The sequence below is a fragment of the Indicator indicator genome, chromosome 29, assembly GCF_027791375.1.
Source record: "Indicator indicator isolate 239-I01 chromosome 29, UM_Iind_1.1, whole genome shotgun sequence".
Classification (NCBI taxonomy): Eukaryota; Metazoa; Chordata; class Aves; order Piciformes; family Indicatoridae; genus Indicator; species Indicator indicator.
In genome coordinates this window covers 6602379-6671120 of record NC_072038.1, presented here as the reverse complement: position 1 = coordinate 6671120, position 68742 = coordinate 6602379, and the positions used below count along the sequence as shown (strand labels likewise).

General features: G+C 41.8%; 3 protein-coding genes across 4 annotated transcripts in view; 1 reads left to right on the top strand and 2 right to left on the bottom strand.

Annotated features, from left to right (window-relative positions):
* Positions 1 to 8778: 8778 nt before the first annotated feature.
* Positions 8779 to 37075, bottom strand: CCDC57 (coiled-coil domain containing 57). Its single transcript, XM_054394061.1, is given in 12 exon segments — positions 8779 to 9017; positions 16311 to 16508; positions 16915 to 17005; positions 23803 to 23939; positions 24571 to 24799; positions 25411 to 25511; positions 26000 to 26186; positions 27560 to 27619; positions 28599 to 28761; positions 29867 to 30067; positions 31903 to 31992; positions 36882 to 37075. Coding segments are annotated over 12 exon segments (1890 nt in total).
* Positions 37076 to 51314: 14239 nt separating this feature from the next.
* On the top strand, positions 51315 to 54921 carry SLC16A3 (solute carrier family 16 member 3). The gene is made up of 4 exons (XM_054393807.1): positions 51315 to 51537; positions 52003 to 52146; positions 52532 to 53299; positions 54635 to 54921. The coding sequence occupies exons 1-4, from the start codon at positions 51315 to 51317 to the stop codon at positions 54919 to 54921; spliced, it is 1422 nt and encodes a 473-aa protein (XP_054249782.1).
* Positions 54922 to 65146: 10225 nt separating this feature from the next.
* Positions 65147 to 68742, bottom strand: part of CSNK1D (casein kinase 1 delta) — a 17463-nt gene continuing 13867 nt past the window's right edge. Inside the window, exons 9-10 of one of the 2 annotated variants that reach the window (XM_054393960.1) lie at positions 67366 to 67432; positions 65526 to 65558 (exon numbers count right to left, since the gene is read on the bottom strand). In XM_054393960.1, the coding sequence (XP_054249935.1) occupies positions 67400 to 67432 (33 nt within the window). In that variant the 3' untranslated portion in view covers positions 65526 to 65558; positions 67366 to 67399. Of the gene's footprint in view, positions 65559 to 67365; positions 67433 to 68742 lie in introns of both variants that reach the window. The other variant, XM_054393959.1, reaches the window with a different exon arrangement.

The following is a 68742-nucleotide window of genomic DNA, read 5'->3' as shown; positions in this document are numbered from 1 at the left end:
CTATGTAGGAAAGTTGAAGAAGGGAGGAAAGAAAGATATAGGTCAGTTCTGCATGTGTGTGTGTGTATATATATGTATGTATAAAAAAAATAGAAGCGTGGTTGCGTGAATAAAAGAGGTAGTAACCCATCACAGAACTTCCTTAAATAATCCTTCTGGTAAGCAGAAGCAAAGATATTAGAAATATTAATGTGTGGGATGTTAACAAGTAAAAACCACCAAGAAAGCTGGGCATTCCAATAACCAAGACCATGCCTTAACAACTCTAAAGCAAAGACTGCAACGGAAGACCTCAAGTTTGACTTCCACAGTGCTATATAGGCCCTTTGCTTAAGCACTGCTGGTGCTTGATCATCTCCTCCCCATAGCAGCACCAATGAGTACTCTTGGACAAATGTTTCATAGCTTTTCTTCCAAAGCAAGACACTTCACTTAGGCATGACTTTGCAGCCTCTTTCAGGAGTTCCTAGTGCTTCTGAGCAGGCAACAGGACTCTCTTCCATCCATACACTGCTGAGGTGTAACGCCTTCCTATAGCTGAAAGAGGTTGGAATGTGCAGAGGGGAAGCAAAGCCTCTGGTTAGCTGAGGTGTAGTCCAGCCAGAACACATCACCACAAAGGTTGTCTGATTTCTTTTACCCTTCTTCTTTCCCCTTCAGCACTTATCTTGATTCAGATCTGTGGAGTAACTGTGGCATTATGCAACACTGAAGCAGAAGAGGTGATTACCTCATCTAGTCCATCACTTCTGGGAGCAGAAACAGAAGTGTTTCTGAAAGGACATCTTGGATTTCTCAGTCTTATGCCAAACATCCAGACAACAGAAGTTCCATTCCACTCCGTTCCTTTAAAATGGGAAATACTAAGGAGCAAATGCACAAGGCCCTTACTGAGAAACTATTCCCCAAAAAGGAGACCCAGCCCACTCTGCTCTGAAGAGAAGGCTCCAAGTTTTTCCACTCACATAAATCCAGTCAGTTTTATTGGCATCATATTCTACCTGGAGAGCAGAATCAAGAGCCATACACCTCTGCTATGCTTACAGCAGTTCTGTGCTAGAGACAGAGAAGGAATGGATCTCACGCATAAAGCTTACAACCTGATCATAAGACAAGAGACATACATGATCATAATGGTATTATGATTCAATTTTATGCTGTAGCTCTTTGGGTGATGACCTCTAGGGAGAGGAATAGTTTGTATTTCAAGGGACTGAAATGGCACTTCTGGGATTGCTCCTTCCCGTCTCTTTCCCTGAAGTATCAGAAAAACACCACCCAGGTACAACCAATGTCGACAAAATCTTCCTCTAAGGCAGTGAAGTAATAGAATTTATCAGCAAAGTAATTTTTGCCAAGATCTTATGAATGTAGTTGAGCAAGAGTGGGTCAAAGGCAGAGAAAAAGATGCTGCAGTAATCAAAATGTAGGAAGAACAAGAGTCAAGATGTTAATTTTAGCTGGGTAAATGGGCAAGAAGAGCCACAACTTCAGAATTTTGATACACAAAATAAGGAAAGATTTTGACTTGACGCAAAGAGATCCATGTGTCTACATTCAAGAAACACACAAATTACAGATTTAGCAGCAGAAAGAGCTATGATTTGCTGTGAAAAAGAGTGGGAATATGAAAAAATCATTAATATTAAGTCATCTTTGATTAAACAGTGATTAAAGTAGATGTCCTGGCTACCAACGGCTTTGATCTTCCTTGCCAGATAGTAAGCAGGCAGATATTTTAAATTTGACTGACTTAACCCCAAATGGAATATTATTTTACTATATTAGAGACTTTTTTTCCCTGTAGAGCTTTTTTTAGACTATAGAGAGTACACTGACAGATTTTTCAAGGCATCACACAGATGAAGAAAGAAAATTATTTCTACAGCGCTTTTAAAGGAGATTGGACTTTAGCAAATACAGAGATTGTTCCTACTACATCTTATACCTAATGAGCAAGGTGAGGAAAAAAGCAACAGGTCAAAAAAGCAACAGGTCAAAGAGGGACAAATAAGAGTCTCTGATTTCTGAAGGTTGTATTTTACTGGATCCAATGACACTTCTAACATCCTTTTCCCTCTGCTTACTCATGGTTTCACTTGAATTGAATTCTGTGAATTCTTCCCAGACAGTTTGCATCAACTGGGGGGAGATGAGGGAGAAGCAAGCACCCTTGTATCAGTCCCAACATACCAGTCCTACAGACACTTCTGTTAGGCATAAACTATCACCTCACTGGATTTACACAATATTTTTTTGGCAATTAAATTGCATTGCTGACTCATACAGCCTGGGACTGGTAATAACTAACAATCCCTTCTGGTATTATTGACCACTAAAAGCTTTCATCACTTTATACTTGTGCTCTGGTTATCTACCTCCCACATTAGGCATTTGACAAGGGCTGGTTTGTTTGTTGATGCCAGCTCCTTTCTCCAATCATGTTATACCTTCTTAACCTTGTTCTCTACTGGTATCACATTTGCTTAATGAGATTATCAGAGTTACTCTGAAGTTGAAATACTGATCTCCACTGCATTTAAACATTTTTCACTACCTCACTAATTCAGCACCAAAAAATTAATCAAGAAGAAAACCGTTAATCATCGTTTTCCACCATCCCAGGCAGTTGCTAAACATTTCTTTTTACAGTAATTTTATCAGCTGATTACCTATAAAAATATCTGTGTCCATTAAGTTTTTAAGCTTTTAGAGGGGCAGAAGAAAAAGAAAGACAAGGATAACTTAAAAAGTAAAGGTAAATTTGGTTTCTTCTCCCACTCATACCTGACTTGCCAAGCACTTAAGAGAACACTTTTCTTGTTCTGCTCTAGGTCCACCTAAGGTTCAGTGAGGAAAGGAAGAGAGAGGGAAAAAGAAATTGTTTGCAAAGAAACAGCAAGTAAAACCTAAATCTTGTTTTGTCAGATGCAGGGTTCTCTTTCCTAGATCTTTTTTGGAACTCCTGCTATAACATGCTGCTTTCAAAATTTCTCTACCAGAGACTGCTTTCTTAGTTTTTCAATATGACTACATGACAATCCAGGTCTTCTAATCGCTATCACTATTAAAATTTGTTAATTAAAACTGTCATTACATAGGAACTTCTCTTGTAAAGACCTATAATGCCTGCCTCCAAAAACTCTTCACCAAATCGAGGCAAACACAGAATGCTTTTCATTTTCTGAAAGCATTTGGCTACAGTCAATCTGTGTGCTATAGCTTGAATTTAACAAAGACCTTTTAACTGTCTCTGTTTCAAAGCTGGATTTGTCCCAATGGCCACAAGAGATGAAAAATGCCAGTGTGTTTTCATATTTAAAATACCCTAATTATCAGGAAACACATTCTGTATCAGAGCTATTATTTGAGAGAAGTAGGTGAGATTCTGCTCGTGGAATCAACACAGTTCTGTAGATTACGGAATGATCAGAACTGATCTGCACAAAAATTTAAGTTGTCAGTATCACTACATCATGTTTGTAAACTATCTGCTCAGAACAGCCCTCCACATTGGGACCTCATCCTCTGAGCTCATCTACTCAATGCAGCCTTTCACAATGTACTATTCTTTCCAGTTTGCTTTAAAACCCACAGAGGCTGCAGAAAAAGATGAACCTTTTGCTTGTGTAGCTTGAGGTTTTTCCATCCTTTTAAGGCAAGACATGCTCCAAAGGCTTCAATGCTGCTCTGTGAAGGTGTATGCAAGTTAACAGACACAACTTGAACACTGCCTGTTTCCATTTAAGCATCCACATAAAGCTTTGAGCTAGAAAAATATGCATTCAGCATCTCAAAGGGCCCTATGTCAGGGAAGGAATGTGGACTAAAAAACAAATAGGAGCAAAACCAGCAAAAGAAAGAAGGTGAACATCATGTTCCTGGCAAAAATCACATCATCAAATCCAGACTCGTGTACCACCAACGGGGTTATTTCATGTGGGCTGCTGGTTCATATCGAAGTGGAGAGACGTTAAGGAGTACATTCGGCACCTCTCCTGCGATGGTTCCCTCGCACCTATTGAGAAGTCACCTTTCGCAACAGCGAGCGCCGGATCTCCTCCCGCACAAGCCTCCCTAGCCTGCCGCGCCGGTGCTTTCACGCTAACACGCGGGAGCGCAGCGCCGCCCCCCCCCCCCCCGCTGCCAGCACACAGCAGCCCCTTCAGCCCCAAGAGACAACCCGGTGTTCCATGCCGCTCGCTTCGCACCGGAGCTGCGGCAACTCGGTCCCGACGAGGCCGTCCGGCCCCGCAGCGAGGACTGACCGCTCCACACCGGGCGCGGCCCCTGCCACCCACCGCCGCCGCTACTAGCGATCGGCACGTTGAAGCTCAAGGGGAATGGAAGCAAGGCTCCTGGCCCTGTCACCGGGTGCGCCCCTGCATCCCCCGAGCCCGCCCGGCCCGGCGGCGAGGGGTCGCGGCAGCGGCATGGTCCCCGCCCGTCGCCAAGATGGCCGAGCGCCAGCACCACAATGCAGCCGCTCAGCTCCCTCCGTGCGGCAGGAGGAGCGGGAGGCTGCGGCTCGGCGACCAGCCACCGAGCTGGCGGGGACTCTCCTTGCCGCAGCCGCGCTGAGCCACGGGATATCGGCCCGCGGCAACAGGGCGCGGCGACCACGGCGTCGGTGCGCAAGAACGTTCTGGCTGTGCGGGCTGGGCCCGCGAACCCCGGCACAGCCTGCGGATCCCCCACCACCAGCCCAGCCAGGAGCGAGCGCAGCCCCGCACGACGTAGGCGGCAAGATGGAGCCTCCTCGGCGCGCCAGCCGGCTGCAGGGGCCCGCAGGACCAGAGGATGCCGCTGTTCTGGCCGCGCCACATCCTTTGTCCCGCCGGTACCTGTACAGGGACGGAAAGCTTCGTGCCGGGAAGACTCTGGCGTTAGCTCAGCGCTGGACCGGACTGCTGCGGGGCGGGCTCTGCGGGTGGATGCTGGCGCTGCTGCGGCGGCCGGTACCAAACTGCGCACGGCCGATGCTCCGCGCTCTCCTCACTGTCTCCCTCTAGCTCCCAGCGCTATTTAAGCAGTCACCACCTCCAGAGGCCACGCCACATGGGCTGACAGTTTACTCCTCGCTGCAGTCCAATGAGAGCTGGGGCAGGGCCGCCCCGAGCCGGCCCCGGGGTGATGCCAACCCCTGCCCACCAGAGCCGCTCCACGGGAGGAGGGGGCCGTGGCCAGGCCGGGGCGGGCCCAGCCGGGCCCCCCGTACCCGCGGCACCGGGCCAACCTCTCACGGCCCGCCCCCTGCTGGAGGCCGCGGAAGGCCGGGCCCTGTGGGGCGGGGAGGGGCTGGCTGCGGGCCGGCCTCGCCAGGGAACGAGGCAGCGCCGACCCTCCGCAGGCGCGGATCAACTCGTGTCCCTGTCCCACCTCCCCCGGGTGCGCATACTGAGGGACACACACCACATACACTAGTGCCGCGCCGCTCCTGTAGCTCGGCGAGAGGCTTGAGGGTCCCGCGGGCGCCGGGCCAGGCTCGGCCAGACTGAGGAGCGCCCGCGGCGCACAAAGAGAAGGAGACACCGGGCTGGACGCGCAATGCCTGGGCCGGCACCCAATCCGGGGGCGGTAGAGTGTGGGCGGGGGCGCGGCACCGCCAATCGCGGGGCCCGTGGAGCGTTGCTAAGCGATAAGGCGATGTGGTGACGGCTGAGGGGACGGTCGGTGCTGCCGGCGGAGGGAGTAGCACTGGCGGCGGCGGTCGTTCACCCCGGCGGAGCGCGGTGCCGGGGTTACCAGAGGGCAGCGGGCACGCCGGCCGGGGATGCGCTGCCCCGTGCCCAGGCCCGTCGCGCCGTCGTGACTGGCGGCAGCGGGAATCGGTCCGCAGGTGGGGGGCGGGCCGTCTTGCACCCTGCCGTTCCCCCGGTAGGCTTCCCATGGCGAAGGACGGGATCGCTCTACGTGCAGGCGCCCTTTATCCACAGTCTATAACGCGCCCTCCTGAAATCAAAGCGAACAGCAGCGACCGGAGCTCTGTTGGTTCTCCCCAGGGCTGCCACGCCGGCACAAACCGCGCCATCCCGCCTTCGGCCGGCAAACGTGGGCCCGTCCGGGAAGAAGCCCTGGCCTTGCCTCTCGACTGTGGGCAGACAATATCGCTCAGAGGTCTTGTCCGTCTCTACTGGGAGCCCTTCCTCGCTGCCACGCAAAGTAGCTCGGTTAGGAGGACCTGGGTGCGGAACTTTTCCCCTTCTTCATATATTCCCTCCATACTAGGGCAATTTTTAACCCGTTGACAACGGCAAGAATCAGTAATTGACTCCGTTTTACCTTTTCAGTAGGGAATGGCTGGAAATCTCTTAAAAGAGGCTCTCCTTTGTACAATTCAACAGCATCTATTTTACTACCTTGCCACCACTCTGTCATCTTTTCAAGAATCAACACCTAATTTGTTGAATATTTTGGTCATAAGAGAATGGTGGTATTTAGTACACTTAGCACAACCTCCCCACACAGGATCCAAACCATATGTTCATGTTCGTTATTGTTTTTATGCACACTGTGTTCTTTTTCAGCATATTATGTGCTATGTTCCTATAATTACTCTCAAACAAATGCACAATGATTGACTTTTTTTCTACCACAAATAAACCAAAACGAAACAATCAAGAGCTATCACCTTCCCTTACCTACAGCTGCCTTGAAGAAACCAGTTTCTCAGGGAAACTGAATAAATCAAAGTTGCATTCCTGTCAAGAGGTCTGCATGACCAGACATGCCAGGTGACAAATGGGAGTGGGGGAGAAGAAGGAACTAACCAACCACCGAAAAACACCCAAACTCCTCCAATAACCAACTAACACACACACACACAAAAATTCTAAAAACCTGCAAAGAAACCTATACAAAAGCTTTCTGATGTTTGCAGCCCATAAGCTTATATCCATGATGTAAGGAATAAAGAGTAAAGTTTTCCCCGTGCAGATGCAGTTTATTATTACAAACATTAAGGATCAAACTGCTCTTTTTCCAAGGGCACACTGCTTTTAACACCTGTAAATGCACCGAATCCCATAGCACTGAAAAACTGCATATCCCCATAGTTCAACATTAACCATGGAATTGGGAATAAATTTTTTAAAAAGTAATAATAAAAAAGATCAGGATAACTACAGCCATTAAAAACTTTGGAATTTACACACTGTGTTCTTGAAAACCAGTGAGAGCTGTAACTGGTGTGATCTGGGCCAAAATTCCTCTACTTGTTAGAAACCAGTATGCTTTGAGCTACAGAAAGAGCTCATTCAGGGCTTGGTTCAAAGGAATGCATCATGTTGTTCCGGCTCATGAACAATGTTAAATGTTGAATCCTGTGGCAGGATTTCCAAGTGATTCAATAGTTTAGAAAGAAGCTTTCAAGGCCTCTCAGGCCTTATATTGGCTTGGTAACACCTCACTGAAATTTATTGCAGATTTAACATCTGCTTAGAGTGTCATAGTACCTTTGCACTAAAGCAAAGCATTTGCAGCAGGGAATAGAAAAATAATTATTCAAATGCTTAAAATGCTTGCTACCACATCATCAGATGCCAAAAGAACAGCTGGTTGCAAAGAGCACCAGGAAAGAATTTCTAAAAATGAAAAGCATTACAGAGAAAAAAGGGCTCCCAAGTAAGTAGCTCTCTTCCTTCATTAATGCTGTTTAGATTAAACATGTTTTTAGCAGCAGATTAGAAGTATTATTGATCTCAGTGATCTCAGTCACAGAATCACTTGGGTTTGGAAGGGACCTCTTGACATCACCTAGTCCAGTCCCTCTGCTCAGCAAGGGTCATCTGGAGCAGGTTGCTCAGGACCACATCTGTCTGGGTTTTGAGTATTTCCACAGATGGAGACTCCATAACATCTCTGGGCAATCTATTCTAGTGCATGACCATCCTCACAGTAAGACAGCTTCTCCTGCATTTTTCCATGTGTATTTCTTCTACTTATAGTAAAGCTCATCACTGTAATAGCCCAAGACAGCTCGGCATTACTGGAAGCATTACAAAAATGCAGTGATGAGTTGTTTCAATGTCCTGGCATGTTCATAACTCTGTGGATATCCCTCTCTACATCACAGCCCAGTCAAGCTTTCTTCTAGTTTTATCTATTGTAAAACTTACTTCTTACAATGCTTCTGTATGACTCTAAGTGCCCCTAAAGAACATATTTTTCACTGCTTTAAACACCATACAACCTCTTGTTAAAGAATATAATTAATGGTGTGACAATGGAGTTTGATTTTACACTCTTTCATGCTGTCTGAACAAGTGGAAATTGCTACAGAGTGGGAGAATCAATATAGGTTCAGGTGTAATCTTTTCTAACCTCTTTCTTTAATGTTGAAAGATAGCTGCGCAGGATTAACGGTTGCATTGTTAATTAAAAGAAAACAAATAGGTTGAGGCATCCCAGTTCTAAGCTTAAATCACATATACAGTTTCTCAACAAAATAGTTGCCAAAGACCTGCAAGCCCTACCTAAAGGCACAAGGCTTTACATATGTCTTAACTGGGTGTTTCTAAATCCACGATGCAAGCAATATTTAACATATATAATTAAAATAAAGCAGTATTAGCAGTGAGGACTGTACTCTCATAATGTGCACAGATTAACTCTCTATTTTAGGGTTACACAGTATGAAATAGGGTATTTGTTCTCTCTTCTGGATGCAAACACCTCAACTCAACATACTAAAATGAAACAGTGTTTGAGATCTGATTTATAGATTTCTAAGTAACTTAACAGCAAGTGAGGACCTAGAGCTTGCTGCCAATAAAGAAATCAGTCTTTAATGTTATAGTTGCGGATTTTTGCTGCTTTAGAAGAGATTTTGGGGTTTATGGGATATGTTTTATGGGATAATCCAGATACATGCCTGGATTTTAACTTCTGCTGAGCTTCCAGCCTGGTCCCTCTGACTGTCAAATCTGCAGATAGCATTTCAAGTTTATCCTTGGCTTCGTTATTTTGCTGAGATTCTTCAGATTGCTCAGTTGACTGTATAACTTCAAACTCCACTGCTAAAAAAGAAAAAGAAAGAAAAATACTTTGCCACTATGTTTGTATTTGATTCTGAGACTGGATAGTTAAGAGGACTGGTTTATTCTTTTTCTCTATGCACATTTTTACCATAGTACTTCATTGTCTAAGTCTTGTATTGAGTAATAGAACCATTTCTGTGCATAGGAAGCACAGAACTCTCCATTAAGGCTTTCTACACTGATGGTATAACACATCAGCATGTCCTGCTCAATCCTTGCTTCATCTGTACCTGTTCATCCTCCATTAGTATCAGACTGCTTAAGAGAGGAGAAAGACAGCTGAAAAGTCAGTGTAACTGTTCCAGATCAGGTGTTTCTAACTACCACATTGTATAAGTCTCCCCTTCTTCCCATTGTGAGAGAACATTTGTATCAATCAAGGCAATACCAACACACTGGACAATGCTACGAAGTTAGTCCTGCCTGTTCCTGTATTGTGAAATGGTACTAAAGCAGTTGGCTCCAACAGTTGGACCTGTTTCAAGAAATCACCAGCAGCCACAAAAGCTGGAGCAAAATATCTTTGGATATTTTAATTGGATTTTAACTTCTGCTGAGCTTCCAGCCTGGTTCTTCTGACTGTCAAATCTGCAGCTGGCATTTCAAGTTTATCCTTGGCTTTGCTATTTTGCTGAGATTCTTCAGATTGCTCAGTTGACTGTATAACTTCAAACTCCACTGCTAAAAAAGAAAGAAAAATACTTTGCTTGATCCAAAGGGCTTGAAGGAATTTCTGTGGGCTTGACAGAGCTGCACTACTACCATTATCTCTGGGTTTCTTTGTCTCATCTTTTCTTACAGCAGGTGGCAACTACTGTAGAAATCTTCAGTTTTACTGTCTAAAATACTCATGTGTACTAGAGAGGACTAACTCAAAAAGTAACATCTTTGGCTGGGCAGCAGAGAGCCTGCTCTTGATACCAATTGAAGTCTATTCTGCAACCTCTCACATAATTCTCTGAAAATCGCTATCTCCAGCTAACTGAACTTTAGTCTTATCACAGGTTTCATCAGGCAAGATAAGTGGAATTTGTCAATCACAGTATTCATTTGTAAGCTATAAGTAGTATTTATAGCTGCTTGACTCCAGACACTTAATGCTTATTTTTCAAAGCACTGGGATTTTAACTAGATTTTCTGTGAAGAGCCAAAGCAGGTAACAGAAGCAGTCATAACACACTTGTGATACACGCTGCAGCATTCTTTACTAGCTGAATTTTTTGAGCATGACATTCTTCAATCCCAGAGCAAGAACAAGAGGGACAAAGGGACAAAGATAAGTCATTAGCAGGATAAGGTAAGTTTTCATAGTCAACGACATGGTAGAAAGTCTAAACAAAATGCTACATGGAAGGAATCATGGAAGAGTTAATCTATTGAGGGTTTATAGCTCTGTGCAAAGCACGACACGATGGCTACTGTCAAAACATGAGGCTTTGTGGAGTATTTTTTTATTCTCAGGCTCAGCTTGAAGCAGCTCTTCATTCGTGTATGTGCAATCCCTGCACTGTCGGCTTGCTGCCATTTGTTATTACAGGTGGCAGCAGCTCAGGGTGGTCTCGGCGAGAGATGCTGTTGTTCAGCTTTGCCACCTAGTGGTTACCTACAGATGAAGAAAATCCGAAAGAGGATGCTTCAGCACGTGGGAGACCTTTGGGTGTATTTTCCTGCCTGGAAAAAGGACTTTAATAATGCATTATCTAAGAGCTCTACCACATCTGGCAGACAATAAAGCAGAATTTCACAACATCAATGGTTTAGAACAGTGTGGACAGTCCAAAAGGTACTGGATGGAGGCTTGACATTTGCTTGAATGGAAGCTGCAGCAGAACAAGATTACCAATAGCAGCAGTGAGTAGGTCCATAAATAGCACACAGTCACTACTGCTTACAGACAGACTGGGGTTTGATTTACTCCCTCAGTTTTGAAGGGTCTTTTGTATTCACCTGAGGGGACACTTTCAGAAATAATGTGGGAGGCCCTAATCCTGTAGATCCAAAGACAAACTAACCAAGCACCAATGCCTCAATGCATCTCTTCCTCTGAAGTCTTCTATATGCTTATCTCTTGACAATAGTAGAGACACTACAGTTATAACTAGCAAAGACTAATTACTTAAGTGTTTGGAGCAAGAAACACAACACAAGCATTCTGTATGGCTATTGCTAAGTTTTAGACGGTCAAACCTTTGTGTTAACACAGAAACTGCAAACTTGTAAGGTTAGTTCAAAATAGAACAAAAGAAAGACCCAATACTCCAGAATTAGAAACGCTGTTTAAAGTGAAACACTCTAAGAGAACACTGAACAAAGACCTTCATGTGTTTCTAGGTTTTCTTGGGCCTGTTGAAGTATGAAGAAGCTTGAACAAAATCAGCATGAGTGTGCACTGTGCAGTAAAATTTAAATGCAGTGGCTTGGTTTTCACAAACAATGGAAAAACATTTTACAAGCCTGCAACTTGCTTCCAGAAGTGACCTAGGCAACCAGATCTAGTAAGATACTTAAAAGCCTAAATTGCTGTTGAAAATGGACCTAAATGTTTAGTGCATTGAAATGCTTAACACAGCTCCTATTTTACATATCTAAATACAGTCAGAAATTAATATTCAGAGTTTTAAAATTTTTCCCCCCAGAACCAAAGAGATACAGGTAGATTTATTGCATGAGCAAAACTGAAACTGCCCCAGATGGAAAATTTCACTTAATAAACTTGTCACTAGGTATTTGCTTATGGCTAACAGTGCTTTTGAAGGAACACCAATTCAAACAAGTTTCTATTCAAGAGTAGAACATTTAAGTGAAGAAAATGTAACTAGAGGATTAGTTAATATTTGTGAAACACTCCAAAGACGAAGTTTTATGTAATGCAGGAAAGAAATCATGAGTCCCTCTGTGATTGGAGCTGGAATGAAGCCAGAGCCAGAGCACTCTCTGTTTGTTAATATTTTACCAGATTCTTTCTCAGGCCAGCTTTTTACCCACATGGATTGCTCTTAGAACTGTCAGTGATGTCAAAGCTGTTGAAATTCTGTCTAGTGTGGAAACACTTAAGATAACTTTTGATCCATAAAGTGTAGAATTTCAGACCACAGAGCTTTGCAAGTAACAGTAACAATGAGAACTGTAGTAGAAGAAACTCTCCAAAGTTAACCAGAAAAGTTGCTTCAAAGCAGCTGAATCTCCTTGTTAGGCTACAATGTAAACTCAAACTAGTAGATCCAGGACACAGTTTTGAGTGTCTCTGGAGGAGAGGTTTCTCAAAATGACCAGTGGGACCATCCACCACAACTGCAGCCCTCCTTTGGCATGGAAAAGATTAAGTTGCATCTATCTCAAAAGTAAATAAAAGAAGTGACTAGTGGGGACATTCCAAGCACAGATACAGCTTGCCTTACACTCTAATCCACCCTGCACTGCTCACACACTCTGACAGAGCTGGTCAGCAGCTTTTCACTTGGTACCACAAAGCACCTTTCACCATATTGGCTCCGATCTGAATGCAATCTTACAGTCAAACTTTAATAGGTGATGTTTGCTTTTCTTCCCAGAAAAAAATAGTGTAGCCAATAGCCAGCAAAAACTCCATTGAGCTCAAGTACTCAAAGAAAAAAAAGCAATCCTAGTTTTCTGTATACCTTACAAAGCTTCCCCTCCGCCTGCCTGACAGGAGCCCTGATAGCCCACATGTCAACAGAGCAACCTTGCAGCATGTACAGGAGCTAATCACGAGCTTGTACATGTGTCATGATTTTCAGCAGCTGTCCTCTGAGGATGGCCTGCCATCAGTGTTCAACATGCACATGCTACAGATCACCAACTGAAGTCTTCCACCTGCTCTCAACTTCTGGGATGGGCCATATAAAAAAGAAAGAAATACAAAAGTGTATTTCTGACCAGTACAGGCTAGGTATGTAACATTGGTGCTCTTAATATCTGTAGCAGAAGCTTTTTTTTTTTTTTCAATAATACAGAACAATAAAAACACCTGAACAAACCCTTTCTTTCTATTTATCTGCAAAACCAACATGTAAATTATTAAGTCCACCTGATTCCTACAGCACAAACTAAATATTCAGCAGTCAGAGTAAGGAGAGAAAAAACTAAAACACCTCACAGCTCTCTCACTTGCTTGGAAACTTTCATAAGCTCTTAATTTGATGGTGAAATAAAGTATATAACACTGCACTCCAATAGTTCAGTGTTAACATAGTCAAAACCACTTCAAAATACACTGAATTGTGTCTTATGCTGGAAACACAGCAAATTGCAGGGCTTACTTGACATGTCAACCATTTAAAGTCACAATAGACTGTCTTTTTGTTAGATAAAAAGTGAATGAAACTGTCCAAGAGGTTAAAAAACGAAACATCGTTCTCACACTACAATTGCTTCTGTTTCACCGGAAATGCCCACAAAACACAGCTACTGGAGTGACAGATTTGTACAGAGTTGAACATGTAAAGAAAACATTTCAATAAGCAAAGTAGTTTGCTTGCTTGCTTGTATACTTTTTTCTTACTGAGCTTTGAGTGTGAGCATCACTTGTATCTGAAAACCCAGCATCAAGTCACTCTGTCTCAGTGACGGTTCTGTCCACTGTAACCATGTGTTCAATGAATGTGGTTAAACTCAAGTGAGTGGTTTTAAATAGGAAAGTTGAGTTAATTTTTCCATGTCTCAGACATGAAAAATAATGCAAGCCACTGCTAAAACTCAGAAGCAGAACTCCTTGAGAATTGTGTATATTCTGCTCTGAGGTGACGTTGTTCCAAAAAAGGAAGATTTTCCTTTCACAGTCTTGTTTCCTGAAGTACAGGATTCAGAGCAGTAGACTTAAGGATATCATTTGGATCATTGCCTGGAGGAGAAAACCGAGCAAAATAAGAGTTTTTAAAAGTTCTGTTGTTGCAATGTGGTTTTTCAGGGTCTGCACATCAAGAGTAAGAAACTCTGCTCAGGTGTTCTTGATGCAGAGATCAAATCTGGATGCAGAGATCAAATTAAATTTGACCTCAGGAAAATACCACCCCTTATTGATGTTTAATTTGTTTCATGTCAGCAATATCCCTTTCCCTTTTGCTATTTCTGGACCCCCAAAAACCTACAGTAAGTTTTGCAATGGTGGTTAGAAATTTCTAAACATTAAGAAACTGATGTCCTTGTAAGGCTGCCAGTGGCGTTGCATCACGCATGCAGCAGCAGGAAACTGCGTGGCACTATCAATGATGTTTCAAAGCTATCCTATTGCTTATCCTGTCAATATAGGCCTGACCTGAAACAATCTATTTCAGTCCCAGGCCCACAAAAAAAGCACATGAATCATGACTGCCAGCACTATGCCCATTCCAGTCCTACAGGTCTGTCGATGTACATTACTTTGCCCCTGCAATGCAATGGTGTTGTGAATAAACAAACTTCTAATCCACTCTTCATTTTGAAAGCCCTCTGAAATACAATTCTTTTTTCTTGCATGCTGCTAAAGATGGTTTGTTGAATCTACATACCAGTTTAAAAATAGATGTAATGTGGGTTGGAAAGAACCTCTAGGTGAAATGTCACAGTGCTTGTTGCTCCCTACGCAGAATGGGTCTTGACACAACTCGTGTCCATTGCTGCTTTTCACTCTGTACATGTAAGATCCAAAATCCCTCACTGGATATTTAAACAGCAGCAATCAAACCACCCACTGACTCCTTTTCCATACTGAACAACCCAGGTCTCTAACCCTCTTTTCATGTAATATGTCCCAACACCCTAGCAGTCAATACCTCTCCACTGGACTTCAGTCCTTTGTACTGGAGGGTCCAAAACTTGACACAGCACTCCAGATATGGCCTCACAAATACCAAATAGAGGAGAGCAAATAATTCCCCTAATTCCCCCTAACCAGCAGTTGGATTCTTTGTGTGGTCTGGCATGTGGTTAATAGCTCACAAGTATCTATGTAATGGTAACAGCTCGTTATGAATATAAAGCTCATTTGAATGGCTGCCATATTACTCCGCAGCCGACATCAGATCTCAGGAACAATAATGAAAATAAAAATAACATCAAAACAACACAAAGCCACCAAAAAACCCCACCCAAACTAACCAAAAAACCAACCATCCAGCCAACAAAACCCCAGAACCCAAAAAACATCCAAAAAACCCAACCCACAGAAGCCCCATAGAATTCTAAGAAATAAATTCTTGAATCCTATACCTCTTATTGAAAATATAAAAATCATCTTTACTTGGAACACTCTGAAGACATTTTTGTCTATTATTTATCAAGGTCTTCTACAAAGAAGATTCCTCCTGGGGAACATTCTCTGGTATTAGCCATCCTTAAATTTTTTTCTAGCATTATAACTTAAAGCCTTGATTTTCTCCTATCCACAGCAGCTGCTAGAAAAGTGCTTTCCAATCTATTGCTGATGAAGGATTACTTCATGAACAGGCCAACATTTTGGGAGACATAACACTCATCTGCACCACACAGCTCAACATACTGGCTACCATCAAAAAGTTCCTTGCATATTTGCCTATGAACAGGCTACACTTACTGCACACATCTTAGAAATGGTGCTTCTGCTGAAATTTCCAAGAATATGTAGAAGTATAACATCAATTAATGTTTAGTCTATGCCCTAGGTTTTACCTTCTCCTCTCATTCTAACCCTGACACTGTCGGAAGTGTAAGGTCAGGGTGCTGCTACATACAAGAATTTGTGTGTACATTTATTTTTTTGTTCCAGCTTGCTGCACTGGACTGTATAATTTTATATAAAGACTAGTTCACTGGTTGCCCACAGCATACACCACATCATGTCCGTATCTCACTCCTGGCCTTTATGTCTTAGCACACTGAGTAATATTGCAGCTACTAACCTAGCACAAAAATAACAATTATGCAAGGATATGCCAAATGACAATTTCATCTAAGCCACTTTGCAATACATGATGTGTGCAGTTCTCAGACAGACACTTTCCTATCTGCCCCAGATAAGGTTTAGACCATGTCAAAACCTGCATTTCCCCAGAGTATTTAATAAAAGGGGAGAAGTGTTTGCAACAATGGCATTAAAATCACAAGACTTATATGGGCATTCCTCTTAATTCTTATTTCTGCTGAAAACAATGAAATTCCCATCAGGTAAGTCATTAGATCTTCAGATTCTGATTATAGGACGCTAAAAACCACATTTAGTGGAAGGGGGCTGCATCCAGTACCACACTCTCATCCTTCTAGAAGAGTCAATACTGTGACTATACAAAATATGCTTACCTTGGTCAGTGTTCTTAAGAGGACTGGGAACAGAAGGGCTTGATCCCATTTCTAAAGTTTGCCAAATATCTTGGCAGCAATTCCATGCTCTAGATAAAGGAAGCTGGGGCTGCTGGGCTTGACCAGGACTCTGCTTGAGTGGCTGACTCTGAATGGTCCTTGAGGATGGGTCTGTCCTTCGTTGCCCTGGCCCATGATCTTCAACAGAGAAATCTTGCTGAACCTGTTCAAATTCAAACACAGCCTTACAGAGATACATACTTCTCATATCAAAGAAAACTGATAGTGGCATCTTGGTCTTAGAAAGGTAGAAGGTTTCAGCAAAAGGCAAGATAAAGTAAAATTATTATTTTTCATTTTGAAAGGTTGTACAATAAGATTAATTGCAACATCATTAAAGTGATTGAGAAACCCTAGTTTGTTAAGTGTTAACAAACACTATCTTGTATAAGAACACTGAATAACTGAAAAAAATAATATATATTTTTACGTCTTCCAGACGACTCTTGGGGAACTGCAATTGAAAAGTCCAGCTGAAGGCAAATTGTATTAATAATAACACTGCACTGTATCTCAGTAGGTTGTAGTTCTGCTTATTCCCTGCAGCTGCTTGGAGCTCATTCTTCCTTTAAGTTAGGCCAGGTCATTACAGAAGGGATCCTTGAAGGATGGTGTTGCTTTGCATACTGCAGCTCCTAATATGAAGTACTACATAACAGAAATAACTCGTGGTCTCTAAAGGTAACTAATTTATAGCTCAGTTTGCTGTTACACTACTAGATATAAAATAATCAGTTATAAATAATTTTAAACAAAATTACCTTCATTTCAGATCAACAGGGCCAAATTACCCTCCTAACAAACCTACTAAATCTGTTCACAATCTACATTTCTTGCTGCTGTAACTACCATCTTGCTTGTTGTTCAAGTTTATATTGTCTGGGTCATTCCTTGCTTTTTCCTTCTCTCACTATTAAATTACAGAAGAGAAACACTTGAAAAGAAATCCTAAAAAAAAAAAAAAGTAAACCAAAAGGAAAAGTATATTGTCAACAACTAAAAGAAAACTAATTACCTCACCAAGTGTCACTAACTTTCAACATGTAGTAATTAAAATGAGATTGTGATGAAAAGCAAACTATTTCAGCCTGGCCAAAGGAGATGAAAATAGATGTCAAGGTCTTTTACCATAAAATTAAGACTAAAGAAACAAAACATGAGCCCATCATATAAAGTAACGGACACTGAAAATTCCCTAGCAATAAACCCTTTCAGTTTTTGGCAGGGATGATTATCTTCAATACAGGAGCAAATGCAGCCCAACTTTTAGGAGTGATGGCCTAGAAGACAAATGCCCAATGTAGAGTAGCAGTGTTTGAGAGCTCAGCTTTAGCGCAGAAGCTGAAGCCTCAGCAGGCATGTTCTGGGTAAAGAGCAGCTTGAAATAAGAACAGTAAAGATGAGCAGCTTGTATAAAAAGGGCTATCTTCCTTCCTAGTGTTGACAAATTCCAGCAGTAACAGAGATGATTCCAAAAGGTACCAGAGCTGGCAACATCCTCAATGATGATTGCTTCATTCACGACCTACGAGCAATCCATGATCTGAAGAGGGTGGACTTACTGCTCCTGGAGCTTAGTGCACCATGTGGAAACTCATGGTCAAATCTACCTCTCCAAGAGCCAAGGACACACTGTATTTAAAAAAAAAAAATATTTCTTCTTACAAAATCAAGAGTAATCTTTAGTGATTTTAAAAATAACCTGGAGGACATGAGATGTTGGATAACAGCAAACAATACCTAGTTTGTTAAAAATAAGGCAAGGGAGGAGTGGGATGGATGGGCAGTGAATAGCCAGTTTAGGAATCAGGTAAGTTCTAAAATGAGTTGTGAAAGAAAGAAAACTTGAAGAGGTGGAGAAGGAAAAAAAATGTAAAAAATATGGGTTTGAATTGTGGCTGTTTTGCCCAGATTTGGAAATCCCTTTTACAGATGTCTAGTACAAGAATTTAACTAATCCTTTTTTAAGACCTCAATCCAAGCAGTGCACAGATGAAACAAATAGGCTACAGAAGGTCTACTCCAATGCTTTACTGGACCTGAATCTCCTTTGTAAAATTATTCCTGGTGCTGGAGTTTAAGAGCTTGTGGCAGTTTGGGCTGGGTGCCCCCTGCCACTGCTACATGAGATACGTCTCTGGTGTCCTGGGTGCCCACCCACAGGGGTGGACACAGGAAATGGCGTATTTCTACCCATAAATCCTGCACCCTTTAAGGCCATCTGCAGAGTCATTCTCTTCCTCTTTCTTCCCTCTGCTCCCATGGGAGATGTCCTCTCTTATCGGGTAATGCCGGGGGAGTATCCTCAAGGCCTCTTAGGCCTGTCTAGGCCTAATGCCAGGAGGAGAATGGAGGGGGGGGGGGCAGTCTCAGACCTGGCCAGCCTGAGACTTGCCTAGCAGCGGGAGGGGGAAGAAAGAGCCCTGGGGGATTGGGTAGACCCTCAGGTGGGAGAAAGGGAGGACTGGGTAGCTTTTGGGAATTCTGTGAGGGGGTTCTGTATGCTTTAGGACGTTCTTTTCCACTATGCTTTGTAGCTTGTAGTTCTCTGTAGCTTCACCAATTGCTTTTCCATTTAAACTTTTCCATCACTCTCCAATCCGTTTGCGTGTGTCATTCTTTTGTCCCTTTCGGGGCAAGAGATGTTCTGGCTGGCCTCAAACCAGCACAGAGCTTAAGAAATACCTCACTGAATGGAAAGTTTGAGGGAACAAAGAATGCCAACCTTGTGATTCCAAGTTAGTAAAGATCTTCACAAGCATCATGGACAAATTATCTATCCACAAGCACACAGAGGCATTCCACAGTCAGGTCACTTGTTGGCAGACCACTTTTCAGGCTTCCTGCACACTTTAGCAGTTGCCTTACCTTCCTTCCAAAACTCTACAATTCTCTGCCCAGGACTGCCACATACGACCAGAGTTCACCTTTTCACCTTGGAGTTTGAGAAGTTTAAGATCTCCTGCTCCAGAAGCAGCCCATGCCACTGCTCCCTAAGTTTATTACTGGCATGCCAGCAAGATTATTTATTGAATGCTCCCCAGTTCTTTTCTCTGAGGACCTTCCTCATGCTACAACAGGATTCTAATTCTTCTTGTGACAGTGCTACTATGACAGCTCTTTATCAAACTCTCAAACTGTCAATGAAGAGCTGCAAAACAGTGCTGCTTTCCCAGATCTGTTCTCACAATGCTTGAATAATTTGAGCCTTCCCAGTCTTGGAACCCAGATGGCCTTCACTAGGGTATGTCCTAACTAGCATTTTTGTTGCCCTCACTAATACCTTTGATGTCAAAAGAACTGGATTAGATAAATTCGACAAAATATCTCCAGCTCATGTTGCATTTACCTGACTGACCTGTTACAGTTCTCCATTCCCATTATTTTAGACTATCTGCTATATCTAAGGAAGAATAAGTCTCCATTAGCTCTGCAAAGGTACACCAGATGGCCTTCTCAGTGTATCACTGTCTGATGGTTTACAATGTTTGTCCACACTGCAACCTTTAAAACTTCTTCATTGACTAATGAGCAGTAAAGAATAACAGGGATTTATTTTTCACTCATGCAAGCTGTTCAGATTTGGTTCTAATTGACTCTAACAGCACAGCCTTTTGGACTTCAGGAAACCTTTCTCTATCAGAGGTGCCCCTTCTGGGGGTATCTTGTGCTAGGAAGAAGTCAAGAGAAATTCAAGCACCCGTGATAGGGCATCCAAACAGGGAGTTCTTCTCTGCCAGATTCCCTTAGAACATATTCTGAAATAGTGCCACAGATTCAACTTGATAGATTCATTTTGGCCAAGAAATGTTTATCTAAATTCTTCCCCAATATGTGTCTTTCCCAGCTGAAACAGTGCTTGGAGAGCCTTTACATATGCCAATGGCTGAGCCTTCCAAACAAGTACTACCTGGTTTTACTACAATTTTTTCCCCAATAGTAACACTGTGAAGAAGCTGGATAACTGTCTGCCTAAAGACCTGATGGCAGAACACTGAACTTGATCATGACATGTCAGTCAACACTCATGCTCAAATTTAATCAATGGATGACCTTTGTCCTTCAATTTTTCACATTATTTTCTCAAATCTACTGACCCAAGTGCTTTTGTAATTAGTTCAGCTAACAACCCTCATGGGTATAATTATATGGCTAATCTGCACTTCTCTTTTATTTCCCAGAGGGGAAAAAAAAAAAAAAATCTATTTTCAGCAAAACTAAATTGCAAATTGAAAAACTGAAAGCACGTCATCCCCAGACATACAACTGGTAAAGATAATACCAGCTGAGTCACTTAACTTTTAGTTACCTGATTTGTAGCACTTATTCTAAGCAACTGCAGAGTTTAATTTTTTTTCCCCTTTAACATCACTATTAAATGTAAGGAAATAAACCCTTCATTAGAATTTATTTCCACTCTCTCTTCTAAGAAACTCACCTTTGTCATTCAAACTGTCTGGCCATGCGGTTCATGTACTTTGTAAACAACCAATCCAAGCAGATTACATCTGAAGAAATTAGTGATTAAATTCAGGCGCAAAAAACCACAGGGTAATATGCTTAAAATGAATACATGGTTGTTCCATCTCATCTTTCTAGAATGTGTCTAGATGTAAAAATGCTTAAGGCATTTTCAGAACATGTTCAGATGGTGAATTTTTTCAAGTAAATGACTGATGGCTGTGATTTCTTAGTGCAATCTGACACCATGACAGGATTGTCTCCTGTGTGGTTTCCTATTAACACCAAGATCTTACTGTGCATAAAGAGAAACATTAAATTTCAGTCTCCTACATATTTCTGGATGAACCTTAGTAATCCACAAAAAGGCTCCCAAATCTGTTCTTGATTTCAGTTAATAGAAGTAAGAATTAAAAATAAACAGGACCCTCCAGAGGAAATTCTCTTTAATTCAGTTGATTTTTCCCCAAAGGCAGTTTCAATCTAATAGGCTGGAGGCTGAATACTTGGAAAGCAGCTCAGCAGAAAAGAAACAGGAATTCTGGTGGACTACAAGTGAAACATGAAGCAGTGATGTGTTCTTGAGACCTTTGGCCAACAGCACACTGGGCTGCATCAGGAAAAATACTGCCAGCAGGTCAAGGGAGGTGATTATTTCCCTCTATCAAGCCCTGGTACAGCCATATTTAGAGTATTGTGTCCACTTCTGGGCTCCCCAGTACAAGACAGACATTGACATACTGCAACATAAAGATGCCCAATGAATTGAAGCAGCTGACATACGAGAAGAGGTTGGGGAAGATGGCCTTGTTCAGCCTCCAGAAGAGAGAGGTCAGGAGTGATCAACATGTATAAGCCCTTGATGGGGATGGTGGAAGGAGGTAAAGATGACTGAGCTAGGTTCTTCTCAGTGGTATTACAGCAGAAGAACAAGAGGCAATGGGCATAAAGTGAAATACAGGACACTTACAAGGGAAAAAAACCAAAACAAGTCAAATCATCTTTGAGAGGGTGATCCAGCACTGGAACAAGTTGCCCATAGAGGTTCCCAGAGGAAGTATTTCCCCAACTGAACTTAGTTAATAATTCTACTGGAGTCTTATACCTCAGAGCAACAACCTCACTCTTTCTGAAAGAACATTGTTTACCACCCTCCAAACTACGACGACAATCAGCTACTCTGACTCAGTCCTCATGGGAACAAACCCATTGATCAATTAAGTAAAGTACACAGTGAAATCCTGACTATTGAAGTCACTGGGAGGAATGCCATTAACTGCTAAGGGAGCCAGGATTAATCCATTTGTTCCTCTGATGAAAGCTGCAATTTAACTATTAAGAGTTGCATTTTACTTACGAAAGATAAGAGACAGGTTAATTACATACCTTGCTTTCATAGATGGAAAGTGTGCCATGACAATGATTTGGACAAGGGTGCTTAAAAATTCTACCACTGTGGGTATTTGGAAATATGCTCACTGATTAATCATTTTCAACTTTATCTTAGAACATACTGCAAAGCCTTCAAATGGCCTACCTTACCTAAAATGAAGCTTTATGATACTCAGGCTGGTAATTCAGAAATGCATTTTTGCTGCATTAGAATCATAAAATCATAGAATAATATATGCTGCAAAAGACCTTCAAGATCGTCAAGTCCAACCATTAACCCTACTTTACCAAGTCCACCACTAAGCCATATCCCAATACAATTCTGAAATTCATAGAATCAGAATCATAGAATCAGTCAGGGTTGGAAGGGACCACAAGGATCATCTAGTTCCAACCTCCCTGCCATGGGCAGGGACACAAAAATTCCTTGAATGAAACATAAAAAAAGATCATTTTGAAGTCCCACCTACAACCATTTATGTTAAAGGGATAAGATCTAGTTGGCAGCAAGTCACTAGAGGTGCTCCCCAGAGCTCAATTTTAGGGCCAGTTTTCTTCAGTGCTTTTATCAATGACCCAGACATAGGAGTTGAGTGAACACTAAGTAAGTTTGCCAGTTATATTAAATCAGGAGAACTCATGGGTTCCTTTGAGGCTAAAGAGACCTTACAGAGACATTTCAGTAGAATGGGGCACCAGGCTATCACCAACTATATGAAATTTAACCAGAGCAAAAGCTGGTCCCTGCAGCTGGGACAGTGTGATCCTGCTTGTCTGTACGGACCAGAGGATGTGAGTCCAGAGTGCAGCCCTGCAGAAAGGGTTTGGGGAGTTTGGTTGATGGGAAGCTCAATATGAGCCAATAACGTGCCCTGCTGGCCAGAAGGGCCAACTGTGTGCTGGGGTGCGTTAAGCTGAAAGGAGCAACTGTCCTGCTGTGCTCAGCACTGCTGCAGCCTCACTTCGAGCACTGTGTGCAGTTTTGGACTCCACAATATGAGGATATAGAAATATCAGTAGGTGTCCAAAGGAGGGCAGCAAAGATGGTGAAAGCACTAGATAGAAGAAGCTGAAGATACTTGGCTTGTTCAGCTTAAAAAAGAGCATACTGAGGGATGACCTCATTGCTGTCTACAAATTCCTCAAGAAGAGGGAGCAGAGAAGGAAGCACTGATCTCTTTCTGGTGTCCAGTGATAGGATGCAAGGGAATGGCTTAAAGCTGCATCAGGGGAAGTTCAGACTGGGTATTAGGAAGAGGTTGTTCCCTGAGAGAGTGGTTGAGTACTGGAACAAGCTCCCCAGAGGGTGGTCTTAGCCTCAAGCCTGACAGTGATAAATAATTATTTGGACAGTGCTCTTAGATACATGGTTTAACCTCTAGCTTGCCCTGTGTGGAGGCTCAAAGACCCCTATGGGTCCCTCCCAGCTCATAATTCTATGGAATCTTTCGTGGTATCAAGGCACTCAGGTAAAGTCAGCAAAAGACATTCAAATGCAGAATTTTAAGCAAAGTTACATTCATGGAATTAGATTTGCCTTGGTTGCTCTGTCACTAGATTTCAGAGGGCACATCATTACCTGTGTCACAAGGCTGTGCTGCAGATGCTTTAAAGCCGACAGCTGACACCGTGTCCTTCTGACAAGCTCCCTTGGAAAAAGGCTGCCAGAGGCAATACAAACTGTGCAGTGCTTAGAGCTAGAAGGATGCCAAAGTCCTACAAAGGAGATAAAAATGCTGAGGAAGTAATTCTCTGTTGTTGTTTTGTGATCAATATTACATTCCCAGTAAGTGTTTGTAGTGGGTATCAATGAACCACAGAACTGCTTTCCCATTGCAGATGCATTTAATGCAATGTGAAAATGGTCCTTATGCTTTTTGCCTTTTCTTTGTTGCTAGAGCAACTGTTGGATGGAACTTAAATGTCCACAGTGAAATCTTCTTGCATTATACATACTGTTGATTCAAGTTTTCTCTGTAGTAAGCTTACTCTGCTTTCTCTTCCACTTCCACAAAGCACTAGTTTTTATTCCAAGACAAACTACCTCCTTTCTGCTCTTAGTTCAACTTCCAGTTCCCATGCTGACATTTATGCACCAGGGAACCCTTCATCTAAGATGTTCATCAACAACATGTTGCTGCCTACAGACTCTCACTGCTTTATCTCCTGTCACAGCATAACCTTACTTACAACAATTACCTCTGCAGTCTCATACAAACTATGCAGATCAAGAATCAGTCAGGCCCAGCAATTTGTTTTCATATTAAAGCCTAACTCTCTCCAGCTCCAAGGATGAACTGATTCCCAGGTTTTACTCTACTAGCACTCATCTGTAGAATAAATTTACCTTCCTTTAATGCCATTCCAAGTTCTGCCCTGAGTCTGTTTCCCATTTCAATCAGCTGCTGCTTCTCTTGGTTCAGAATTGAGATCTTTTGTGCTGCTTTCTTTAGTTTATTTTGCATTCCTTGTAGAGTGTAGCTGACGCCATACTGAAGAAAAGCACCAGGACCTATATCAGGTAACTGTTGTCCAAGATTTACTATCTTTTCTTCAGGAACTTTGGGGTTTGGCCCCTGAAAAGAAATAGATAGTGCAGATCATAGAATTGTTAGGGTTGGAAGGGACCTCAAAGATCATCTAGTTAGAACCCCCCTGCCATGGGCAGGTACACCTCACACTAGGTCAGGTTGCTCAGAGCCATAACCAGCTGGGCAATATCTATCTATCTATATATATAAAATATATAATCCCTTATTTCTCTGGGTAGTTTCACCATGAAATAGGAGGCTCTTGAGAACATACATGGAAAGCATGCAGGCCTGTCTTTAAAGAGAAGTCTGAAGTATGGATTTACAATGGCAAAGCTGAAGAAGTGATACATGGTAGTTTATTAAGCATTTCCAAATGAAAAAAAAAAAGGGGTTGAAAGTTCTGCAGTGATTTCTTCCTTGTGATTCCCTCCTTTGTAGGAGAGAACAAGCAGTCAAAATTTATTCCTTAGAAACAACGAGCACAAATTTGGCTAAGAAAAACCATTGCTGGCTTTCACTGAATTTACACTCATTACTAACTGACCACTTGCTTCAGTTTTTAATATTTATCCAAGCAAAGTCAAGTTGCTATGTATTTAATTGCACACGTACAAATGCAAACAGCTATTTAGGTAGTTTAAGCCTCTCTGTACCTTTTCCATCTCTGGGTTCACTATAAAATCTGAGTTAGCTGAGCTGACTTTGACATTGCTCAGAGTGGTTCCAGCTGAAATTTTGTTTGTGATCAGTGAACCTAAAAGAGGAGAGGAGTGTAATATGAATTAATACATATTTATAGACAGCTTAGGCTTTCACAGCAACAGGTACCTCAGAACTTTGTCTCTTTCATAGACATCTTTACCACTTTGGTAGATAAACAGTAAACAGAGCTGAAGAAATATAAAAACCAGTACAATCTCACAATATACAACCACCATTAGCTCCCAAACACAGAAGTGACTAGAGGTGGCACATTAAAAAGGTCAATTCATGACTAAGGAGCACAGAGAAGTTTTTAATTCTTCTCTCAATACTACATTATTTAATCATTCTTGGGGAACTGGCAAATTGTAATAAAGAAATTCTCAGAATGTCAGACCTCTGTGTGCTTCTATTGTGGAATCCTGAGAATCCCACAGTCATGATCTTTATGTGACTGGGGGTTGTGTAGCCCTCACAGATCATGACCATGATCACCACACTTCCTTAACTGAGCTTAGAGGTCATGGCAAGCATTGTCACCTTGCTCTGCAGGCTGTCTGTTTTCTGTTGGAGGAAGAGAGGACGATGTGCGCTCATCAAGACTCTCCATTTCTTTCCTCATTTGTGCAATGGCAGCCCGAAGGTTGGCATTCTGCTCCTGCAGCTTTTTTATTTCCAAGGTAGAAGCATCTGTGCTCAGAGAACTTCTATCATCATACTGAAATATCTGTAAAATAAAAGTACAAAACAGGAACTACCCTTCATTAATGAATAAAGCATATTCTTTCCACAACACACAGATCCATGAACAGACTCAGGAAAAAAGAACCATAGGAAGAAAAGAAAGAGGTCTGCTTATTCTGGGGATTTACTGGGGGGGAGGGGGAGGAATTGCTATGATGAGAACTTGAGATGGGGAAAGAAGCACAGAGAGGACTCTGTCTTATCCCAAGTTCTAAATACTTCACTTCTAAAATAAGAAGAGATGTCTTCCTTTTGTCCATTTGTTACAGATAAACTATCAGTGACCAATGTAAAAGGAGCATTTGCCATTTAAAGGTTGAAGCTCTGCCTTCACAAAAGCCTTGAAGCCTGACTTTTGGAATTATAGATAGCCTCAAACACTACTCCTTTTCTGTCTTCTCCATCACTCCCCAATTCTTTCACTCGCCTTATTTCCTCAGTCATAAGTCTGTTCTGTGAGAGTGATCTGACAGTGTGATCTGGAATGCTAATGGCCTTCATATTAAGTTCCCTGTCATAAAGACAACAGCTGCCCCACATTTTCTCCTGTGCCTCTTCCTGCTCTAGCAGTACAAGGTGTGCAGAAGATGAGGATAAATCATTCTTCTCCATGTCTATTAAGGTGAGGAGAGGGGAAAGAGAAACTGAAATGGCATGAAGGGAAAGACACCAATAGTACCAATACACCACCCAAGTGTGTTTGGAATTTTAGGATCCAGCTCTGACATTAACTGTTCTGTGTTGAGCATCTGCAGCTACCCAGCAGGGTGCACTGCAGCACACTCTTTACCTTCCTTCTTCCGCAAAAGACAGTGTCCTACTCCTAATGCATCATCCTCCAGCATGGTTTCAAACCAGCCAGTTTTGCATTTTTCGTTGCACAAATGCAACAAATAGCTTTAAAAAAATATATCTATTTTAATAAGTAGCAACAAAAGGAGTGATACTAAAAGGCATTATTTTAAACATCTGGCAAATTAGTCTTTAAAGCATTGCTTTACAATTTTACCTCTACCACTTCAAAATCCACTGTGAACTGCAACCAACACAGTGTCTCAGTAACATTCCAGAAATTAATTTTCCCCATTCTCATGAGCTGTGATGTACATTGTCCTGTTTTGAAGCATCTGTCTACGTCCAGCTTGCTCCTTGTGCAACTGAGTAATGGATCAAGACTGAAAATTAAGCCTGTGACAACTAATCTATGTGTACTCCACACTAGACATGTCTGTATTTTGAATTAAACATATGAAACTGAGGAGCAGCTTACAAGAAGTTCAGTGAAAACATGCCCCAGAAGGCTCAATGAATCTCAAAATGAATTCATACAAGCCAAGACATTAAGTGTTGTCTAACCTGTTTCTCCCCTTCAGGTAAAATACTGTGATTAAAGCATGTTTGTATTGTCTGTTCTCCCTCGACAGTCAAAGCAAAATGTCTTCACTTCATGCAACCTGTCTTCTCTTTTCTGTAGATCAGCTTCAATTTAGGAGGGAAGGAAGGAAGGAAAGCAGAGAACTGTCAGTATCTCAAGGACAAAGAGTATAGAGATTAAACAAATTTTAAAAACAAGGGGGAAAAAAAGAAATAAAACAAAAGGAGGAAATAAAATTAAAAGATATTTTAAAATCACAGGATGGAGATTCAAAGCATCTCTCTTTAGGCTCTGTCAAAAATTGCCTTCATAGGAAAATAATTTGGCTTCATTGTCTCATCTTCTGTCTATGAAATAGCCAATGCCGATTTATTTCTCAGATGCCTTCCTGCGCTACACCTACTGATGCCTATGAATCACCTTGAGAAGACAATGGTAAAATAAAACACCAGAGAAAATGCCTGCACTTTGAATCTTGTGAAGAAGGGTTTCCTCTGTGCCTGTGAGATTATAAGGCAGCTGGTCACTGAGAATTAGTGGCAGCCCTTTGTGTCACAGTCTCTAAACAATAACTACGCATTTCATTTTTCAGAAACAGAAGCTTTTACACTTCAAAAAACAGGATTTTTTTTTCCTCATACAAAAATACTCCAGGGTTTTCCAGGCTTAATATTGTTCCCTTCACAGGGGTCAAGTTGTACTGTGATCAGCAAACTCTTTTCGGCCTGAGGCTGATCTAAGAGAGATCATCTTCTGCTAAAGTGTGAGGAAAAAAGCAGTGGCATCTCTCAAGCTGACTTGACTTCATTACAAAGGAGTTAGAAACTGCCCATGAAAATTAATCTAGTTTTTGATCAAATACATTTGAAGAGCTGCTGTTCATAATACAAAATTACTGGTTTACAGATCTCTGACAGAAGTCTGAAGTCATGCCTCCCCTGAGAAACATGACATTGGAAAAATTCCATAGTTCTCTGTGCAACAGACGGCTCCTAAACAGTGCTAACTTGAAATGCTTACCTGTTCTCCTGCTGAAGACAGGCTTTGTGTTAGATCCTCTGATTTCTGACACTGATCACTTTCAGCATTCTCACAGAGCTGCTGCCAGTCCTGTTCTGCTTGCACTTTATTCTGCTCAAGAATTCGCTCTCTCTCAGCTGCCAGAGACAGTTGTTGTTCATATCTATGAAAGACAGAGCAAAACTGTTGATTTTAACAAGATAAATGCTGAGAATATTTTCCCTTTGGTTTTTGGGTTCTCAGCCTTGTTTGCTATCCTCATCTTCTTTCTGTGTTCTATTTTCCAAATTACCTATTTTATTCTATTCCACTGTAAGCATTTCACTGCACAAAAGCATTTTAATTTGCTTAGAGCTCAGCAGTCTCCTAGGGTGCATCTGCATGGGTACTTAGAATCAGCTTTGGAGGTCACCTCAGCTCAAGTGGCATAAACTGCTCTTCAACTCCAATACTGCTCTTGGCAACACCACCCACATCATGTTTTCCATTTGCAAACAATGGAAATGAGATGTAAAGGAGTTAAGAATTAAAGGTTTTGGATTGCCAGGGTAAAATTCCTAAGCTCAAAGTTTTAGCAGATGCATACATTGGAAACACACTGAGGACCAATGGCATATTGAGAACTGAAGGGTTTTCAAGACAGATTCAACTGTCATATGGCTGAGCTTTGCAAACACAAAGCTGTTAAGACTTTGGGACATTCTCAGGTTTGGTTGTAAATGTCACTTTACACAAAGTCTTAGTCTTCTATACCACCATTCCGCATCTTTCTGGAATTTGGTCTCAGCATCTCTTCCTGTCCATGCATCAATTGAATTTGGAATTGTTTAGACACAGGCTCCTTATAAACCTCAGTCAGATGAGAACCTTGGCCTGGTTTTAGCACTACAATTTCTTCTTAAAGTTTACATAGAAGAACACCCCCCCATAGTTATATATACTTTCTTAAGGCAATTAATACAACAAGTGATGCAAGCTTGGATATAAAACTGTTGTCCAAAGAGAAAAGACCAAACTCCTTCATTCTTTCCTAATAGGATAGGTTCTCCATCCCTTTGATCAGCTTTGTGGCTCTCTCCAGTCCATCCAGGTCTTTTGTTTTCAGTTGTGGAGATCAGGACTGGACACAGTACTCCAGGTGTGGTACCTGTTTAACCATGAATTACTGTGAAGTTTTCACATAAATAAGTTAGACACAAAACTTGTAAGTATGTGGTTCTCAGTTTCTTCATCACAGCTTACAAAACAAGATAAATTGAGTCACTCACTCTCTAATAAGAGCATCTTTCTCCCTTAAACAAGCACTATGACTCCACTCTCTTCTGCACAGCTCAATTTCCAGACTTTTATGTCTTGTCTGCAGTTCTCTAATCTGCTGCTTCAGCTTTTTTAATTGCTTGACTTGTGCTTCTTCTACTGAAGCTGGCATTGCATCCTTTTCCTTAGCAGCATGAGCTAGTTCTTGATGCCTAGATGATATAGAGAGACAAAATAAAGTGAAGTTTCAAGCAACACAAGCATCTCAATTTTGAGTACTGATGATTTACTTTCTAATCAATTTGGTTCAACAAATTCAAAGAATCATTGTCAGAAGCAGTGGAAACAGAAATCAGTATTTGCTTGCCAGTGGAACAGGGTGTGAGGATGTCTTTTGTGGTTGTTTTGTCAAACTAAGAACACCATTATTTTTCCCCTCTACCTACGCACCTTAGTTTCTTGAGTTATTAACCTATAGGTTAAAGCAAGTGAACACAGGCACCAGAGAACCATCCAGGTAATGATGGATGATGATTAGTGAAGACTAAAGATGCAGAGAATACAGATTTTGGAGGAGTGAATTCCTCATTACTAGCTTAGAAAGACGAGACTGGCCTTTCAAAGGCCTACATATAGTCTTGGGTTGTACAGGGAAAAAATAATTAGTCACTATGAATGAAATTAAGATGCTTACTACAAATACCCCTGCTTCCTGCTATCCTGGAAACACTACATAAGTGGAGGAAAAGCAGCACCAACAAGAGAGTCATCTTTTCATGTGTTTCACACAGGAATTACTCGAGATCATAATACATTATTTCATTCTAAAGGGTAACAGCTTCAAAATCTGTTACTTTAACTTCACGGGACAGAAATAAGTTACCCATTTAAATGATTTACTTTTGAAGCTCACATTCTTTCTTTTTAATTTCTGCATCAAATTTGGCTAACAGTTCCCACATAAGGAGCAACAGATAGCTGACACTAGTACAATGGTACAGATAGCAACCTTGTATTGTCAGAGGCTTTTCTAAACACTGCACAAGGGGGTTAATCAGTGCATAATCTTTCTCAGCTCTAATGAGAATCAGATTGTGCTGAGGGAAATCTATCTATGGTAGGTCTCCTAACAGGACCTACATGAAAAGGGGAATTTAAAGAATGGCATCCTTTGCAAAATAGCAGATTCTATAACCAAATGAAGAGAAAAGAGAAAAAAAAAAAAAAGATGGATGAATGGATGCATGGAGATGGGTTATTTTAGCAGGACTACTATACTGAAGCAACAAGATTTGGACTGGCAGGTGTTGGGTGCAAGATGGTGGTATTTATGTTATAGTAGACATTTATATTACACATTTATATTGCACACTGGCTTGGTTGACAGGCAAAAAAAACCCCCAAACATTCTGGTTCTAATGATTAAACACATTCACCTGTAAAGAATTAAAAATAATTTTAATATCAAATACATTTATATACAAAACCAAAGGAAGGTAGGTTTGGTTGGTCTTTAAAGTCTGTAATATATATAGATGGTGTAATGACCCCCTAAGGTATCACAATTGAAGGCAAAATTTCACTAAGTTTATCCTTTTATGATGAAATTATAACAATATAAGAGATAGGAATGGGGGGGGAAAGTGCCTTGTAATTAGGAGTATGACAAACAACATATATCTACTCAACTTGCCTAAGGCTGCCTCTGCTTTCTAGATGCTGACCTTTCCTGCAGTTTCAAGGTTAAATTTAGTAGTGTGCTGTCTACATAAAATAATCTTACACAATATCAGATTGCTAAAGATAATCCTAACAGTCCCTTACAAGGGGCAGCTGCAAGACAAGCAAAGCAATGGCTATGCACAAGTAGTGCATGATTTTTTTCAAGTGTCATTACAAATCTCATCAATTTAGGCAAGGAAGGAAGGAGGGGGTGGGAAAATGAAGGGAAAAATGAAAATGGGAGAGAAAGAAAATGAAAATGGGAGAGAAAGAAAATGAAAATGGGAGAGAAAGAGAAAATGAAGAGGAAAAAGCACAAGCAAGCTCTCCTTCAAGTTCCTGGATTTTTCTCTCCATGTGATGTTTCAGGTTCACATACTTCTTATACTGATCATCTATTTGACTGTTCCTAGAGCTATAAATAAACATAAAACAAATTTGCCTTAAAGAGCATCTCTGGTGATCTAATGAGGCATATATATGTAAAATTGTTTTGAAAAATAACACACAGCTATACACAGCTATAAATACCAAATGCTCTAATTTCCTAAAGAAGTGCTCACCATAACATTTCTTCTCATAAATCAGTTGAAACCAATTATAACAGCATTTGCCTTTTCTTAAAGCTATGCTTCAGAAGTTAGTTGCACATAAAATATCAAGGATCTGCTGAAAAGTAGTGAAAGACTTCCACTTAAGCTTAAGAGTTCATCCTCTGACCCAAAATTTGTTGCAAAAGAAGAAACTGCAAAACAAGGGCTGCCCAGCAGAAATCTGAGCTTTTAGATATGTAGAAAAATGGAGGCAGCTTCATATCTATTCCTGTCCCCAGCTTTTTCATTTGCTATCTACAAAGATGTTTCTCTGAGATACAGAGGAAGAACAGCAGTAATGCCAGAATTTCAAACAAATCTGAAGAGCTGATACTGCTACCACGAGCAGCAAGCTCTCTAATGATACCCTGAACATTTTCAAGCTCTGGATCCATCCCTGCAAGACTCAAGAGGCTCAGTGCAGCCTGTTACCTGGCCAGACAGACCTGGACTGATACTGTGCAGTTCTGCAACCTTCTGATTACTTTCAGCCCTATATTACAGTTATTTTATGCAGCTGAATAAGCATGGCATTTGGTAAGATAAGACTGGTCATATAATAGCTACATAGACAGAAGTGCAGGTTTGACCTGGATAGTCACAAGCAGCCATATGTACATTGACCTTCATATTCTGCTAGATTTTGCTTTTAAATCTTCACTTCAACTGAATTAATCTGAATCCTATAGCCAACACTTATGCATACAAATAAAGCCTAGGAGAAGTGCTGTCTGAGTATAGTCTAGACAGGCACTTTTACACCTGCCTTGTTCACCCCACAACTCTCCAGGGCAAGGCAGAACAGAAGAATAATTGCTGTACAGCTCAGTGATCAGCATCCAGTTCAGCCTGGCAAAGAGGTAATGCTGGCTGTAGAAGACAAACTCCTCCTTCTATTCCCAAAGGATATGCTCCTGAATTTACATATGGTCTGATATTGCTTTTTTGCATCTTGCAGCATTTTCTTTTGATATAAGATCTGGCAAGCATGTAGCTCTTTCCCTTCTTTTTCTTTCCAGAGATCATTTAATTCTTTTGCCATTTGTAACACTACTATAAATCTGAATCAGGAGCTGACAGATGACAGTGAAGACCCACAACTCATACAAATCAAGTATCTCATCACTCCTAATCAACTACATAGCTGATAATTAATTACCAGTGAAATTTAAATTTAAATTGCAAAGATCCCTGGACCACCAGGCTCTGGCCACTTCTAGGAGCAGCATTTACTTTTATTTATAGTCCTATAGCTGCTGTTCTGCCCACAGTTAAATCCATCAGGTATGAGGAAATATGTGTATTTCAGTAAGATAATAACTGTATCTTTAAAACTAAAAAGAAAATAAACAACACAGAGGTTGTACTTTTACTGGTGAAACCCTTTACCTGCTTCACTTCCATCTCTTCCTATTGTTTATTCTCCATATTTGCCTCATATTTGATTATACACACTGTAGAATAAAAACCAAACAAACCAAAAGCACAAAACCACCACATTATATGTAAGCAAAAAGAAAAAAAATAGAATTGTACTTTTTGCTTAGATTTCTCCACATTGGAGAGAGATTTGGGGAAATCTCTGGAGAGATATGAACAGAAATTGTCATGTCCCCATTCCCCCAAACCTCTGGAGTCAATACAGCCTCTCTCATTGTACAGCATTATTTATTCTGTGTCAGTGGTTACAGCTAATCCCATCTGGATAAGCACAGGGGATGCAGAGAACAAATCAGACAAGCATGCCTTGCAAACAGTGTCTCTTTAATCTCTTTAAATGAAAGAGAGATTTCCAGATCAGCAAACATGATGTGCTACCTCTATGCTAAAGGATGTCACAATTTAAAAAGCATTTTTCTTCACAATCTAGACAACTCTAATTCTCCAGGATCAAAAAAAAAAAAAAAAAAGAAGGAGTCTCTGATCGTTGGACATGACAAGAAAAACAAAATTCAAGCTTGCTCTTCCCAGGTACACAAAGTAACAAACACTGCTAGAGGACACAATGACCTGGTGGTCTTTCAGTTCTGCTGACCTAGATTCCACATTTATCCCTAAGGCAATTAAAATAGTGTTTTCTCTTCATACCCCATGCCTTGCTGGCAATCTTCAAATCATGCTACCATGCAGAAAATAGTATGAGCAACATCATCTTTATCTGAGTAAGCAGAAATAGATGGTTTTTGTAAAAGTCACTGTCGCAGACATTCATAAACAGTACTGTCTCCCTGTTTACAACATGCAACACTTAAAAGATTTGTTCTTTTTGTATGTTCCTTTTTCAGCCAGTTGTTCCAAATGCATCTGATGGCTGCCACAGTTAAAAGGGTTGACTAAATCTGACTTTCTTCCCCCTCCACCCCAATCATAAATACATTACAGATGAAAAAAAAAAGCCTATGAGATGCTTTCTAGAGTCAAGGCACTGAAAGAAACTATGCTCAGTCTACACCCATTAAGGTATCAAAATACTATTGTAAGTGCCTTTTTAAAAAACACGGCTTAGTTTTGTTAGCTCAAATTAGCAGGAGATTATTAAACAAGACTTTTGTGTAGGGAACCAAACCAAGACCACAGCTCCACCCTATTACTTCCTTACAATGACGTCACAACTTTTCTTGGAAAGAGATGATTAAGAAAAATGAGACACCTTTTACAAGCTCTGTCTACAATTACCTTAAAATTAAAAGGCATGACAGAGTTTCCTATAAAAACAACCTCTTCCCTATCTCTACATAGCTCACTTAAATCAAAGGCAGTAGTAAATGGAAAGCAATATCCTGAGTTTGGGTTACATGTAACATTGGAGTTATTAATTTCTTATAAAAATATGAATGAGGCTTGCTGTAATTTTAAGACATTGCTTTTCATCACAGAGAGCTGTAGTTCTTACAAATGCAATTTAATTGCCTTTTGCCTTTGATAGCAGCAGTTACTTACAATTGCAAGTTACGTTTCAATAAGGAACATAATTAAAATAATGGTTTAATTTTAAATATAAATTCCACCAATTGCCTGGGTGTCTTGCAGCTAAAAGAAGAATAGTAAACTTATATATGATGATATTAAAAAGATGGCCTAGGAAACAACATAAACATAAACAACAGACAACATCTTACAAGCAGAACAGCTTATCCATACAACCTAAATAGCAGAGATGCCCATTACAATCCAACCACTTACTACAACCACATCCAAAGAGAGGTGGTTGATAGGTAGTCCAGTTCTTCGCCATAAGGGCCTGATAGGACTCAGCCTTTTCACCAAAGGAAAACGATGGCTTGGCTGCAAATCACACACAACTGAATGTGGCTAGCATACCTGATTCAGTGGAGATTTTACAACCATTGCTATTAAAATGCTAATTCAACAACAAGAAACTAGATGCCATATTTGAGCTAGTCACTTTTCAATAAAATAAGAACAAGGCGATGCTGAAGAACATTTCAGAGTAGCACCTCAAAACCTTCAGATTTCCATACAACTACTATTTGTCAAAGAGGTGTAAAATTTTATGACTTTGTTCAAAGAACTGAAGAGCTCTACTTGCTTCTCTCTTCCTTGCTATCCTTATGATGTACCAAGAATAAGATGTACAGAACAGATTACCAAAGCTAATAAATCAAGATTGCTTCTCTTCCTTTCAAAAACCACAGAGAAAATGAAAATGCCACACAGCCAGTACCAGTTAAACATCTCCAGCCACAACTGTTTTTCTCAAGGAAACAGTAACAGACAGAACTAAGACCATCTGAGTATGAGCACAGCTGGCTCACTATGTGCTGCAAGTCATGATGAGGCAAGCAACAAGCAGGGGTCACAGACGAACTATGAGGTGTAAAAAAATCCGGTGACAGTGATACAAGTTAGCATCCCTTGTGCGCTCATTGTTTACTGCGAGTAGCTGCTTTGCTATTTACAAGTAAAGTTAGACATGTAACACAGCAAATATACATCGTGCATTATACAATGTAATCAGAAGAATAGAATATAGCAGAAGCTAAAGGATGGGATAAGGATCAATAACATACAAAAGAAACCTGGGATGTCAGGTACTGAGTGCAGACACACCTCTGGGGTAGGGTGGGATGGGGTGGGCTGTGCTGTGGTGTATGGGGTATATGTTAGCCTGGTGTTAGGCTCTGCCATTAATAAGTAGAGCAGACAGGAGGTGTAAGAAACAATTGTCTCTGGGTCTAAAAAATGGGTGCATATTCTAGAAAGTGCCTAAGAATGCCAAAAGAGAACAAACCGTGAGAAACACTGGCATTGAGTACTTGGAGCAAATATCCTCAGGGATGACCAGAAGGGACAGACATTTGGATGGAGGAAGAGGATGCTACTGGCAAGCCAGGAACCAAATAGCCTGCAGGACTAGAGGCTTGTACGCCTTAAGTACAGAGAGGGAAAGAAAGACATAATCGAGTAGGAGTGAAAGAAAACTGCCAGTGGAGCAGCCAGCAGGCAGGAAACAGATCCAAGGACGAAAGGGAAGAAGCACTATGGAGGGCCCAGAGGGTCAGATGCTCTGAGCAAGAAGAGCTGAGCGCAGACGTCAAGTCCCTTAGCGGAAGGCGTAGAGAAGAGCACAAAGCAGCAGCAGACAGCGCTTGGGACAGAGGCTGCACTCAGAGGGTACTCGTTAGCAGGAAAGGTGCAAACAAAGCGGGACACACAAGAGAGAAAGGCCGCAAAACGCAGGGGAGCGCACCGGGTGCTCTGCAGGACAAGCCGCGGCATAAGGCGATGCTGTGCTACCGCTCTGCCTTCTGACGGCAGCGGCTCGGCTTCCCCCCGGCACGAACTTGCACGTTTCTCCCAAGACCGACTCCAAGCCGCCTCCAGCGGGAGCGACGGCGGCACCGCCCGCTCGAAGGGGGCAGAGGGGGCGGGGGCCGTCCCCATGGCAACCTCGGCCCCGCCCATCGCTGGTGAATTTCGTGGCGCGCCCTGCCTGTGCCCAATCAGTGCTCTGCGGGACAGCCCCCCCTGCGCGGCTCCGGGCTGCGAGCTGCTGCCTACCTCGGCGCGGGCTCTGCCGGCAAAGCTGCTGCTTCCCTTCTCTGCCCCCTCCATGTTTAGCAAACCAGCCTTCCTCAGTTCCTCCCACTGCATTCGCTCCCAGGCACCTCGTGCCATATTCTTCTCCTCCTGTCTTCCCCGTTTCACCCTCTCCGTTAAAGCAGCATCCGCTCCTTTCGCTCCGTGGGCGTGGGCACGCTCCTATGCAGCCCCTGTTTGGTATAGTAACACCTCCCAAAACACCGCCGACGCTTGTTTCATACCTTGAGATCTCACTTTCTTGTTCACTTGTCTTCCTCTACACTTTGTTTATCAAACTGTTCAGCGTTAATTCCTCCTGCAGCTCAGGAAGGGGAGCCTTGGCCTGTTTCAAGCACAGCTGTAGGGATGGGAGCAAAGAGGGAACAAACTTCCCACTCTTTCCTGAGTCCCATTACATCGTGAAAAACTTTATAAAAGCTTGTAAATCAAGCTCAGGCTGACTGCAGCACAGATAAGTAAGTTCTGCTACCAAGGTGTTTAATTATTAAAACAGGTATCTCTCAAGCAAAGCTGGCTACGTTGTCTACGTGAGACTGAGGAAGATGTGATGTGTGGACTGGACGTAAAACATGATTTTCCCTGAGTCACTGTGGATGACTTGCTTGTCTGGAAGCCATGAGGCAAATTTCCTGTAATGCTCGCCCACTTTTTCATGTTCCTGGGTTATACAAAGAGCTTTGCCCAATGAGAGACCTTTGAGAAACCTGAATTATAGCTGAATATATGAATTAATTATATGCACGAATGATATCTGAAGTACACCGATTTAAAGAAAATAGGTTCTCAGTACTTCTTGTATTTCTTTCCTTAGGTTGTCTGAAAACAGCTGTATTTCTTAAACCTATGCCATGTAAAGAAAGAAGGGATTATTTCCATCAGAAACTATTACTGAAAATTAACATCAGGACTACTAATTTGGCTTCTGAAATAAATCAAGCTTCACTGAGCTTCATCTAATTTCAAAGCACTACAATTATTTAAGAGATTTAGTTCGTTTGTTTATATGAATCACCTCTGCTTTAAAATACAGCAGTGAGATCTGGCCTCAAATGATTTTCCAAATCTAAGCACATAAAAATTCTAGCACAAGTGCCACCATAATTTTTACTCCACAGTGAGATTCTGAAAGCATTCCTCTGGACCAACCAATATTGATTGATGTCTATGTCTGTATGCCACACTGATTGGTGGCATTCTCCTTTTTCTCATGACCTGCCCCAAAGCTGCCTAACCTTTCAACTGCATTATCTTTTTCAAGCCTTCCTCCACCCAACCCTAGCTGTCACCTTCTCCAAGGTACCTTCAGACAGTCCATAGTCACATAGTTAAATGCATGTCAGTTCCTCAAATGAGTAACTGATGGCTTCTAGTGATTCAGTAGTGCCCAAAATGGGTAAATTTTTATCTTAACAGTGAGTCAGAAGGATTAGTCAACACAGCACAGAATACAGAAACCTGTATATACCTAAAATAAATGCAGAAAATGTCCTGGTTTCAAAAATGGAAACTAAATGAAACCTTTTGCCCTTGTAGCCAAAATGAACAGGAATTTGGAAGAGACAGATTTTCTGTTCTTATCAAACATGAGTGAGGTCAATGCAATTTATGCTAAAGGTAGATTTCAGCTACCTTCAGAACCACCTGGCTTCAGCAGTTCATTAGAGTAACTTCACAAAGAAAGAACAAAAATGGACCCACCCTCTGAAAATGCAGCATTTTAGAGAGGAAAAGCAGGGTATATCCTGGCTCCAAAGGTACTACTAGGCTCAAAAACACTTAAGTTTCCAGTCCAAAGGCTATGTCCAACTCATTGTGGCCCAACTCCATAGCAAGATAAGACCCAGGACTACACAATCTGTCTATCCTGCCACCTTCATTCTTATTTCTACGGAAAAGCAATTCCAAGCCACAGGCCACACAAAAGCCATGGCACTCACCAAAGGTGACAATCAGAGGAACAGATGTATGAGAAACATGATGCAAGACCTCAGTAAGAGAACATGGATATAGTCTACCTTGATGAAACATACAGATTAAAATATAATTCAGAAAGGGCTTTCTTTCAAGTGCAGCTTACCTTCAATGAAGAAACCTAGTTCCACAGAACTTCAAGGAATGTGTTTGGTATACAGTATACAAACAACAAAAACCTCAGAACTAACATTTTAAAGATGATCTTCTAAACAAAAGTGGCTTACTTCACATCTTACAAAAGACTCCAGAAGAATTTTGGATCCCCCTTGAAATCTGGGTCCTATTATTTAGGAACAAAACAACACATTTAAATTCCAATTTCACGCAGGCTAGAAGAATTTTATATCTATGTCTCTTTTCCATGTATACCTTTACAAAAATTGTGGATTCATAGTTTTGAAGACTATGTACATATTTATAGGCACACTTCATGTTTCTCAACTGCATCCTGAGAGTCATATAAAGAGACCTTATTTTCATACATCAGAAACAAACTGGAAATTACCATAACCTCAACTCTGAATATTACTGGCCTTTCTGCAATAAAAATCTTACAAGGGCTCTTTGTATAACATGATCTACTGCCTTTACCTTCTGAATCCAAGGCAGAGGTGTATGCATTGCACAGCGCACAGTTAGCCACGTATGAAACCACTTGAAATGCTCCAAGTTACCATTAAAATTCTTAAAAGTGCAGAAGTGGAATTCCAGAATGAACACAACAAACTCCATTCAAGCGCAAATAAGAAAACACAGACTTAAAAAACAAAATATCTAGAAAAGCTTAATAAGAATAAAGGTTTACAGGCACTTGTAAGGTAGTATTTGGGACTCATCTACAACGTGCAGGAATAGCAAAGAGCATAGCTGGAATTTGGAACAGGAAATGGCAACCACACAAAACCATTAGATATATACACAGAAGAATTGCTACAGTTCAGGAGGTGCCAGGAAAGACATTTGCCATCAGAAGCCGTAAGTTCCAGAGCAACAAATCTTTGTCCTAATGTCAGCTATCCTATTCCTATTTATATTCTGTAACAACAATATTCCATCACTTCGGAGATTTTGGAAGCCCGGTCAGGTAAAAATTTCCATCAGTCTCTGCCTGTCTTTACTAATGTGAATGGCAGTTAATGAATCCACTACATCACTCTGTTTTTAATGGAAACAATTTAGGAGTCTCACGAAGCTCAACAGAGGAAAACCTGAAGTCCTGCACCTGGTGAGGAATAACCCTGTTCACCTCCTACAGCCTGGGGGACAGCCAGTTGGAAAGCTGAGGGTCCTACTGGACAACAAATTGACCATGAATCAGCAATATGCTTTTCTATTCAGTACCCAGAATGTCATTAGCTTTCCTTAGGAGCAAAATAAATAACAGACAGAGCCAAATGAAGTATGTAAACAAAGAACACACTAGGATCATTATTTATTTGGAAACTAGTAAGGAATTATGGAGTGAAAGACTTTTTAGTGGTGGGCTGGTGGAATGTAGCATCTATTATGTATAACCCAAATTTCCCCATTAAAAATTCTCTTTAGCAAGAAACTAGCAAGACTTGCACAATGTATTCTCAACAAAGAGTCTGCCTGTTTAAGGATTCCTCATGAGTTCAACAAAACATTGAGAATATTTGTAATAAGTGGCATACTGACATATGAACAATACTAAGATGCAGAAAATCTTGTATTTAAACTGTAAAGAAGAATTTTTCAAAGCTCTTTTCATAATTAGATACCTTAAGTCACTGTGGTTTGAGTTCTCTTTGCTGCATTTTAATTCCCTCTACTCCTAAAGTCTGCTGCAGCATATTTAATGCTTAAACATACGCAACATAACTCCACCTAACAGATAGGGGGTTTGTGCCTTCATCTCAGTTCCAAGTGTTTATGAGGTTGTCCAGACTCTGTGCAGGCTTCTGCAAGCACAGCAACCCTGTGTTCTGCTCACTTACACTGCTGCCTTGTTGACTACTGAATCACATCCAATCATCTGGGTGCTGACGTTGAGGGGTTTCGTTTGCCCCAGCATGTCATCCTCTACGAACACTCTCTTTTAGAAAATGCATTCTTCAACAACAATAGGGGCTGTCAGCTACCAAAGTGAGACCACAGACCACTGGTGACTTTTCTCAGCAGCTGGTCTTTGTCTACAGACATCCACTTCTGAAAACCAGACCATCTGCAGTGACACTCCTCTGCCTCTAGAAAAAACCACGCCAATCTCTAAAATGATGTGAGTGTTTCCTACAGCTGCATGCCAGCCATGAGCACATTGCACTCTGCTTACTAGCCTGCAAGGATGGAGGCTTTGGCAGGAGCAATGTGACAGATGTGAAAGACACACCTGTCCTCTGTCTATTTAACATGTTTGGTTAACACACAGAATTGTCAGGGTTGGAAGGGACCCCAAGGATCACCTAGTTCCAACCCCTCTGCCATGGCCACTAGATCAGGTTGCCCAGAGCCACATCCAGCCTGGCCTTAAAAACATCTAGGGATGGGGCTTCCACCACCTCCCTGGGCAACCTGATCCAGTGTCTCACCACCTTTATGCCTTTCCTCAATTAGCCTCTTCTATCATGTGAGTCAAGAGACACTGCTGGGTTACATATTTTGCCAACTTCACTTTCACCATTGCTCTTCTCCACTCGTAGGCACCTCTGTCCCTCCTGAAAATATCTCAAAGAATAGATACCTCTAAGGTTTGAATTAAAATGTCTACTGGTGGCTATACATTTCTATGATGTAGTGATTCAAGTAAAGTGAAGTAATAAAGCAGAAGTCTGCAGGATGGATCTGTCCCTTCACAAGAAATTGAAGCCAGAGGGTGGGGTCATGACAAACGCAACTATCTCCCTCTCAAAAACTGTGGGAGTTTTTCCAACCCTTTGGTACTGGCAATGAAGATCATACTTCATTTTTCTGAAGAACCAACACTACCTGTAAAGACAAGACATGTAAAAATGTCTTCAGCTGCTAGACTCCACCAATTTTGTTGGTCCTCAGGCACCATGCTGCTTGTTTCAGAAACTCCACAAGAATCATTACATTTTGCTCTTCTGCCATTACCTTCATCTAGCAGGTAAGCAAATGGCCTAAATTCAGGTAGTGGTAGACAGTCAAAAACTGGTTTAACTGATCCTTAAAATTAGTGGTGTATGTTTCACTGGTTGTATGCTACCTGCTCAAGACAAACCACCACAATCACTTAGGCTGGAATAGACTTTCCAGATCACAGAGTCCCCCTATACACTTAACATTGCCAAGTCACCACTAAGCCATGTCCCCAGTGCCACATCTACACATCTCTTAAATACCTCCATGGATGATGACTCAACCACTGCCCTGGGCAGCCTGCTCCATTGCTTGACAACCTTTTTGGGGAAGAAATATTTTCTAATATTCAACCTAAACAACTTGGGAGTAATTTCCTCCTGTCTTATCACTTATTACTTGGAAGAAGAGACAGACCTCGATCTTGCTACAACCTCCTACCATTCTGTGATTCTGTGACATTCCTTTCTCTTAGTTGTAGAGACTGAGAAGGTCTACCCTGAGCTTCCTTCTCTCCAGACTAAACACCTTCAGCTCCCTCTGTCACTCCCCAGAAGATTTGCTCTCTAGATCCTTCACGAACCAGGTTCATTGACAGTTCAGCACCTCCATGTCCTTCTTGCACTGATGGGCCCAAAATTGAACCCAGTATTCAACTCAGTACTGTGTTCAAGGTTATGATCACTTCCCAACACATTGGACAGTGTGCTGTAAGCACATGAAGGACTTGAGTACCAACTCCTGAATGTCCTAATCCCTGAGTAGCCTGCTTTCTGTACTGCACTTTAGGAGCCTATCACAATTTGCATGGATGCTAAGTAACAGCAATATTAACATATAGTTTTATAATTCTGCCTGATTTGTATGAAAAACAGAGAAGCGACAGTAGAGAAAGATCACTCCATCTGGATGTAAAAGGACGTATCTCATAGAATCCCAGCATGGTGGGGGTTGTTAGAGACCTCTGGAAATCATCCAGTCCACCTCCACTGCTAAAGTAGGGTCACCCACAGCAGGCTGCCCAGGATCAGAATGTCCAGGTGGGTTTGGATTCTCTCTGAAGAAGATTCCACAACCTCTCAGGGCAGCTTGCTCCAGAGCTCCAACACCTTCACAGAAATTGTTTTCCCTCATGTTCAGCTGAAAACTTCCTGTGAAGATATTGATAACCCAGAGAGGTTGTGGAGTCTCCTTCTCTCAAGAGGAGACTTTCAAACCCCAGCTGGATGTGTTCTTGTGCAATCTGCTCCAGGGGAACCTGTGTTGGACTAGATGATCTCCTGATGGTCACTTCCAACCCCCACCTTCTGTGATTCTGTGAAGGCGTATTTGGAGGTGGTGCTCCCTTGGTAAAGGGTGAGGAGCCCACAAAGGACCTGTGGCCGCTTCCTGGAACGCAGAAGTGGCAGCACAGCACCGCCCCCAGCTACAGACACCACCTGGCCCATCAAGTCCCTGACTTCGGCCCTGCTCACTCCTCAGACGGGAAGCGATCTCCGCTGGCAGGATCCCCCACACCACCGAGACCAGCGCACGGTTCGCTCCGGGGCCTCCCGTGCTGTCCTGCTGGGGCCAAGGCTTCGGTGCCTTCGCGCTTCCCTGGCGGGGCCAGGCTCCCGCGGGGCTGCACTTCGGGCAGTCCGCAGCCGCCACTTCTCCAGCGCCGGCAGAACCGCCCCGCACGCGCCCGCGGAGCGCCCTGTGGCGGCGGGAAGGGGTCACGTGGCGGCGCTAGGACCCGGTCGCCCCCGCTCCGGTGTGGGAGGGGCGAGCAGTCACAGACCTGCCGCGCCGGAGCGCTCACCAGCCGGCGGGGCGCAGACGGGCTGGGGCGGGTCTGACCGGGTGCAGGGGGGAAAGCGGGCAGCGGTCCGGCGTGAGCACGGGCATCCTCACGCCGAGGCGCGGGACGTGACTCAGGTACTGAGGCGGCGCCGTCGTGCGTGATGCTACGGAACGCTTCGCTGGCGCGCGGGGTGGGGGCTCCGGAGCCGGGTGAACCGACCCTCCTATAGCGCCGGACAGGCTGAGAGGGTATCTCTGCCTGGGGCTGCCCGGTGCTGGCGAAGCTTTGGGCGAGCGCTGAGCGGGCGTCGCGGCTTCATCCCTCGGCCAGAGGCTGTGTGGGGCGCCGGTAGGGCGGCGGGCACGGTGAGGATTGTTCTCATCCTTCTGGGCGCCACCTCACCGTGGGACGGACGGGTCCCTCCCCGCCGGCTGCGCTTCCCCCAACGCGTGGGGGTAGGCGCTTGCTTTTCTTGCTCGGGGAGCCCGCGCTGCCGTACAGATCTGCTCGGTGTTCCCACCACCGTCGGGCTGTCAGCGCTGTCCGGGCTCTGAGCGGTGCTGGCGGCCGAGCCCTGCTCTGGCTGCTGCCCCCCACTTCCCTCTTTGGCGGCCGGGGCACGCCTAGGGGAGCGGTGCCGCCGGCCCCGGCGCACGTACAGTGCCCAGTGCCACACCGGCGGCCCTTGTGGCACGCGCCAGTTAGGGCTTTGTTCCCGCCATCGCTGCCTTCAGACCGGTACCGGGCAACGAGGTTTTCGGCGTCCAGCTCCGGCTCCGCCATCCCTTCACTGCTGCTCACCTTGCGTCTAACCCCAGGGGGGGTCAATTCCGGAGTTCCCTTTGTCACAGCGGCGACGCACGGTCTGAAAGACCGTCCCCTCATAAGGGCATCGCTGTGGCCCCGGGTTGGGACTCCGTTACTTGGTGCAGCGAACGCTCAGAGAACGGCGAGGCGCTGAGACGCGCAACGCACGGCCACTTCTCCAGGTTCCGTGAGCATCCGTGGCGGCGGCGACCGGAGCGCTCCGCGGGAGCCGTCTCGGCTACGTGCCCGGCCCGGAGCGCCGCGCGGGCGGCCGTGGCCGTGGCCGTTGGCGGCACCGCAACCGCCACCATTGTTCGGCCGATCCCTCTCCTCCCACGTGCCGCGGGTCGCCGCAGCCCGCAGGCTTCTATGGGGAAAGAGGCTTTTGCTGCTCCTGCCCTTAAGCCGTACCAGGAGGTTTTCGTTTGGCTCCGAGAGCTGCAGAGTGGAGGGGAAACGCAAGAAGGGGCGGTGGAATCGCCGCGATACAACTTCCTCACCGGCGCAGACCGTTAGCACCGGTTGGGGAAACACAGCCTTAGGGGGCGGCGGGTGTGTGTGCTTTCGGGGTAAAGCAATTGGAAAACCGTTTGGCTGAGGATGTCAGAGGGTGAAGTCACGTAGGGTTTTGCAATGCTTGCTTCAGAGGGAGTGGTGGTTTGGTAAGGCGTGGCCGTCAGCACTGGAAATGTGAAGCAGAATCTGAGTTCAGTTACACCTGTTGTGTCCAGGATAGTGCAAGGTAAATGATAAAAATAATAAGGTGACATTTAAAATTGTGTCTGAACTGGGAACTCACGTATCTCCATGTGTGACACCACGTCAGGCAGCTGCACTGTCCACAGTGATTGTGTAAAAGGACACCTCTTGGCTAGATGATCTTCTCCCACTACATTCAGCTACATGTGTGAGGTACAGTGCATATGCAGGCCAGCACTTCCATGGTATTCTGCAAAACTAAGCCTGTATATCTGGCTGGTGACAGGAATGGACCCTTAATCAGTATTTGTTTGGCTCTGTCATTTTTTTGGCTTTATACTAGGCAAAATAAGGACACTTCTATTAAAAAATGGCAAGAATCTCTGTTTTTCTAAAGCTGCAACACCTTGCAGAGCCACCATAGCTGCAGGGCTGAGATTAATTTTCATGATACGTGAAAAATGAACTTAGAAGTTTTCAGCTGAAGTTGGGATCCTGCAACTTCTATTTTTGAAAGCATGCAGAAAGCAGCCAGATAACTCAAGTGCAACTGAAGGCATGTTTGTCAGAAAGGGCATGTGCTGTCTTAAGGAGCAGCTGTGATGCTGACATTAATGCATTTACGGTAATGGATGTGGTGTAAAACCAGTATGCTGTAGAAAAACAAGTCCAGAAGCTGGGCATTGGATAGAGACCGTAACAGCTGACTGAACTGTTCTTACAGAACCAGTGTATTTGTTTCAAAGGTGGTACCTGAGGAGAGTGAACTGTTGGTTACTGTTGTATTTGTAGTTACAGAAAATATTCTGTAGATTCACAGAATGGTTTGGGTTGGAAGGGACCTTTAAAGGTCATCTAGTCCAAGCTCCCTGCAGTGAGACATCTTGAACTAGATCAGATTGCTCAGAGCCCTGTCCAACATGACCTCGAATGTTTCCAGGGGTGGGCCATCTACCACCTCTCTGAGCAACCTGGGACAGTACCTCTCCCCACTCAGTTTAAAAAAATGTCTTCCTTATATCTAGTCTAACTCTCTCCTCTTTTAGTTTAAAACTGTCACTCCATGTCCTATCTCTACATTCCATGATAGAATTCTTCCCCACCCTTCTTATAGCCCCCCTTTAAGTACTGAAACGTCACAATGAGGTCTCCCTAGAGCATTCTCCAGGTAGAACAACCCCAACTCTCTCAGCCTGTCCTCATAGAAGAAGTGTTCCAGCCCTTGGAGAATTTATGTGGCTCTAATTTATGAAAGTATTTATCTCAAGATTAAAAGAGCTATTTCTTTCTTGTTAAGAAAAAAGCTACATTAATGCTTCTTTTTAAAACATGAAGTCAGAGTGCAGATCTGTATGGCCTGGTGTAAGTTAGGGGTCCTTGTTGATAAGATCCTCATTACAGGCAAAAACCCCAAACAAACTCCCCACAAGAAACCAATCCAATACTACAATCTGATTTTCCAAGATAACATAAGAGAGTGCTGATATTTTCATTATATAAATAAATAAATAAGCACAACCTCCCCAGAGGAGCACAATGCCCAGATATTAGAACCTACACTGGTTAGCATTACTTGCGACACATAAAATCGCAGTGTGTGTGAGTTTCCCGTGTCACTGCAAGCCTGTTAGTACCTTGTGATGAGTATGCTACTTACTAAGCTATAGCAGGGAACACCAAAATAGTTTGAGGCTAAGTGGAGGCTGGAGATTGATTAATAGCAAGTGTTGGTGTGGAACATCATCTACAGTGGCAGACAGCACAGGATTACTGTGTGGGTTATTGTATGACTTTTGAGAGAGAGAGATGAGAAAATGGTGAAAGCTGGGAAACCCCTGACTGAGAAAGGCAGATGCAGCAGAACCAGGAAACTGTCTCTGATAAAAGAGGCCAAAATGGGAGAGTGAAAGTCGCTGCGGGGCTTTGCAGGGAAGACAGGAGGTCAGGGTAGCCATCAGTAAATACCGTAATGATTTTACAGGGGAGTTCACAGCAGCCTTTGGAAATGAGTGTATGCTGGCTGATGTTTAAGCAGGTGAGCCACAGGACATGCACAACTGTGTCATGCCAGTGGCCCATCAGAATGGCTTGTACAGAGTATCTCAGAATGAATAGAAATAAATAAAAATGGAATTCATAGACACATTAGTGCTTTAGAGCTTCAGGAAAGAGTTAAAGTCATGCTGAATAGGCAGATGCCAGTGATGTCAATGCAAAGGGTGGCTTATACATAGAAGGCTGTCATCAAAGTCTGAAGGATACGAAAATAGAATTATTTTTGCAGGGGGTCATTTCCTGCAAAATTTCAGAGCTGGTTGCATCATGTGTTTAGTCTGTTTGTATTTTAATATCATTGGGCAAATACAGAAGGTTTATGAGCCCTCTTAACACAGTACTGAGAGTGTGCTTTTCAGTGTATCCATACTCCCAACACCTCATGAAGACAGAATCCTTCTCATTCCACAGATAAGAAACTAAAAGAGGATCTTTACATTGCTCAGCTTAGACTGTCTTTCTCATTTTATAATTGTACAGTTCTTAACCTAGTGGAGTTTTGGACTGAATTCCAGTCTGAACTGGGTTCCTTACATGGAAGTTCATGTTTTGTTTTTGATAACCATTATTTATTTCTATCCTAGGATTCAAGGTTGGGAAGATTTCTGCCAAAGTTAACACAAATTAATTCACAGAGACTTCTCAAGCTATATAGGTCAGGCTGCACCCTCACAAATACCCTTCCTACCCATACTGCTGACCAAAAAGTACTGCTATGTGGCCAGTGAGGGTACTGGCTAAAGACCTATCTTAGTGTCTTGCCATTTCTAGGTTCTCCTTATGAGAGAAATGCTCTTCTTTTATGTACACTGCACTACCACACCAAATACATCACCCACAATGTACCTACCGTCACTTAGTATCTCCTCCTAACTGATCCTGTATTAGTTTCCATGGCAACAGGATGATAATCTCGGGAGCATGAAACTCCACAGATTTAACAACATTTGCTCCTTTTATTTTATACTTTACCAAAGCAAGAACACATTAATGATAGGAAGAATCTGGAATAAATACTGACAATATTGTAGTGTCTATGTGGAGATACTGGAACCCAGCTGCAGCCAGATAAATGTCATCCTTTGCCTCCAAACAAGACTGAGCTGGCAAAAGCAGAAAGCAAACTGTTGCAGTTGTGCAGTATCCTCCTTATCTTAGCAAGGCTTTGCCAATACTGAAGTAAAATTATAAGTCAAAATTTTGCTTCTGCAAATCTACCATGACTACTTCTTATGCTAGCCCTTCCCGCTACTTCCACATGAGTTCTTAAGGAGGTGGTTCCAGCCTGGGTAAGGCACGGGGCAGCAGGATGGAGGTGACAGGTTGAAGTGCAGCTTCTATTGTGGTTACAGAGATAGGGCTCATTTAGTTCTGGTAATGGTCTTGTAATTTTGATGTCTTAACATGAATTACAGCAGGGTCAAACCAGACGAACGAGAGCAAAATATGCATATGCATACACAGACCAGCCTTAAAAGAATGGCGTTTGAAAGGCTGGTGTGTTGCTTTAGGGTAATTTTTAGCCAAATGTGGCAAATAACATGACGTAAAGGAAAGGGATGTGACTGTTTCCCCAGAGGCTTGTTTTATCAAGTGCTGGGAGTGCTCCCCGGTGCCCCACATCTCCAAGTCCAGCTCCGTCACCACAGCAGAACATGAAACCCTTTTAGGGTCCATCCCTCTAAGGACAAAGCTCGGTCCGGCAGCCACGTGGGACAGAGCACACCTCTTGCCTGTTGCTCTGTTCTGCTGGGCAAAGGAGAGCGCAACAACGGCCAGGCAGGACGGGGTCCTTCCTCCTCTGAGCGAACCAGGCTCCGCGGGGTGCTGCGCACAGGGCGGGGAAGCCGCAGGGCGGGCGCGCAGCCTCCGAAGGGTGCGGGCGCTGCCTCTGCCGCAATTACGGTAGCGGAGGCCCCGCCCTCGCGCCGCCCCGCCGTCCGGTCACGTCCTGCACGTCTCAGTGCGGCGGATCCGGTGCGCGTCCCACTGGGCTGGCTGGCGCGGGCTCACGTCACGGCGGCGGCGTCATGCGCTGGGCCGAGGTGGGAGCAGCTCCTTGCGGCCTCTCCCCGCCGGTTTTGCCACGCCTTCCCCCGAGCTGGCTGCCGAGTACATTCCCTGTCCGCCATGGAGACGCTCGCTGCAGTCTGTAGCTAAGCCGCCGTTAACGGTGGTTCGTCCCCAAAACCACCTGTCGCTAGAGCTGGCTTGGGTGTAACTAACTTGCCAGGATCCAGCACTGAAGGTCTCAGAGGCTGCCGTCGGAACCTCTTTGGTATAGGCTCGATAAAGGAGACGCTGCCGCTAGACACACACACTTGGTGTTACTGTGTTGCCACTGACTGCTTAATACTGAGTAAAACCTACACAACTTTTCCCCCAACATTTTAGCCACTCCCGATGAAACGTTTTGATGGTTAGGAAGTCATGGGAGTGAGGATTTCTTCTGCCCCCTGGACTCCTGACTTCAGGTTTACATCCTACTCCTTCATATGCCCGAATGGAGATGCTTGAACCAGCCTCTCCCCTGTTAATATTGGAGAGCTACCAGTGTCATAAGAGTTACACTTTGTGCACCTACTCTGGGCTGTCTGGTTAGTACTCTCACATAACCAGCAATTCCTTTTTGAAGAATGCTTTATAACTTGCTTTATAATGCAGGACTTACTTGAAGCTCATTTTAGCATCTTCTGGACTTCTCCAATACACAGACCCTACAAAAATCTAATTGCTGTGAAGCAATACCTCCCTGCACTCTTCACATACAGGGACACTTTATCTGTTGTTTCAGTGTCTCCCTTCCTGCCCTCCCTGCATATCTCTGGTTTGGAACTCTGCAGCATTACTGTCTAGTGTGTAACCTTCTCTAACACAAGAAAAAAACAGTCAGATGCAAAGGCCCTTATGGCTGCATATGTAAAATGTGAAAAAATTAAGATCAATTAAATACTACAAAAAATACTGATAATGTAATGAACCTAAGAATGAAAAGGATTTGCTTCAGGCACAGTGATACTGAGCGCTGATGCAGTTACTAATTCCTGTCAGCCACAGAAACTGCCCAGGCACATTTTCACTGCAGTTTAGTTTAGGTACTTACTTGATGCATGAAAACTGACAGCTCATCAGAAGCTCAAAGAGATCTGTCCATCTTTTCAAGATATCAGTGCATCAGGGCTGCATTGCGGTCCTCAGAAGGGAACAAAAACCCTGGGTGGTTTGTCCACTGTTGCACAGAATACTTGTGATGCACCAAGATTTTGCATTCAGGTCTCCTAACTGGGTAGTCCAGGAGCTTAATATAACAAGGTCTTGTAACAAACATCCCACAGATGTTAATGTGGTGGTTGTTATGTACTTGTGAAGTCACATACACCCTGAACTGCTGTAATGGCTTCAGTTTTCCTATGAAGCAGTGATTAGGTTGAGATCCAGTTTCTACTTTGTGAGAGCTGTGAGGGGATGTTCCTTTAAAAGCCATCTGTATGCATCTCATGTATTTTTTGCAACCTTTGTAAGGATTAAATCTGAACAAGGAATAATTAAAATTGCAGAATTGTAGGCCACGTCCTACAGGCAACTTTAACTGTAGTGCAATTTCTGCCTATTTTGGTTACATGACTTTGATTAGATAATTGTCCCACTGTTTGTCAACTAAGTGCTTTTTTGCTTCCTAGGGAACACTTGATCTTCGTGATGGGAGCTGTAGTAGCTGATGATGGCCCAACTGGTGTTAAAGCCCCTGATGGAGGCTGGGGCTGGGCTGTCCTTTTTGGCTGTTTCATCATCACAGGCTTCTCCTATGCCTTTCCCAAGGCAGTTAGTGTCTTCTTTAAAGAACTTATCCAGGAATTTGGCATTGGCTACAGTGACACTGCATGGATTTCCTCCATTCTGTTGGCCATGCTTTATGGAACAGGTAGGTAGTTCTCTGTTTCTGAAGCAGTGTTGCATCACACAATGATGTCTGTAGGTCATACAGTAACTTACAGAATGAATCATTACTTGTGTCCAAGCAAGGCATTAAAAAAAAATTACTCCAGAAATTATTTAAGCACATCCAGCTTGCATACAACATTAAATCTCTAGAACTCAATAGCTACTAAAGATAATGAAAAGGAAAAATAATTGCATGGCACTCTGATGATGAGAGAGACCAAGTATTTGACTGTAGAGGATAGAACACTCTTTCAGACTGACCTGAGAGTATGGACAAAGTACAGAAAGAATCACAGAATCATTTAGGTTGGAAAAGATCTTTAAGATTGACTCCAACCATAAATATAACACTGCCAAGTCCACCAGAGAAGAAATGCAAACTAACATATAATCAGTTGCAAAAATGGGTTTATCTTAACAACTGTAACTTGCTGTTCTTGCCTAGGTCCGCTCTGCAGTGTGTGTGTCAATCGCTTTGGCTGCCGCCCTGTCATGCTTGTGGGTGGCCTTTTCGCCTCAATGGGGATGGTGATAGCCTCCTTCTGCACGAGCATCATTCAGATCTATCTAACTGCAGGTGTGATTACAGGTAAGTAGTGTCCATGGTTGAAAATGAGTTAGCCAATGGCTTGGCTTGAAGTTTTGTGTAAGTGGCAAATACCTCGATCATCAGGATCATCCAAATGCGCTTTTGTAGAGATGGCCAATAAATGTGGAATTAAACTGTCACTTCTTTTTGATGAATGGTGTTTTTTTCTAGTATGTTCAATAGCCAGGGCTGTAATCAGTGAAGAGTAACCAAAGAGGACAAGAATATTATGGAGATGGAACCCTTTAAAAAATATTATCTTGGAATTTTTATGTCTATTTGAAACAAAATGCTTTCAAGCTATGAATCAAAAAAACTGGAGTTACAAAGTTGTTAGTAGTGATTCTGTAGGTCAGTATTAATTTTTACATGCCCTCTATTACAGGGTTGGGTCTGGCACTGAACTTTCAGCCTTCACTCATCATGTTGAACCGTTACTTTGACAAACGCCGGCCCTTAGCCAACGGGCTGTCTGCTGCTGGGAGTCCTGTGTTTCTTTGTGCTCTCTCACCACTGGGGCAGATACTGCAACATGAGTATGGCTGGAGAGGAGGATTCCTTATACTGGGTGGGATGCTGCTCAACTGCTGTGTATGTGGAGCATTAATGAGACCTTTGGAGCCACCCAAAAAGTCTGAAGCTACCAAAGAACCAACTGAAAAGAAACCGAAGAAAAAGCTCCTGGATTTCAGTGTGTTTAAAGATGGTGGTTTTGTTATCTACACGCTAGCAGCATCTATCATGGTGCTTGGCCTCTTTGTTCCCCCAGTTTTTGTTGTGAGTTATGCCAAGGATTTAAAGTATCAAGACACCAAAGCAGCTTTTCTTCTGACTATTCTGGGATTCATTGACATATTTGCTCGGCCTATTTGTGGAATGGTAGCTGGTCTTAAATGGGTTAGACCACGCTGCGTCTACCTCTTCAGTTTTGCTATGATTTTCAATGGCTTTACAGATCTCATGGGTTCTATGTCTGTTGATTATGCTGGCCTGGTGGTCTTTTGCATTTTCTTTGGCATTTCTTATGGAATGGTAGGTGCTCTTCAGTTTGAAGTTCTCATGGCTATTGTTGGAACTCAGAAGTTTTCCAGTGCTATCGGTCTGGTGCTCCTGGCAGAAGCTATGGCTGTTCTAATTGGTCCACCATCAGCAGGTAAGTGTTCCATTTAGTTTAGAATTCAAAATCATTTGCATGGCATCCATTTGCACAAATTATGTAAGGGAGCAGAGAAAAAGACAATGAGTCACTTGAGAAGTGCAGATTGTGCTAGTGTTGCCTCAGTGACTCTGGTTACAATATGAAGGCCAAGATGTGGTGAAATGAATCTTCTGCTTCTTGGATCTATTTCAAGACTGGTTGAATTGCCATCTGGACATGCTGCTCTTTCTCCACTGAAAGCCTACTCTGGACTTCTTCTTAGTAGATGGCTAATACTGTATGACATGAGCTTTACACACATGGTGAATAACTTTTGTGAATTTCAGACATCTTTGGAGTTGGGATTCAGAATATGAAGCATATCAATTTTCTCTGGAAAGTACTAGGGTGGATTTCCTATACCCATGATAGATTTGGAGAAGTAAAGAAAATGTCAGAAGATGAAGGAGGGGAAAAAAAAATATCTTACAGGGAGGACTATAAAACTGCACTGTTTCAAGGAAGATAGACTGTTTCTATTCAAATGTCTCACAGCCCAAGAATATAGGGACATTATAAAATATTCAAATTCATTAGTTTGAATTCAGAATTACAAATGAATTGCCAATCAAAGAACATAAATTATACAGACCCTGAACTGAAAGAAAAAAAAACAACCCACCCAAACCCTACCAGTTCACTGCCATGAAATATTTACTATTTATATCAGACACTAAAAAGCATCAAGAATCTGTTGTGACAGAGCTCTCATGGAAAAAACTGGTACTATGCACTACTTCCTCTGACCTTCAGGTTTGGAGAGACACTTCCTTTACATTCTCCCTCCAGTTCATTCACCTCTACCAAATCCTGTGAAAATTAACTTGACCAAAGCATCATGATCAGTTAATTACTCCAGACTGACTATTAGCTGAGATCTGCATTTAAGCAGACAGTGCACTGCCCGTGCAGGAAAGCAAACAAGGTTGGGAGTGAGAGGAAGTTGATGATACAGAACCTGGCCATGGAAGCACACATTCATCTGGGATACATGGCACCTGTCTCATTTCTTGCTGGGCTGGTTTTATCCCAGTTGCATTGCATGACTGTATCCACAAGAGATTCAGTGTTTTGGAATGTGACATAAAGCCAATGAATGTTAAACTGAGTTGAAATAATTGAGAAATATTTTCTTACAAACTTGTGCTATTTCAAAAAATTCACCTAGATGGTCACGGTACTTCTATAGACAGGAGTCATTTAAAGTGTTTAGAAAAAGCAGGAGGGGAAAAAAAAAAGCATTGCAAGACAGCAATTTTTGTTAATTACCTGGAATATTGTATTTTTCAGGCAAACTCCTGGATGCTACAGGGAGGTACATGTTTGTTTTCATTATTGCTGGAATTGAAGTTACCACCTCTGCACTCGTATTGGCCTTGGGAAATTTCTTCTGCATTAAGAAAAAAACGGAAGAACCACAGACAAAAGAAGAAGCAGCAGAACGAGAGGAATTAAACAAATCTGAAGACAAAGCTCCTGAAGATGCCAAGGTGGACTCCATTGAAGTGGAGCAGTTTCTGAAAGATGAGCCTGAAAAAAACGGCGAAGTTGTAACTAATCCAGAAACTTGTGTGTGAGCATGGGAGGAACCCAACCAAGCGTTTAGAAAAGAAAGATTTTCAACACTATTTATTTTAGAAATAGAACTAGTTTAGGGCTGGGCCATCTGATGTATTAACTGGAAGCCAGTCAGCTCATCAGGTCTCTCTGGAAGCTGATTAGCTCAACTACCTTTTATCGGAAAAATTAGCTTTATCAGTAAAAGGTGGAGCATTGTGGTTATACTTTTTATGTAAACTATAAAGCTTTTATAAACACAAGTAAAGTGTTGCTATGCATCACCAGAAACTGCTCACTTGAAGAGATATAGGAAGAATATATTTTAAGAGAAGTGGAATTCTATGTATGCTTTCAGGCAATATTGGTGAAATCGCTGTGTTGTGCGGCTAAATATAATTTCCCTGTGTTCTTTGTGAAGGGGAAAAAGTTTGAGATGGAGAAAAATCTCAGGAACTTAAAGGTCTCCATTAGGCTTTGGAACTTCTTACTTTTTTTAGATTTTTAGAGTAACTGGCTCAGCCCTAATTTCATTTTGATAATATCTGTTACTCTATGTAAATGTATTTCTGAGTTTTGTCTAAACCTTTAATCTTTGTAATTATCATCTAGAGATACTGTATGTGGGATGGCACATTACAGATTCTGTCCTCAGCAGGTCACATAAGTGGGATTCTGAAGCAGTACTAAAGGAAAAGAAAACAACCAGAATCAATCCTGTCAGACTGTAAGCAAAGTTCACTTGCTTACATGCATGGATTTCAGTGCAGTTCCCTGCACTGTTGAAAACCTGCAAGTACCACAGAGAACATGGATTTTAGGTTTAGTAGAATCTTCTGAGTGTCCACTTTGTATATAAATGAAACAGTTTCAAGTTTCCAGATGACTTATAGAGTGGGTAGGCTTAAGGAAGGGACTGGACTATTTTGTAACATTTTGGCCAGCTTTAAAATGCAATGTTAGCAAACATAGGAAGGTCTCAACATGTTGACTTTTTTTTTTTATCGCACTTTCCTGTCCTTTTGCTCAATTTGTGGATGTACAAGGAGCCATTCTTGTTGTCTGAGGAAAAACATGAAACTGTTGGTTGTATTTACCACAGTAATGCTTAATGGGCTTGGCTCTGCTATTCATTGCACAAAGAGAACGGGGAGTCTCTTGGCCAGTCTTGGAATCTTCTCTGACATTGGTATGGGGGAAGGAGAAGAAACAGAAACACATCAGACAAGGCAGTGACAGCACATTTGAAGAAATGCAGGAAGGGAAAAGATTCATTGTGAGGACACTGAATAGAAAAGGAAGATAAAAGGAAGGTATGCTCTATAGTCTTTTTCTTCACCCAAACACATTCAAGAAATGTGATCTGTTCAAAATCATGCAACCACCTACTTTAAAGTTACTGCAACCCACCTTTCAGCTCTGGTTATAAAAAGCTCTCCAGGCTTTGTGACTGCAGTAACAATCTTCAAAACAGACTAATTGTAACAGATTCAGTTCTCCTGTTGGGAGCACAGGAATATTGGCTTTTAGGTGCCAAAATTGTTCCACTTCATAACTGAAAACTAGAAGACCCTGATCCCTTCAAACCCTGTGCCCCTCTGAAAAATAACATCATCAGTTATTTAACACTCACCCATTTTAACAGAAACATGCAGCAAAGCCAACAAAGTGCCAAAACCACGAATCATTCCCTAATGGAACTATCTCAGATACCAGCTTCCATCCTGGTACTTTCTTCAAAATGGTTTTGCATTGTTAGGACAAACTTGCATGGAAATAAAAAAGCTAGGATCACTATGAGTTCTTTGAGTGATTTTAAAAAGAAATGGATGCTACACTGAATAAACTCTTTATTTTTAAATTGCATCTAGTGCATTACTTTGAAACCTTTCATTAATGTAGTAGCAGGAATTGTGCTGGCACGTACTCGTTTGAAGAACTTAAGTCACCAAACTTAGCTTCGGTTTGCTAAAGACTAAATCAGTACTTGGAACAAAACACTGCTAGCTTCAGAAGTTCATTTGAAAGGGCAAGAGGAAAATGGAATCCACAGATCAATTTATATCCCTGGAGGATGCTTCAGATAGTACATGAATGCCTGACAGAGCTTTCAGATAGGAGTTCCCTGTTGTGCTTCAAAAACCAAAACCAGAAACCTTCCCAAAAGGTGAATTCAGATTCTCAAATAGACATTTTTTTTTCTTACATTGGGTTTTGATCACCAGATTTCTTTGCTAGATAATGCAATGCTGTTGTCACAGAACTAAATGGTTATCCCTTTGTCCTCAGGTTTTGGCACAATCTTAAGTTTCCATACATTCTGTAAATTGTCTAAACTGTAACATCTCAAAAACTTGGACTTATCACACTGACTTTCCAGACTATGTTTCATTTCCCATACATAATACCTTCACAGTTAAGCTGGAAACAAGAAATGTTTATGTTACAATTTTATGTGATTGGGGCAGAAAAGGAAATTTTTAAGACAAAGGAAACTCCTTTCAACAAGACACCATAAATAATTTCTGAAGTAAAGCTAGTGTTCATAGATTGTGCCCTGTTGGCCTATGCAAGTGCTTTTCCTTTTCCAAAGATGAACTGCTCTGAGGAGGACTGCCAGTGCTCTTGTGCTATTTTCAGCAGAGAACTTCCAATAGATTGCAGTGTTTGTGAGAGCAGGAGATGCTTAGTGCATGAGAGGGCAAATCACAGGACTCAACTGTGAGAAATTAGGGTATTTAATTTGCTGAGCAATTTCATGCAAGCTATAAAATCTTGTACCATTTTTCATTACAAGAAGCATCAACACAAGAATGAAAAACTCCCAGTGCAGGTCTCTTAGCAACACCAAAACTAGAATGCTTGAGAGTACTGAGTTCTGAAGCCATTGAAGCTCACTGCTTCCACTCTGTCCCATTCAGGGGTGACATCTAGGTGTGTACTATCCCTCCAGCCCTACTTCCATTCAGCTGCCTTTATTTCCTTGGAAAGAGACAGATTATAGTGATGGGAGTGAAACCTCCATGCAAGCCAGATCCATAGCCTGAAAAACTGCAATCCAGCAATGCTGGGGCATGTACCCAACAACTCCCACGGACATGGCCACAAAGGCCTTTACATTGAGCTCCTTTGTTACAGATCTCCCTCCTTTCTACCCCAAAAGCTTTAAAAAATAAGCAAGCAGCAAGTCCTTAGGTTCCCAGCACTGCCTTAGAACAGCTGCCAGGAATCAGTACACATAGAGGGGAAGGAGGATATTGGAACCCTTTCTCTTGACAAGACTAGCCTGGATCCTTAATTGAACTCTGCTTACTGTAAATTCAGAAGGAATTGCTTTTAAACCTCTCCAGGTATTTTAGTACACTATTTCTTTAATCTCAACACAGAGACCCTTTTAAGAGCAGCTTGTGAGATGTGTTGTTCATATATTTTGAGGACATGCATGGTTGGAGTGTCTAAAGAGACACTAACCACCTGGGGTCATTAGCAGAACAGTTCCAGGCAACATCTGGATGAATCTTTGTTCAGCCTTCATCTGGTCAAAATTTCTGCAATTTTTCATTGAAAAAATGGAAGGGAAGTCATTATACAACTGAAATGCCAAGCATCCCAAAGACAACATTGTAATTTGCTCTTGCATCATACACTATTGAAACAAATTAATTCTTTTAGACACAGAGTTCATAAATCTAAGAAGTCTGTGTGGGAAGCAAAGTGCAAATATACCAATACTACAGAATGGGTGAAAGAGAGCTGATTATTCTGAAACTAATGAGGGGTCTTTTAATGTACAGGCTAGCATCATTTTTACATCTTTGTACATTCTATAAATTGTGTACTATAGGATTTCTGGCTGAAATATTTTATGTTTTAGCATAGATCTTAAGCCTTTGATTTTCTAATGCAAGGAGAGGGTATGTGTATAGATGCTTGTAACACACAGACACTAAAGAGCTGTATGTGTGTGTGCATATATACATATTTATGTATGTATCTATATATATCAGGTATGCAAAATACCCAGTAGCTAGAATAGAGACAGTCTGTTTATTTGACAATGAGCAATGCAGAGTTAGAACTGTTTTCCTCCTCCTATACAAGGATAAGTTTGCTTTTTGGAAATTCCTAAAAAAAGTATCTTGTAGCTATTTGGGAGCCCAGAAAAGCTCAGCAGAACTAAAAAGCTTAGGTGATGCAGCTGTTTAATTATCACAGTCCCCAGGTTTTCTTTTTCTCTAACCCTTAAATCCATCACAGGAAGCCTCCAGCCCTACCTGCTGCTACAGCAGCTAGGTCCCTAAAGCTGAGACTTGAGATGGTGTGAAGGACTGGACAGATAATGCTTGGTAATATTAAATCCCATCTCAACAAACACATGTTGGACAATGTAAAATAATTCTTTCAAAAGAAACCAAACCATTCTCCTAACCAAACAATCTAACTTGAAAATGAAAATCCAAAACACACTCACCTATGCACCTTTGTTAGGTCCCAAAGAACACCGTCACTTCGGTAGGCAATCATGAACAGGGCTTTTGGGAGAAGGCAACTCTTAGATGTTAGAGTGGTAAGTACTGACTTGTGTCTCTCTCTGCCACACTTGTCTTTAGGGTTATGGGAGTACACCTCATTTTTGTGCAAGTGAAATGACTTTTTGATTCTTGTTAATGCACTTTAATGTAACCTGTACATTTACACTTAGTCTTTTTTTTTTTTTAAATGCTTTTCTAGTAAACTGTTGCAAATGTGGTGAATAAATATTTGGTTGTCAAAAAAAATGCGGGTATGAGAAAATAAGCTTAGAAAAACTAACTTTAACACCCAGATTTGGAAAGTTGGCCTCATTTGCACATGTTCAACTAGCAACACTGAAGCAGAGTGCTTAGAGAGAAGAAAATTAGAGGTGATGCTGAGCTGATGGCGCTGGAATTTAATGTAGGCAAGGGGACTGCTTTTGCTGTGACTCACAGTTTGTTCAGTTCCAAAATGGAAATGGGCTCCTGCTGTAAATGATCCTGAAGACCATTTTTAAAGCTCCAACTAATTTAAAATAGCTATTCATTTTGCAGAAATTACTGTTGTCCTCTGAAGAGTGCTCCAGGTTTTGGTTGCAGGTAAAGTTTTATGAACTGCTGTGATGTGTAAAGCTCTAAATATTTTGAGTACTTACCTGCCAGCAAGCTGCTGTTACCATCAGGTGATGCTCTTTAGAACCTGAAAGCTCCTAAGAAAACAGTTTAAGAATACATTTATGGTGGGGTTTTTGGATCCTCTGCCAGCTAACGCTGGCTCCTTGAGGGATCTCAAAGCTACACTCAAGTGAATCAAAATTAAAGTCTCTTCCATGTAATGAGCCACATTCTGCTATTTAGGAGCTATCTAGAAGGCTCACACCTATTTGTCACTGATTCTAAGTACAGTCTGTTGAGAAACTTTGCAGAAATCTCTCTAAGATCACCTTCAAAAGTGTCTCTATATATTTCCACAGTGAAGATCATAGGTCTCGTTTACATAAACCCCATGTTTGAATAAACATCATTACCTTTTTTTATGCTAGCTTAGTTAAACCGGTCATCAAATGCTTTCCTACCCAGCTGGCCAGATCAAGCCATATGCTGCTATGGGAATGAATACTACCAGGTGAACTGAAATGAAAGAATTTATTAGCATGCAGTCAGCACAGCCTTGTGACAGAAAACCAGAGAGTTTATCTTTGCCTCGGGTCTCTTTGAGTCTGGAAGAAAAGAATTGTCCGTTTGCTGTGAGGCAAATGGGATGACCTGAGTTGCACAGTTGTTATTCCCTGCTTCCCTGGACCTTCAGCAGGTCCAGACCTGTTCAAGGAAGGAGACCCACCAATATTTGAAGGTAAACAACTTTGACAATAGCAGAGGCACTGCCTAGGAGAAGCAATGGTTTTGCAATGCATTATTTTAGCAGCCTTCTCAATGCTTCTGGAACAGAGCTTGGCTTTCTGCCAGGAGGAAAAGGTGCAGCTACTTCAAAAGTCAGGGCTCTTCAAAGTATCTTGCTAGTGACAGTCTGGGAGATCGGCAGACCTGTTTGTCTGAGGAAGTACAAAAAATTAGAGGCAGAGTAAAAAGCTACTTACCTCTAGTTATATACTGCTTGTTTCTTAAATGATTTCAACACCTGCTTCATCATCTCAGCAACATTCCAGCTGGCAGCCTTCCTCACCACCTCTAGATGAATGCTTTGGAGCAGTAAAAAACAAGCATAGCTCTTGCTCTTTTGACTCTTCATCTACTACTGCTTCAGCAGTTTAAAGCCTTTGACTGGGAAACTCTGAATCCAATGAAGAAGAGTATCTGGATTTTAATATTTAAAACTCTTAAATAGGAAAAGACTTTTCAGCCTTTTTGACAATGTCAGACAAATTTAGACTACAATTTCTTAGCAGTGAGAGCAGGGAAACATTTGCTCTTTGGGGTCTTTTAAGAAAAATATCTGTGCATGACCTCAAAAGACTGTGAATTACTGGTTTATCATTTCCACAACCCATCCCACCCCAAGTATCCTTGATTGGTCACAGCAAAGACACAGTAGACCAGGGCTTAATACTTTTAAGATGATATTACACCATTTCCCCTTCTCTCCACATTCCTATTTGTCCGTTACACTTACATTTCTCAGACCTAGATGCTACTTATGCATTTTGAATCAAGAATTTTTCCCCAAATGAAATTTACAGAGAATACAATCTTGAAAAAAAAAATAAAATATGGCTTGTATCTATACAGATCTCATCTAATTTTCTGTTTTCCTTCTGCCTGCAGCATGCAATGGTTTCATCAATAGAACTGAAGCAGACTAGTCTTAACGTTAAGAAAGAAAAACAAACACCAATGTCTGAAAGACAGACATGAAGTGTTACTCCTGTGCAAATATTTACTGATGAAGTTAGGATTTTGCTGTGAATCAGATTCTTACTGAAGCTCAGGCCTCTGAGCACTCTCCTGGTACAAATGACTGAGCAATGCAAACAGTCCATACAATTCAGCTTAACAGTCACTTAAATCTAGACATATACCTGTAATGCCAATAACTGTCACCTGAATGAACCAGAGGGAAGTAGACTCTTCTTAATAATGAATTACTGGATTCTTTAACAGCAAACCCTTTTTATTGTTAGCCTGTATCACCCTGTGAATTTTAGAAGCTACTTTGCTGTAGGATTAAGTTCATGGTGGATTACACTTCCTTACAACTGGATTAAACCCAGATTTCTGACCAGATGGCTCAGCACCATAAAAAAACCCAGCACTGTTTGTTTTCACTCAGTGTTTTGTACACATGATGTGCTGCTTTTGTAAAGCAGAAGTGAAAGAACAAAATAAACACTATTTCATTTCATCCTCTTACAAAGAGAAAATAAATATTCTTGAAGTGAACACGTACACTCTAGCCAAGAATCTACTTACAAATCTTCAAATTCATTGTAAAGATTCTCATCGGGAAATTCAATTTCTCTAAGTATTGCCTTTGACAGGTTTTATGGAGGAGCTGCCACTCAGAGGTCTGGAACTCAGGGAAATGAAGACAGCAAAGAGTTGCACTTAGGATATTTTTCCTCACTGTAGAATGAAGGATGAGATGCCTCCGAGTTCTAAATGCCTTCTTCCAAGGGGGATTTTGAGTACTTTCAGGAAATTAACATGGAATATATGGACTCCTTCAGTGTTTTTACTTAGTATTTCCTTCAAAACATAACATTTGTTTTCTGTTGTTTTCAGGGTACTTGTACCACCAAGAATTCAAGGACTCTGTAACCATGAAGAATATGTAAACCAGCAGCATAGGTGGGATTTTCCACATAAAAACACAGAGCCAGCTCTAAATGAAAACTGAGGATAAATTAAATAGTATTCCCACTTTTAAAGGCCTGCTAAGCAGAAACAGGGAAGATTCCTGAAGGTGCATTTGCCCTCAGTTTATGAATAGACTTTTGTGAATTCCACAGCAAAATGCCAGGATTTTTATTAATAATACAGGGCACTGTGGGCAGAGCTCAATACTTCTCTTACTTTTATCCTAGTTTTTGTAACTGATCAAGCCTCACCAGCTCTTCTCTTCCCATGTTTCCTGTCATTACTTGGTAACAGCAGGCATTTGTAAAAAAGACTCCAGGAAGATAAGCAATATAAAAAAAAAAAATTAGAGAGACAATAGACATGTTTTCTGTGAGGAAAGCAATCAATGCCTTCTCTTTCTTCCTGTATACTCTAACTGCAACACTCTGACCATGACTCCCCAAACCCTTCCCTGTAATTTTTAAGTACCACGTCGTCTTCAAATGTTTGCAGCTGCCAATGCTTAGTATAGGTACAGAAACCACCTCAGAACCCAATGAAACAAAAAAGAAAGAAGTGCCACCAAGTAAAGAGCAAGGATTCATTGTTAAGTAAGTTACACCAAAGAAGAATAGAAGTTATTATGAATGTATTTACACAATTGTTAAAGTACACAAATACAGTGGTAGTACAAATGAAGTGCTCTGAGATACTGGTTTCCAATACACAGGTTTATATAGACAGTCTAACTATTTTCTGCATGATGGAATTTAACTATTATGAAGGACAAAAATTGCCCACAAGTGAGTACAAGTCTAGAAGTCTGCAGTCAACTTTTAAGTATAGTACAGCAATCTAATGTTTCAGATACAGAGAGAATAAAGAGGCTGCCTTTTTAAGTCCCTCTAACAGTACATTATTAACCACAGATATTTACAAGGAAAGCACAGTGAAGTGTGAAACTGTTCAAATGGTAGTGCACATGCCTAAAATACTGAAGTTTATAGTAACTGAGGAAATAATTCTCTTATGCAAACTTATCCATGGACCAAACTTTTAACTTTTCCACTATACTCTCCTCAAACACAGGTTTCCCCAGTCAGACCCAGATTACACACAAGCAAGTAGCTAATGTTCTGAAAACATTCAAAGAAGTGTGACTAATACTCAATACGTGAACTTTTGAGAGGGGCAAAAAAGAATTTGCAACCACTGAAACAATAAAAATTACTCTTCATAGAACTATGAAGACCAACAGGCCTTTAAAAACAATTTTTTTTCCAAGCAGGGAAGATTTTCTTAGAATCCCTAGGAGTTCAAACAAAATGTCTCTATATTTTCATTCCCAGTGTGGAACTTCCCATTACTTCAGCCATAGCAGTACAAACAGTACTTCTGATACTGTTTCAAGTACTGTGAGGACAGAACACCTTACTTTCATTTCATGAGACCTTTTACAGTAACAAACATTATGAAGAATCTCCCACATTCCATAAGCAACAGGTGCTAACAACACCTGCAACAGTTTTTTTGGACAACCTAAGCACATTGAGTCATTCCTGGCTAATGACTCTGGGCATACACAGGTGGAATACAGTTCAGAATTAAATATGGTACGCACCTGAACTGGAAAAATTCTCAACCTTTCACAGCAAGAATAGGTTGGGTTATTACTTTGGGGATTTTTTTTTTTTTTAAAGCAATCTCTTTTCTGAGTCTTGGCATGAAACAGAAGGCCTGAATCAAATTATTTCTTTATTTTAAAACATGTAGATGCTGAATGAAACGTGTAAGTTCACTGAAGACTCAGTAGCAACGTGTATTTTCCACTTGCAATACTCTCCAAGCTAACCAGCCTCAGAGTGCAGGAAACTAAATTTTACCAATAAAAACAATGTTTGAAACTATCCATTTACCTAAACTAAGCAGAGAGACAGGACTAGCTTTCAAATTCTAAATCCCACAAATGCCAGAGTCTTTCACTTTGTCCTTCACATCCTTTACAAAAAAGAAATCTATCATCACCACCTCTACTATACTCGGACTCTCCTGCAGGGTATTTAGTTTTCCTCTTTTATGAAAAAGAACAAGTATTAAAAGTTCCTTTGTGTTATACAGAAAGTTAAATGTTAAGTGTGAATGAAGACAGCAAACAGCAAAATAAAATTCTAACAGATTTAAAAATTTCATGAGAAAACTTTCTCAGTCAGAATGGGACCATACAAATAAATGCACAGTTTAAATAAAGTCAGATGGTTTTGATTCATTTACATGTTCCCTGCCAGACTAATTGTTTTTTTCTTTTTAAACAAGAAATTTCAAGCCATTGTCTTTAGTTTAGGTTTGTTTATATTCTACATTTTTAAATCAGACAAAAGCAAGAGTTCTTTACAGAGAATCAAGCCAATAATTTTAGCAAAATGATACAAAAAACTTTCTTAAACCAAGTAAAAGATTTATAGTTACAGTAGAATAATAAAAAGGGGGTAAAGTCTGCCGCCTGTGGAGGGAAAACTGAAATGGCCATCCGATAACAGGCGGTCAACTCTGTAAACCATCTTTCTTTTCCAGCCCTGTTACCACAGGGTTCTCTTAAGGTCATTGGGTTTCTGGCAAAAGCGTCCTGTAATGGCAGCTGCTGGAGTCTGTCCATGTTCCTCCAAGTGCCTTTTAAGTCACATGGAGAACTCCAATTGTAACGTTTCCGCTCTAGTTTAGGGTATTTTTGCTAGTAAAGCCATCGGTAACATAGGAGATCAGCCATGCATTATCTGCCCTCCATGGCAAAATAATTTTCATCGGTGCACAGCAGACTGGAGAACACTGGTAGTTACCCGAGCAGGAATCTACCAAAGCCAAAAAACAAGACAACATCAGCACACAACCTTCCAGTTAACATACATAAGTGGCTCTCAATATACTTTTAAATCATTCGTTGCCCAAAGCGCATGAATCTAAAATCCAACGAGCAGTGAAATGTTTCACACCCACCTGTAGCTACACGAAGTTCCCTGTATTTTCCTCCTTTATTAGAAGTTAACATGGAAAATTCACTTTTCCAGCCAGAGGGGATGTTTTGAAGAAAAGTAAACAAAGCATAAACGTGCACAGAAGAACAAACCAGATGAAAACACCACCGATGTGCAGAAGTAGACACAATGAATAATTAAATTTTGGGGGGAAAAAACCCCAAACCCTCAATAAGAGGGTTAAAATAATTTCATTCTTTTCAATCACTTTTCTTTTTTTTTATGAGACATTGTGTTGAAAGACACTTCATTAATTTCCACAGTTTGACCAGTTTCAGCAGCAGTGTTACAATATTTCAGGAACACTTCCACTGTGAAGTGAGAAACAACCACACATCACCGCAATTAAAGAAGCCAAGTCGCTGAATCAGTGCTCGGTATTAATTTCAGTTGTAAAAAGCTATAAATAGTGAGGCATACAGTAAAGGCCAACCAATGCAGACACACCCCTGAGCAGACCAGAATCTGCATGTCTCCCACACACAAGCTTTCCAATGCAAAGCCTCAGGTTTGCCCTTTAATTATTTTTAATTTTTATTTTAAATTTTTGTATTAAGGTCTGATAATTGGACTTTAAAGTGTTAAGCTGCCATTTACAGTTGGATCTTTTTAATGTTACAAACTGTTTATGAAGCAGCTTATGGACAGACAGCCAAGCACACAAAGCAGGAAGAGGAATAGCAGGATTCTTCACCATCTAGAGATACAGGATTAGTGCAAGCTTAGGCTTCAAAGAGAAAGTGAGGCAGCAGACGGTGTTATACGACAGAATTTATTAAGGAACAGAAAAATCTCACAGCCTTTTTTAATAAGAAGCAAAGCAAAGAAGCTCCTGAAATACTTAAGAAAGCATCCTTCAGCCATCAAGGTTCAGATTCCAACTGAAACTTGTTATTCCCCTAATGAAACTTGTTGCCAGAAGCAGAACAGACTAAAAAGCCAAAAGCTGCACACAAAAAGGCAGAAACTTCTACTGCACTGGACAGTGGAAAGAAGTTCTAAATACCCAAATCCAAGTCTGTCTACCTCAGAGAAGCTCATGTTCAAACTATTCTCATTAGTATGTGAACATTTGTTATATATAGATCTGAACAGATCTGAGTATTTTTAAACTGACAGCTCGTAAGGAATGGAGAAGAATATAAATCAGTGAAAAATGGATATGGCTGTAGTAGAACGTTCCATTCACAGCAAGACAGAGCCCCATTTGAGTAACACAGTCAATTGAGCCTTCAAACAGGTATTTTGGGTTTATGAATGTGGAGCAGATCTGATTTTGAATGGATGACACACTGCTGCATGAACATCTCTGGAAAGATACATAATTCTCACACAGCTAAAATTTAGACTTGGTTATTTTATTATTGATGCTTCAATAATTTAGGGGCTTTTAAAGTCACTATTTTGTCAATTCTGCTTAAGAGTCCAAGTGGAACAGCAGCCATAATTCAACTTTTGGAAGGACATTTAAGTTAGAGAAAAGCCAGTGCTCCATCAAGCATTTGACCTGAAGGCACAGGTACAACTATGAGATAATGTCAGGAGAAGCAGCAAAGTTGGATGTTTCCAAAGATTTTTTTCCCCACCCCAGCCAAAGCTTTGGTGTCTAATGAGAAGCACTCACCCAGTGCTGCCTTCCAACGAAAGGAGACGAGCAGCTACTTGCCATGGTGTTCGAAAGGAATGCTATTCTGAGGTAGGGGAAAAGACAGCAATTTGTAACAGTTCCACTGCCCCAATATATAAAGATGTCTAACAAATATCCAACCTAAACCTGCAGCAGTGAATGTATCATCTTTTGAGGAGCTCCGATTTCAGACTTCTAAGGCAATCCTATCATATTAAGAGATATGTCAAAGGAATAAATCCTTATTCCTCAAAGAAAGCTCACATGGTCAGAAGAACACAGAGAATGATGCCTATTAAGATGCTTGTGAGGGGATGAAAAATGCAGAGGCATTGGAAGTATGTTGCTTTTTTCCCAGAGAAGCAGCACAACACCACTTTTCAATGCCAGTGTTTGCTAGTCTTCTAAAAACTCCTCCTGCCAAAGAGATTTAATCATATGTTTCTTTGTGCAGCATTCCAATCTTTTCTTCCAACTATGGAGAGAAATCCTCTAGTACCAGCAGACATGAACAGCTTTTGACTCTTGGGTGCTGAACAAGCTACACTAAGGAAAAAATATTAAGCAACTTACTGTATACCATAAGCAGATCGAACCTTCTGTGAAAGGAACTGAAGGCTACTCACCCATAACTAGACTCTAAAGATGATCACTGCTCTCAGGATGCAGTCTGTGCAATGAGGACCAACAGAACTGATTCAAAGCAGTGTTTACTGGAATACTTATGACCTTTACTACTACCCTTATTGCATTTCATAACATGGAAAGATTGCCTATGTAATGTAGACTTAGTAAACAATTCACTCACGGAACCAAAGAGCAGAAAGATCTTTTAACAGCTGCAATGATTTTCTGTCCTGCATAGATCACAAATCTTCATTGCACAGAGACCTGCAATTTAGGCTTGCTTTAGACCTGAATACAACACCTTGAAGTCAATCCAGTTCTGATGCAAAGGTGAAGGGGACAGATGATTTACTTTGTTTAGAAGCTGTTCCAGTGGCTAACTGCCTTCACTTAGGCCCCTGTTTCGCTTTTCTTTCCATGTCAGTGGTTTTCATTCTAAGCAAGAGATTCTTCATGTATGTTTTCTGAGTATCAGTTCCTGTTAAAATCGTAGTCTCTAAAATACTACACCAACTAACTCAAGATGACCTCTTTCATACAAACTGAAAGACACTGATTTGAAACTCTTGCATCCTACAATCCATTTTCCCAAGCTCAACTTGTATGGCCCTTCTCTTTGCTACACTTTCCCAACAATGTAAGATACTGAGAACTGAACTAAGCATAATAGTCCAGTGTCTGTCTCATTAATGTCATGAAATAACAATTTCTGGTTATTACTATGTCATGCAGAGATACAAGGATGAA

Bases quoted from the DNA above. Each gene is read 5' to 3' on its own strand.
- SLC16A3 (XM_054393807.1), top strand. From the start codon at position 51,315: ATGGGAGCTGTAGTAGCTGATGATGGCCCAACTGGTGTTAAAGCCCCT. The intron at 51,538-52,002 runs GTAGGTAGTTCT...GTTCTTGCCTAG, and splicing joins GGCCATGCTTTATGGAACAG to GTCCGCTCTGCAGTGTGTGT. The intron at 52,147-52,531 runs GTAAGTAGTGTC...CCTCTATTACAG, and splicing joins AACTGCAGGTGTGATTACAG to GGTTGGGTCTGGCACTGAAC.